Below are 72,089 nucleotides of genomic sequence, written 5' to 3' on the forward strand. Positions count from 1 at the left end.
GAAGTTACCCCAAATGCACATTTTAAGGGGTTCATTTTAAGTTGGTGTTATAGAAGTCTATCGGAAACCTTTTTAAGATCATCTAAGTGGTGTTCTCTTTTCTTTGTTTTTACCACTAAATCATCAACATAACATTCCACAGTGTTATGAAGCATATCATTGAATATGACTATCATGGCTTGTTGGTATGTAACTCCAACATTTTTCAAGCCAAAGGGCATAACTGTGTAGCAAAATATCCCATTTAGAGTTTGAAATGCATATAGCTCTTCATCTTCAAGAGCCATTTTAATTTGGTTATAACCCAAAAAGTTATCCATGAAGGACAATGCTTTAAATATTGTAGTAGCATCCACTAGTAATTCTATAATAGATAGTGGAAATTCATATTTTGGACACACGTCATTAAGATATCTAAAATCTGTGCAGATGCATATATATATTGCAAAACCAAATCTCAAACACAATTGAAATCCACTTCTATTAGTTTAGATTTCCATTAGAGAGAGTGTAAGCCCTATCATTCACTTTGTCTGACAAAGGGACTGATCCTATCACTATGATCACCCACTTAGATGAATTCTCATATTGCCCCAACATACACAAGTTTTAACCCTTAATGGATCTCACTGATTGGTATATCAAATACAACCAAATCCAACATCTAGTGTAGTACCATAATAAAGTCTATGAATTATGTATAACTCTCCAATTTTGCCCATCAATCTCCAAGGTCCAGAGCACAACTGGAAAATGGTTCGGGTTTAGTGTTACATCCAAACACACTGCATGCGTTTCGGGTCTAACCCTAGCAGCTATGACAAGATACCCCAACTTCTTTGGCAGCACATTAGTGTCCACCTCGGCAAGATAAAATCCCCCAAGTCTATCCAATAGATGAGAACATTCTAAACTAACACGAGTCTCATAAGTGTCCAGTTTAAGGGGTAATTATACAGAAACCTAAATGCCTAAATTAATGTCTTTCTCAATTTCAGAGAAAGTTGAAGAGCATAATGCGCTTCAAATGGGCAAGAATGTCATAATGCGCAATTTTGTTTCTCGAATTTCCTTCTAAACTTGAGGTCGGACCCTAATTAGATTCTCTAATCTATGGTCTTCCTCCTTGTCTTGTTGAACTTATTGAGTTAACTCTGACTCTTTTTTCTCTCCTCGTTCTTCATTCTCTACTCTAGAGATAGGACCATCTATATTCTTTTGTTTCTTGTGTTTTCGGCTATACTGCAAAGTAATTTGATCCACCTCATTTTCAGTACTAGGTACTTCATGTTCTTCACATGAAACCACATAACATGGTGCTACTTCCAATTCATCGAAACTTTCTCCCAAGATTTATTTTAGAATGTACTCTTTCAGTGTGATTAGAAACCTTGGGAGTTGTTCATACTCTTCTTCAAAATCAACTTGAACTTTTTTCTTAAGTCTCATTTTTTTCTTCTTATTGTTCTTTGTGGAGGTTATTTATTCCCAAAATTCAATGCCCAAAGAATTGCAGAGTGTAATTTGTATGGGCTCGACTACCCCCTTTGCCCCATTAACTATAGTTTTCCAACTTGTTTCATCTTTAGATACAAAAGAATCACTAAAACACATCACAATTGATTCTTGCATCAATTCATATCATGAACAGAGGATAGGACCCTCTTCCTCTAATAGAGAAACATTTATTTGCAACTATAATAGTTTTCTTAGGAAGAGGTTCTGCGATTTCAATTTCTCCCTTATTTATCATTGATTGGATGATGTCTTTGAAAATGAAGCAGTCTTTGATACTATGATTGACCATCTTATGATACCGACAATATTTTGGATAATTTGTCTTGTTCATCTCAAATGGTCTCCTTGGCTCTAGCAACTTAGTCACCTTTGTTGCTAAGAGGTCTTCAAAAATTCCATCCACATTCTCATTATCAAATGAATATTTATTTTCTTTCTTTTCTTTAAGGGTTAAGGGTTGAGATGGATCTTTCCCTTTTCCCTTATTTTTCTTTAGATTAACGAAAGTGGTCATTGCTTCACCTTTGCCTGCAGGTTTCTTACTGTCTTTTTTTTTTTCATTTTTGGAGGTGAATTAGGTTTATTTGCTACACCCTTTTGCCTAGCAATTTGTTTTTCAATATTACTGGCCTTAGAAATCAATGCATCAAATGATTGTGGTTCAATAATTCCTACAAAGTAGCAATCTCCGGCAATAGATTATTAGACCACATTTGTACTGCTAAAGCTTCCTTTAACTGTTCAACATATTAAAGATTCATATTTCTCCAATGTGTAATGAATTCATTTACACTTTCATTTGGCCTTTGTTTTGCTTCAACCAAGTTTGTAACGAAAAATTTCCTTTTGGAACTAACGAATTGTGCTAAGAAAGCACGTTGCATATCACCCCATGTGATTATAGATCTTGGTGCCAACTGTGTGTACCAGGTAAAAGATGCCCCTTTCAATGTTTGCACAAATTATCTTGTTAATAAGGCGTCAGACATCGTTGACTCACCACAAGCAGAATAAAAATGAGTGAGCCAAATGTTCATGAGGAGACCCATTTATTCTATCAAACTTCTAAAAACTAGGCTTTTGATATCTTGGAGGGAATGAGAGTGTACCAAAATATGCATGATATGATTTCCTATAACCAAGGATTGGTTGTGTGAGAGAGACGCCTGGAATTCCTTTATTCCCTCTACGATAAGTGTCTTTAGATCTATTAGAAGAACAAGAGTAGAAGTTGATATTTGTTGAGACAACTCTCTAACGGATGTGCTTTCTTGAGTCGACAATTGAATAGCTAGAGATACAATTTCTATATCATTTTTTGCCATATTTTGTTACATCTCTTCAATTTGCTCTTCTGTACTTGAAGTACTAGTTACCATGACCATCATAGGAGATGGTTCTTGGTCTTCTCTTGAGGACATAGCAATTCCTTGCAATTAGGATGTAATTTCATCCATAGATTCATCTTCTTGAATTGAAGATTTATGATCTTCTTGGATTAGATTGACTTTGGAAGTGATAGACTCACCAATCAAACTCAAACTTGACATGTCTTCAAAACTTTGCAACAATCGAGCTCTTGCTCAGGGCCTTTATAAGGCTTAAGTTCTTCATTGGGCATAATATATTCCCCCAATGCAAAGTAAAAATTTGTATATTTAGCAAACATGTATTTAGAAATAAAAGCCCATTTTTTTAGTTCTCATGTCTAATTTTGTTTTCTTTCATCTTTTTGTAACAAAATAAGCAAGGGAAATGGGAGTGCTACTTTGTAGATTTTTAGCCTTTGGAAGTCTCTCAGACCTAGGCTTAGCCTTTGGAAGTCTATCAAACCTAGGCTTTTTAGCCTTTGTAAGAGGAATCGGAAGATTCACTAAAATGGTTCCTGTAATGATTTGGGTAGGGTAAATAACCTTAGCCATTGCTTTAGTAGACTTCTTTGGGGAGGTTACCATTAATTTTGTGATATTCAAGATTGGCAACGCAATCTTTTTAGGGGATTTTGCCTTGGGTGGCTTGAAACCTACCTTCTGAGTAAAGTTTAACATGTTCCTCTTTTTCTCTTTCTTGATCTTTTACTCAGCCTTAGTGACAGAAGACATGGTAGTAATAGCAAGAGGATTCACATCCATGGTAAATGTCGCCTTGTAGGAAGGCTTCTTAGAGCCTCTTATCTTTTCCTTCTTCATAGTAGTCAATTTGTGGTAGTAGAAACCACTTTGGGTGCCATGCCTGAGATATTTCTACCTGTAAGTAGATAATACTGATATAAGATTTACATTTTTGTTGTTTCTCCTTTTGTTCTAAGATGAAAAGGAAAATGGGTCCCATTGGGCATGCCAAAATTATGTTGGTGTGAAAAATTGAATAAACTCTCATGTAACATAATTCACACAATCAAGTGATTGAATTTTTATTATTTTGGATAAAGCCCATTCAGGGAATCATACGAATTGTTTCCCTTAATTACATTTCCACAAGAAAGTAGAGAACACCTTTTGATTCTGACTTAGAAAAACGAATGCATAGAACAAAAGAAAAGAACAATATAGTACTTAAAAGGAACTTTTCATTTGCATTTCTTTTACATCAAGTGTACAAAGAATGAAAAGAAAAAAAAACAAAGAAAATACAATCGAGAAACCTCTACAACAATAAATTTCTCTCTTTTCCTTTTGATACAAAGAATATTTCCTTCTCACTCCTTTCTTCACAATAAATTGTAGTCAATCAAATAAAATTCTAACTATAAACAACCTTAATCCTTCAAATTTTTTAGTACAAAAAGGGAACCATAGTCAATCAAATTGAATATTTGATTGTAAATGGTCTTTGTCCCCATGTTCTTCATTTTCATTTGAAGGGAATCATAATCAACCCAGGAGAATTAGACTATAAATGGTTTAATCCCTAACTCTATCTTAAAAGATGAACCATAATCAACCAAGTAGAGGCACCTGGTCATAGACGGTTTATTTCCCTCTATTTCATTTTTCAAAAGTGAAAATAAAAGAGATAGAAAGAAGGATACATAGCAGAAGACATATATATTATAAGTATTCACGGAGAGGACTTTCCTTTTCCAACCTATATTAGTGAGACTTCTTTTCCTTCCCTATCTTCCCTTGAGCACTTCTCTTTTCTCTCTTTATCTTGACTTTTCTTAAGAATCTATGAAGACAATTTTCTTCAAAGAGGGCCTTTTAGCTTCCCCTTAAGGAACTTAAATAAGGAGTGGGGTAGTTATGTAACTACCACTTCCTAGGTGGACACCTGTCCCTCCCACTTAAAGAGAGGAAACTCCCGTATGGAACACTTTTTTATAGTTTTGATGATTTGGCTAGCAGACTAGCCAACCCACTTATTTGAGTTATGAATTATTAAAATATTATTTGGATTAAAAAATAATTCAACAATTAGAACCTAAAACATCATAGATATAACAAGTCAACATATTTTGCATTTCAAACACCAAATATATAAATCTACTGAAAATTGAAGGGTTGAATAAAAGGTAAAAACTTACCTTCCATTCTCATTCTTCTTGATTTCAATGGCCTATTTTTTATGCAATGATCTCAAGGTAAAAACTCCCACAAGATCCTAAGACAGGGAAATGAAGTTGAAGGGGGCAAAAACCCTTTCCACTGAACTAGTCAGCACATTGTATCTATCGAGGTTCAGTTCATATCAACCAATACAGAGTGATATAGTTGATATAGGATGACATGAATGGAATGGTCTGGCACCAAATCCATTCCACCTATGCCATCTGTTTGCTTGTTAACCAATATATTATGCTGTATCATGTATATGGTATCGATACCTAGAACCTTGATCAGGAATTTCAGACAATAATCCTATTGTCGTTGCTGCATCAAGCTTGATAAGAAATTAAGAACTAATATCTCAATATACTAGGAAACTGAACCAAACAAGTATTTATTTTATCATCTCAATCCAAGAGAAACAAACCTGGATTCTCAAATGCTTCTTTTGTCTTTGAACTCCAGGAGGCACTTGATTAACAAGCAAAATGGCTCAATATCATCTTGGTGCCAAGATTTTTTTTTAATCCCTGCAGGTCTAACCCTATATCATTGTCAGTACAGTAGAGTTTTAATTACCAAGTTCAGGATGGATTGGTGTGATGTTTTATGTCTAGGACTCCAGAATATTAAACCAAATTTATTACCATCATTGCAATTTTGTTCTCAATTTAATCGAGTAACCTAATTTAAATTGGAGGTAATGATATAAACTACAGACGTTGGAAGATTGCAGCCTTATTATCTGTTAGAGACAAATATTTACTTAAGATTGTTGACTTGACTTCAACTGTGAATCCCTATAAATATGCCACTTTTCGTATCTTTGATATCCAGGCAGAACAGGTCTAAGTCGAGAAGCCTTGGAGCAATCCAAAGAGCAGCATCCCTGTAACTTTTCCACACAATTTGTGCAGCATCTGGAACAGTTAAACGCACAAATAAACAACGAGGATTAGCAAAATTAGTTACTGAAATCTGTGTTCTAAAGCCTAATACTGAAGTTCCACTATACTAGTTTTATTACTATTATGTGCAAGGTTCAAAGTATTGATATGCATGGTATGCAAAAATTCCACATTGCATGTTTCAAATGGCCAAAATACTTATTTATTTATTTATTATATCAGGAATTGAGTTAAGACATCTACAGGAAGGGTATTATCCTTTAAAATTGTCCAGATACACTCACTGTATTTAGCATTCTGGTGATCTCAAAACATGACATGATACACCTGATATAGGGCATATCATATCAATGAGTTGAGCCTTTTATGTGGCACATCTACAATGACACATAGATAAATCAAGTTATTGCACTTTCGCATTCAACATACTCTTAAGTTACTTTCATTTGGGGTTTTACATAGACAAATGAATGGTATATGTGTTTTCAAATAGAAATAACTATATTTATTGACATCACTGTTGGTCATTTTGTCCACCGACTATTTCAAATGGTACATGTCTAACTACTGTAAGGGGATAGACCGGTATAGTACCATGATGTCATTACAGATTAACTGCAGCCGCACACTCCAGAGACCCGTTAACTACTGTAAGAGGATAGACCGGTATAGTACCATGGATTCTCCGGTTCTCCCAAAACGAAATCTACCATGTCTGCCTCTTCAAATGGACAGGACCGTGGTCCCCAGCTGTGAGCCCATGAACAGTGAGACTGGTACAAAAAGTGATCACCGTGAAAAGAGGAAAGACTGATCATACAGGCCTGCATGATTTCAGACTTTATCCCCTGGTGCGACACGTGGTAGGATCCTGTGAAAGTGGTGGTTAAGCCGTCACTGGTCCCCACTCCACAATCTGACATGTGTCCCCCGAATCAACCTAAAAACATGAGCCAGTAACCACCTAAAGAAGATTCTAGAATTCTTGCCCATGCCAGAGCCCCATCTTTGTCTATAAATAGAAGGACTTGTGACAAGGAAGGGGAGGATCAAGCTCTCTGTCCATTCTCATTCTATCATTGTCAGAGAACTCCTAGTTCTCTGAAAATTCAGTTCATCAAACCCTAATTCCCCCTATCCCTGCATCACACCCTTCTCAACTTCTCACTCTCAGAACTTAGGCCACAAACACTACAGTGCCTACACTAACAGTTACATTAATTTAGAAAACCAAGTAACACAAATCTATACTCAACCGTTTTCAGTAAAAATTAGAGCAGTCAGTGACACAAGTGAATTTAGGTTCATAACCACTTACAGCCCCATAACATCAAAAGTTCTGTCTCTTTTCAATGAAGCTATAGTGGATAAATATGCCTATACTATCATATTCATCAATACATTCTAAAAAAATTCACTTAATAAAGTAATTACAGCCCAAAATCCACAAATAGCATACCCTGCTATGCAGGAACATGGACAATGAGCAGTACGATGAATGTTCCCTTTCAGAACCAAGATACTGTTTACTGAAATACATCAATTAGAAGAATAAAGAGAAAATAACAGTATTTTGTAAGAACATAATGAGTGGCAGCACCAACTCTCTTATTTATATTAAGAGTGTAAAACACAACAAGAGGACCATTATACCCCTATGGCCAGTACATTAAGTATTACAAAAATCCCCCTTATATAGTCATGGCATTTTCTATGATGCTGGAATGGTATGATACTAGAACTTCGACCAATCAGAACCCCTTTGAATTTTGATGAATGCTAGTTAATTGGTTATCAGCTTCTTGGGTATCATGCCTTTTAGGCATCATAATTGGACTTGTATGTCATGCATACCCAATTTGCTACAAAGAACATTATACTACAGGCTGTTTGCACTCATAATTGTTAGAGTTGACTAGTCAGGGCTCTTTGGTCATTAAACTCTTTAATTATTAACTTGTAATTAGACCTTTTAGTCATGCTTAAGTCACATGTCCCTTACATAAGTAAGGGTATAATGGTCTTTGAACATTGTTTGCACAACCAATATAATAAACAGGTCGGCTGGGCTGAGTAATTATTCTCTCCAGTTCGACCATTCTTTTCTCTCCTCTCTTCTCTCTTCTCTTCTTTCTTGCCCTAATGCAGCAACTACAAGAGGACTGAACCTTTACAACATGGTATTAGAGCTCTGAAAAAGGGATAGAAAGTGTAGAGAGACTGCACCAGATGGACCTTTGTAGTTATTCTTTTTCTTTATTCTTTTATTAGGTCCTTCGTAGCTTAGTGGGCCTCATTGTTATGGACTTGTCATAAGTTACTCTTTATGGTGTTTAAGCTAGCCACCCTACTGAGGGTATCTTTGTACTTGTCCCTCTAATTCAATTTAGATCTAATACAAGAATTTGGGGGACTGGAGAGAGGATCAATTAACTATATTCTCCATCTCTCTCTTCTCCTGCTCTGAGCATATTTCTTTCATTCTTTTCTTCAGTTTTTTTACCAATTATTACTTGCTTTGCTTCAGCTCTAATTTCTTCTTGGTATGAGAGCAACCAACCCTGTTTTTACCTTTTCTTTAATCCCATACACACTTCTATTCGAAGAATGTGATGGAGAACTAGTTTGAGAACAGTCCATGATTAATGCGACCGAGCTGTCAGAAGGTTTTTGGAGAGGTTCAGATCAGTTTTGGTTGCCCATGAAGCTTCTTGGAGATTCAGCCCAAAAATAACCTCCTTTAGTAAAAGATAACATAAAGTGAATAAACTGCCCCCACTTAAGTTATAACATCAAATGGCTTAAATAGCCCTGTTGAACATAAATAGAAGAAACAAATCCAAGGGAGAAGGAGAAATAAGACAATAGCAGAATATTAATAGAAAAGCTCAGACGACCACTCCATTAACATGGACAACTAGAAAATATTTCCCAAATGGTTTAACACCAATAAATTCATTGCTTGGAAGAAAAGTATAATGTCTTTAATGACCGCTGGTCTGGCCAGCTATGTGGGAAGATGGAACTGCATCACTACTCTAAGTTCCAAAATGCATCTTACAATAACATTTTTTAACTGCATTGAACATTAAAAATCTCAGGCTGTGGCTAAAATAGATGCCCACTAAATATTTAAGATTTCAATACAAATGAATATCTGGAGAGATACTAGAACATAGATATCATGTTTAGGCTACCACAGTTGTTATCTCTACTACCCATGTGCAGAAAATGATGATCATTATATCTCCCAATCACTAGTTCCACCTTCAATATCTCAATAGACATCTGGTTTTAAGTAGCAAGGAAATTAATTGTTCTTAATTTCCAGACAAAGGAAGTGCTTAGATAATTCAGATGAGAAGTTCTGTCCTACTTAGATCTGTAATCTGAAGCTCGTTGATCCACTGTGTTCCAAGTGTTAGGTGGTAGTACAAAGGGTAGTTGTTTCCTAAGTCACACCCTAGGAACTGATGCAAGAACACAACAGAAAATCCTACTTGGTAACTCAGGTGAATGGGTAATTAATGAAAAATGACTATTTTAAAGGGACTTCCAAGGTGTAAGTTAGAACTGGAGCAAGCCACACGTGGGCTTCAAAATTGTACATCACTTATGAAAAAAATAGGAAATGGAAGATAACTTACAGGAACAACAGGTTGCAGTCTAGATTTGCACAGTTCCGGTGCCTTAGTTCAGCCAAGTGTGACCCACATAGGTGGCATCTTGCAAAGGTAATATTCTTGGACACTAGTTCAGACACATCAGATTCAGCCACAGCCTCATGCTTGTAGGAAGAAGGTGGTAGCGAAAGACGTGAATCAAAAACGAATAGATTTCCAACCCACTCGATAGGACCTTCATTCTCTAGATAATGAGAAATGCCTCCCTTCAGTGTGTACAAGTTCTGGAAGCCCCTTTGTCTGTCAATAAGAACTTGGGAACGAAGTAAGAAGAACCAGAAAAATAAAATGTTTCTACATTAAATGGGTATTAGAAGAAAAGATACCATGGGAAGTTGTTATGACTGGTAACTGCAATACTTGTAGTACTGAAGTTGTTATGTCTGTCAGCAGTCTGGGCAATTTTTTCATTTTTGCCAAAAAAACAAAATCACAATTTTAATTACAGTCTCCAAAACCCCTTCTAAAGACCAAAATTTTCTAAAATATAGAGAGCCTTCTCCATAATGAAAGATGAAGAGACAAAATCACTAGGGCTGTTCATAACAAGACCCAAACCGACCAACCCGGTCTGATCCAACCCGAGTTGGTCGGTTTTTCTTCATCACCGGTTGGTTTCGAATTACAAAAAAACATAAACCGAACCGACTTATATATATATATATATATATATATATATATATCTGATATATTTCAGTTTTAATATATATTTCAGATATATATTTGTGGAAATATATATATATATATATATATATATATATATTTCAGCTTTATTTCAGAAATATACATATTATATATAAAATTTCTGATATATAAAATATCAGTTTTAATCCATCAAATCATTTTTAATTTCCAGGCATCCATCCTTTGCTTTCTTAGACTTGAATCCTTTACCGTTCACACCGAGAGAATCATTCACAAAACCGACCCAAACCGATTCAAACCGACCAGGTCGGTTTTACTTAGTACTGGGTCGGTTTCGGTTTCATTTCTAGGTAAACCGACCAGGTCGGGTCGGTTGGATAAACGCCAATAAATCGACCCAATCCGACCCGTGAACAGCCCTAAAAAACACTATAGAAAAATAAGGGGCCCTTATTGAACAATTTTCCATGTGCAAATGAGGAAATTCAGGCTTTTGCTAGAAGTACAAAATGAATGCCACTTTTCCTCCAAAATATTGTCAAGTAACAAAGCTTTGAACCTTTTTCTACAGGCTTATAATGTTAAGATTCAGAAAAGTATGGACCATTGTAATGGTATGTACTTTTCTATAGATGTTTCCACAAGTCCTTTTTTCCTCTTGCCATGTCAGACACCTTGAGGCATGTTCAATTCTGATTCTTGCATGTCCATGTAAAATTGGTGGCCATACTATTAAATTAAAATATGAATTATCTCAATAGATATTAAAGCATTATCATTATTATAAAGGGTTAATTATTCTGAAACTAATTATTTAGGCAAAAGTTTTGGAAGGGCTTTAAGAGCTGAAAAAACTTGGTTCAATTTGTTGATTTGGTGTAGAAGCAACAATTCCCAATACCTTTTATTAACTTTGTGTTGAAATAATGTGGTTATTGTATTTTCTATGCCTCACAATTGTTTCCAATTAATTTTCGAATATTTAGAATATTTGCAATATTAACTTTGTGTTGAAAATTTATTGTTATTTTCACAATATTCTGCAAATAATTAGAATATTTGCAGATAACAGATTAAAAAATTTACTGATAATTGGAGTTTCTGAAGCATTTGGGAAATACCAGTAATGTGCACATGCTTTGCATGTGGAAATTTTAGATGACAATGATGATGACGGAATCTTTCTACAATTTTTTATATTTCTGTGTATAAAAATAATTCTTATTTATCACACTTTTTTGTTTAAAGATGTTCCCAAAAGTTTTCTACAATTTTTTTTTGTATTTTTCATATTTTTTTGTGTTTTTATCTTTTTACTTTTTATTATGTAACTATGAATCAAGGGTTAACACATTAAAATCAAAAGGTTAAATTATTGACCTACCGCCAAATAGGAAAACAATTTCACTTTTAGGTTAGTATTAAATTTTGTATTTCATTTCCATTTAAATTATTGACCTACCGCCAAATAGGAAAACAATTTCACTTTTAGGTTAGTATTAAATTTTGTATTTCATTTCCATCACCAATAGAAATAATTCTTGCTTGTCACACTTATTTTTCTTTAATATGATTAATATAAAATATTAATTAATTTACGTAATTTTTCATATTTTTTGCATTTTTATCTTTTTTTATTTTTATTATTTAATTTTGACATCAAAGATTGGTACATCAAAAGGTTGAACTATTGACCTGCCACCAAATAGGGAAACAATTTTAATTTTTGGGTCAGTTTTAAATTTTTTGTTTCATTTTCAACATCAATAAAAATAATTATTATTTAATATTTTTCTTTAATATGACTGATATAAAATATTAGAGATGAAGCCAAATTTTTCTACATTTTATGTTTTTCTACATTTTTGTTTTTATTTCTATTTTAAAAGTTAATTATTTAAATATAACATCATGGATTGACCCACCCTGATGGTTGAGTTGCTGACCTTCCACCAGATGAAATAGTGGTTCATTTTTTTATCAGTTTTAAAAAACATGGGTTTTATGTTGTTATCAGTCTCCTTTGACTGAGGAAGAAGATCCTGACGACAATTGGGCAAGTTTGGCCAATAAGGTCTACAACAAGAAAGATTTGACTGGTTGTAAAAGAAGTAGGATGGTCCCAAAGTCACCTTCAATAGCTACAACAACAGCAAAGACCATAAATGACGACAATAGCACCAGCAACTAGAGCCTTAGGGCAGCATCGCTCAGATTCAGAGTCCACAGAGGTTCTAGACAGTCTAAAGATAAACTGCAACTAGAATCAATGGGCTTCTACATCATCTATGGAGGTTTGTTTGGCCTTGTATGTGTGTAATTAGGTTTTGGTGTAAGGGTAGGGGGACTTGAGATGTGGAATTTTTCGTGGGAGGTTGTCTTTTTCTTTCTTCTTGTTGTCCTTCTCTCTGATTCCTTATCACCTTTCTTGTTTCTTTCTTTTTATTTTCATAAAGTTTCATTTACGTTCAAAAAAAAAAAAGTTGTATTGTGTAAGGACATTTAAATTTGTCCCACTTAATAAAGTTATCAATGTGGGGTAATGGGCCACACTCATCTATACCTAGTCCTCTTTGTCATTCTCCTCTTCAATACAAGTCTTACCAAACTCATACCAAATGATCCCCGAAATCACAACTAGATGAACCCCTGTCTCTTGCTTCTCTGTTTCTCTGCCCCCTTCCATGTAGGTTTCTTCAAGGTGCTGCACAACCCCCCTTAAAAAATGTGCTGCAATAAAACTGCACCGAAATTTTATTACAGTCCACAAGAAAGATAAAATGTTTTAATATCACTAAACCATTTACTAAGTTTCAATTGCCTAGTGTGTGATCGGATGTATGAGAACGTTAACAATATATGGAGAAAATCAACCTCATTTTCAAGTTTTCAGATAATTAATGTTAAAGCCAAATACACAACAAACACATGCATGCATGTCCAGATGCACAAATACATTTACCTAAGCATTGTAGAGTAAACATCGCAACGAATGCCTCCTGTACAATACATCAATATATCTGTGGTTTCTTTGTCAACGCTGGCTAAAGGATCTGAAGAACTGACCTGGAATAATAGAGACAGAAAGAAAACTGAATGATACAATAGATGATCTCAAAAAGACATTAAATATGCTTTGTTTTAAGGGTAAATTACAAAGACCCCCTTGTACTATAGGGTCAGTGACAAAGACCCCCTGTACTTTCTTTGCAACAAAACCCCCCCTGAACTTTTACATTGCGACAAATGCCCCCTCGGCCGTTAAATCAGGTAACAGAAGGTGTTAAATTACCAAAATACACCATTAAGCTTTTTAAATTTTCTTTTTTTGCCATTCTCTCTTAAAACTTAACTGGCCCAAAAGTAATAATCCGTTCACCACAGCCATTCTCTCTTAAAACTTATCAGAATTAGGGTTGTTATTTAAACATAAGGTCTGGAGAGATGAAGAACCAGTTGGCATAATCTCAGCACCAACTTCCTGGAGAACTTCTTGTTAGACAGTTTTGTATGCCCTTAGCTTCAATCTGATTTGATGTACTTTTGTTATTTAGTGGAAATAAATAAAGTGCATATTTGATTCATATTGTTTGGTTTAATTCTGTGTAAAACCCTAAAACTGGACATTTATAGAGACTCGTGTTAGTTTTAAATGTTCACAGCCGTTGGATAAGTCTGGGGAGATTTATCCTGCCAAGGCTGATGCTGGTGTGCCACCAAGTGTTGGGATGGCCTGTCTCAGCCATCAGGGTAAGACCCGAGGCACATGCAGTATGGGATTACTTGAATCCTTGAACCGGACCAGATTTCCAGTATTGCCCTGGACCTTGGAGATAGATGGGCAAAACTGGAAAGTTACACCTGACCCCTAGACTCGATTATGACATTTCACTAGGTGTTGGATCAGGCTGCCTTTGATATGCCAATCAGTGAGATCCTTAGCGGGGATCAAAACCTGGGTATGTTGGGGCAGTTTGAGAATTCATCTGAGTGGGTGATCATAGTGACAGAATCAGCCACTTTGTCGGACAAAGGGTAATGATCGGGAATGCACTCTCTTTGATGGAAACCAAACTGCCGGCAGTTGATTTCAATCGTTGGAATTTTGTTTTGCAAAATTAATATATTTATATATATATATGTACGGTTTCGAATTGTTTGCAAATGGTTTTAATTCCCGGGATCCATGTGAGAGGAGAGTGCGGCACTGTTCCTTGCAGCCGAGGGAGAGGTCCTCTCTTGTCGGGCAGTGCTTGATCATTAAGGGCTGAGAGGTTAAGTGTAAGACCACTGAGGATAATACCTGATGGGCTAATCTTGCACCTGCCCACAGTCCTTGGGTTTTTATAAGATGGCTTGGCCCAGGGACCACTTAATGTAAGTGTTGGGCCCATAGGGTCCATATGATGGACTCAAGGGGTTCATTGAGTTTTTCAGTGAATTTGGCTGGGCCTTGTTTTAGAGGCTGGGCCGAACCCATGTGGCCGGTGTGTAGATCAATGCTTGGGTCCCACGCCATACAAAGAATCCCAACTGGGCAGCAGATTGGAAAGTAATTAGACACTGAACACTTAATGGGCCAGAAGCCCATTTCGAGGTGGGCTGATATGATCACCCATCCTTGGGGCGAATCTGAGATTAATGTTAGTAAAAGGATTGGGCCTTTAGCCTTATCCACTCTTGGAGACCAAATTCAAATTAGATTTGAATCTGGTAACCTCCTGATAAGATCAGGAGTAAGCTAACTTTATCTGCAGATAGGATTAAGATTATCCCCTATCCAAATACTGATTTGGATTGGGATAACTCCTAATTAGGAGGATTCTTAATCAAGAAGAAAGGAGGAAAAACCCTAACCAAGAAAGAGAAAATATCAGATTCCGAACCACCTTGAAGAGATATAGGATATCTCCTGCGAATTGAGATAGGATCTCATTCATACTCCAGAAAAGAGAAAGGCAGTTCAGCCTTTTCGCCTTTAGAGTTCTCCTCTTGCCACCGCCATCTTTTTTGAAAGATTAGATCTTTGCAGAAAAAGAAAGTCAAGAAATCTGTTCTTGATATTAGTCTTGCAACAAAGACTAAAAGGATTTAGTGTTCAGTGTTTCCAGAGGATTCTTGTGAAGGATCCAGTGTGTAGGACGCACCCTGCTGGTTCTGTTCCATCCACAGCTATGCCATCTTCAGCAGGAACGGATCTTGGAGCATTCTTTGGGCGTGAACACCAACTTTGGGAGATACTGCTTCTCCGGATCAGGTATATTCCTCCCATTTATCTTTTGGCACAGATCTGGTTTGATTATGGTTCAAGTGGGATCCTTGAATATTGTATTCTAAACTTAGGGTATATGATTCCCAGTTGGGAGAAGGTAGGAAATTTTTTGAAATTCGTCCACCCATTCCACAACCTTTATGGCGTCCATTAGATGGATCCTACCATTCTTTCACTTCTTGGGTGAGAGAAGAAGAGACCAGGGAGATGAAGATGACAGAGAAACCGACATGTTTTTCAGATGGTTGGTTGAGGTCGCCGACGACCTAGGTATATTTCATTCCGTCTTCAACGCTAGCGGTCGGCTGAGGTCGCCCACTACCAAATGGATTCTCCCAAGTTCCCGCTACGAAACAGATTCTTCCAAACTGTACATCAATGGGACTGATGCTTGGTCTAAATTCATACAAACAGGTTCGTGTGTGGTTGAGGTCAGACGGGCTTTTGTTAAACACAGTGGAGGACTTCGATCAGACTGGTTTACAATATTTCAGAAGGGTGAGTGGTCGGCCTATTTGGGTGATTGGGCCTACCGCCTCTTCCTTGGCCAACAAAACTCATACGGATAAAGCCGCCAGAACCACCCCGAATCAATGCATCGAGTGGCTTGATATGTAGACTCCAGATTCTGTTCTTTACGTCTGCTTCGGTTCTCAGAACACGATCTCTGCTTCACAAATGACGGAATTGGCTATTGCTTTGGAGGCAAGTGGTAGGAATTTTATATCGGTTGTTAGGCCTCTAGTGGAATTTGACGTAAACTCTGAATTCAGGGCAGATGACTGGTTGTCGGAGGGATTCGAGGAACGAATAAAAGAGCAAAACAGAGGATTATTGATGCGTAAATGGGCACCCAGGTGGATATTCTATCTCACATGTCTACCTCTGCCTTTCTAAGCCATTGCGGTTGGAATTCAATGATGGAAAGCTTGAGTCGTGGCATGCCAACAATCAGGTGGCCGACGCCGCCGATCAGTTTTACAACATGAAATTTTTGGAGGAAACTGGTGTTTGCATTGAGGTTTCTAGGGGAAACGAGTGTTTTGGATGGTTGGCTCTCGGTCTTGGATGGGACTGAGATGTAAGAGAGCTTCTGCTTGTTGTTGTTCAACTTGCCATCACAGCCATCAGAGGGACCCCCTTCAGAAGCTCTTTGTTAGTGTTCTTCATTTTATTTCTCTGTACTCTAGAGTTTAAACCAAAGAGAGAGAAGAGGGTAGTTTGAGCAAAGTAAATGGGATGAAGATAATGGCAGAAAAGGAGAAAAAACTAAAATAAATTAGAAAGGGTAATTTAGGCATTTAGAAAACTTTAACAGTAAAATCAGAATCTTTTTCAAAGTTAACTGACCGAACACTAATGGAGGGGGTCTTTGTCTAATGGCCAAAATTCAGGGGGGCCTTTGTTGCAAAAAAAAAAGTACAGGGGGGTCTTTGTCACTGACCCCATAGTACAGGGGGGTCTTTGTAATTTACCCTTCTTTTAATCACAAGAAGACATTAAATATGCTTTGTTTTATTAGTTGTAAATGTCCAACAACCACTGCACCCTGAATGCAAGAAAGTAACAGAAAATAATAACAGATCCACAAAGGTATGCAATAATTATGAAATAAGGAATTATGAAAGCTAAACCCCAAGTGTAAAATTGTTTCACCCCCTTTTAATCTTTGCAAAGACTTACAAAACCTGTACAGATAAGTGGTTTTTCTTTTCTTTTTTTTTTTTAATTCTAATGTAACAGTATTAGGAATCTTCTTGATCATCTGCATATCCTTTGAATTGGCATTGATCCCTTCTAATTTCAAAACTGTGTTCTTCTCAAAAATCTAACCTGAAACAAGCTCGCCAAACCCATTATCATCAGCCCCCGCAAATCCGGTTGATCTTACTCTATCTTGATTCTTTACCTCTTTAATTTCCACTTTATCAACAGAATCTACACCACTTTCATTTATGGCCATCCTATATTTCTCTTCCAACTCTTTAAAGGTTTTCCTGGCAAACTCCTCCCCTCATAAGAAAAATAACCCAAACGACTTGCTAACTTCCACCTCTGTATTCACCATTTTTCTAAGTCAATTGATCTTCCAATATCATGATTCATGAGTCTCATCCACTAACCCCATCCTCACTAATTTCAGTTGAATCACCGTCTTCATCATCTTCTTCACCATACAAATCAGGAACATTATTTTTCTGCCACTGGTTTAGTTTGATATTTGCTCTTTCTTCTGTATAATCTTGAACAAGCAGCACCCATAGTATTTTCATTTATAAGTTTTTCTGTAATTCCTTCCACTTCAAACTCTGTAACCTTTCCACCCCTTTCCTCCTTGTATCCCTCAACTTCCTCTTCTTCTCAAGCTTTACCGTTCCTGTCCCAGCTTCATCCCTTTCTTCTGTACCCTGATGTACACCCTCTCCATCTTCTATCTCACTGTTAATGCACATACAACCTTCCTTCATCCGTTTATTCTCCAGGTTCAAACATCAAATTTTCCTCCTCAAGTTCTGTTTCATCTTCCTTCTCTATTGCATCATTCTTCCCTAGATTCATCACATAAGCTACCCACTACCTCCTCTGTTTGAATTATGACATTCACTTCCCTAGTGTTTCATCTAGGGCTGCAAGTCGGGCCGGGTTAGGTCGGGTTAAGGCCAATCCTAGCCCAACCCTAAGTTCTAAACCCCAACCCTAACCCTAACCCAACCCGACCTTCAACCCAACCCTAACTAAATTCCTTCAACCCTAACCCAACTCAACCCAACCTGAAGTCAATTTCGGGTTGGGTTGGGCTCGGGTTGGGCCCATCCCTTAAAACCTCATAGAATTTCTCGATTTTAGATATTAACTCAACTTTCATTACATATATTAATCCTATATTTCATTAGTATTTGTTTGTTGACTTTTTTTTCGTTCTTTTGGTACAAAATTCAGAAAAACAAGTGTTAGAAATGACTTTAGTTTATTATGAGTTATGACTTACAATAGATCTTTCTTGGGCGGCAAACAACATAGAGGAGATGAAGAATAAAATTTTCGAAAAAAACATAAAATAATGTTATTAAGGTTTTAGTCTTTCTGATTAGGATTAAGTGAAGTGATTATCTTAAAAGAAATGCATGATACTATGTTGTGGGGGCTCTACAAATATCATGCATCTAAACAAATCAATGTATATTATATATTACATATAACATATATTTATATATTATATGTACTATAGAGTCGGGTTCAGGTTGGGTTGGGTTGGCTAAGGGATCAACCCTAACCCAACCCGAAGTAAAGTCGGGTTCATGAATTTCAACCCTAACCCTAACCCGAACAACCCGACCCAACCCAACCCAACTTTTTCAGGTTGGGTTAGGGTTGGGTTCGAGCCAACCCGGCCCAAGTTGCAGCCTTAGTTTCATCACCATAAGACCTTTACATGACATGATGAGCATGATGAAGAGATATAAAAAGCCTACTTTGAGTTGAATCTTGTATTTGTTTCTGCCCTATGGCAACCCTTAATTTTGAGAAATATGAGTGTAGGTTTTGGGAGGAAAAGAAATGTCATTCTTGAGGAGGTCTATTCTATAGTGTACGGAATTGTTTTCTAAAAGTCTACGAGGAGAGGTGCAAGTGCTGAGGCATAAACCTCAAGGTGAGTTGTGCACAAACTACCAAGCCTCAAAAACCATACATAACCTACATAAGGCTTAGGCCTCAATTTGCAAGAGGTGTAGACCTCATAGTCTTTAGCCTCAATTTGTTGAGGTCCAAGCCTTATTTTCTCCAAGAAAAATGTTTAAATCCATATCTCATACTTACTAGTGACCATAGAATATGATCTAATATTAAAAAAAATAATGGGCAACAATAATAATAATAATTACTAGCACTTTACAAAAATATTTAGGACAAGTTATGAAGTTTCAACAAAAAAAACGTTTATTTAAAAAGCATTTATAAATTAATTTCTTTTGAAAAACAAATTAAAACATATCAATTAAGTAAACAAGGCATTCCCTTTAGTTAATAAACAAAGTCAAGGAAATACAAAACAAAACATCAAAGATAAGTTCAAAAAAGTAGGAGCTATATCATAAAGCGTGCAATGAATAAACATGAGTTTATAAATCAGCTATCAAATAAGTAAATAAATAAATTTCACTATGTACAAAAAAAATGAATATAAATTTGATTTTGTATAATAATTATCACAATTGTATACAGTGTAACTTTGGTCTCATAAACCTAGGAACAAAAGCTCGGATGAGAAAACCCTCTTCTCCCTAGTGCCCTATTCATAGAGAATAACTGGAGATTCCAAATACAGAACACCCCGCTACAAAAGCAAAACCCTGAGATTTGGACATTACACTTATAGAAAAGAAAAACAGCAGTCACCTACCCAACGCAACAACCCAAGAGTTGCAGCCTCAAACAACTCCAAAAAGACTTGAACATTCGCTTCACAAAACAGCTTCATCCACACAGCAGGGAGGGGGCTAAATGTTGGTAACGATATTTAGGCACAACTATTTGGTCACCACCTAAGCACATAGAAATGACATGGGATGTTGACCAGTCGCAAAGTGCCCAAAAAGCAATTCATTTCCAACTGCCAACCACATCTCATATTGATAAGCAAGATGAAATTCATTACATAATTTGGGGATCATATAACTAGTCCAGATTTTTCCCTATTATTTGACAAGTATTAAAATAGACAAAACCTAAAGGCTCTACAAAATATAACAAAAGGACTGCTCAAAGCCCCTAGTGCCCAAAAAGGACAAGGATAATCTGATTGATCCATCCTATGGCCTAGGAAATTTCCTTGGTACAATGCCCTCAGAAGTGTGCAGTGCACAACAAAATATTAAGTAGGTCATGGAGATTGCCTCATTTACGTCCTTCTATTGTACAACTTCTGATTGAACTGTTGAAGTTAGAGTATTTAATGGATTGAAAAGTTTACAGCCACAAGAAAAGAAACTCAAACACATAGAAGTCCAAGCACATAACCAAGACCAAACCCATATTTAAGCCCATAAGCATATCCAAACCCATGTCTCTAGCTCATATCCATACCTGAAGTCCAGATACATGGTAAACCAACCTATTAAATTGAAATATGAATTGGGAATTGATACAAGTTCCATGAGCATTGGTGCTGGAGTTTCTTGGAGTTGAAGGAAGCATGGAGAATGACAACATTCATCATGAAGATTGAGAAGTTAGGTACTTAATCACCTGAGTTTTCAAGGTGCCAAAGTGAGGCTAGGAGGTAGGGGCACCCTATTGCCTAGGTGATGGATTCTTTCTAAATAAAAATCTTGAATCCTAGGGCAATCCGTGAAGGGATGGGAGATCCATCATATGGATGGCCAAACCCTGCAGGAAGGTTGGGCGAAATTTCAAAAATTTCTCTCTCCCATCCGGGAATCGTATTCCCTAATTTAGAAAATTGCATTTTCAATGGTCGTTCTTAAATCAAAACCGGACCAAATCTGAAATCAAAAGGGAAGTGAGGGATATACCTGATACGAAGTAACAGTAACTCCCAACGTAAGTGTTCACGCCCAAGGAAAAGACCAAAACCCGCCTCCATTGAAGATGACATAGTGTATGGTGAAGCAGGATCAACAGGATGATTCTTCAGTAAGAATCGAACAAGGGTTGGTGAGCACGATTTCAGATTGTTTCTTCTAGCAAGAAACAGTATTAAGAACCTTTCTTGATCAGATTCACAGGTAGAAATCGAATTGGGTAGGGGCGGCAAGAACTAGGGAGAATACTACAGGTTGTTAAGTGTGTGTAAACTATGGAATTCACCCCCTATTTATAGCCTTCTTTGGATCAAACTCCTAATCCAATTAGGGGAGAGTTTCTTGATCCAAATCTGATATTTGAATCTGGATTCTTAAATGGATAAGACTTATCTTATCCTTCAACTAATCCTAATCAGATTATCAATCAAATTTCGCCCCCTTTTAATTAATTAGCTTAAGCCCAGTTCGAAATGGGTTTTAGGCCCATTAAGTCACATAGCTCACTTACCCTTTTAATCTACTGGCTAACTTGGCTCTCCCTGTATGGCGTGGGACCCTAACATCGATCTACACATCAGCCACATGGATTCAGCCCAGCCTCTGTTATAAGGCCGGGCCGAATTCACTATAAGACACAGTGAACCCCTAAGTCCATCACCATGGGCTCTTACTCAATGACTGTGGGCAAATGCAAGTTAGCCCATCAGGTATTACCCTCAATGGTCTTACACTTAACCTCTCAACCCTTAATGATCAAACACTGCCCAACAAAAGAGGACCTCTCCCTCGGCTACACTCTCTACACACATGGATCCCAGGAATTAAAACATTTTTGCAAACAATTTGAAACCATAATATATAAGTATATCTCTATATATAATTTGCAAAACCAAATTTCAAACGCATTTGAAAAACACTACCAGCAGTTTAGGTTTCTATCAGAGAGAGTGCATTCCCCGATTATTCACTTTGTTCGACAAAGGGGTTGATCCTGTCACTATGTTCACCCACTCAGATGAATTCTCGAATTGTCCCAACATACCCAGGTTTTGACCCCCTCTAAGGATCTGACTAATTGGCATATCAAAGACAACCCAATCCGACACCTAGTGCAATACCATAATCGAGTCTAGGGGTCAGGTGTAACATTCTAGTTTTGCCCATCTATCTCCAAGGTCCAGGGCAATACTGGAATTTGGTCTGGTTCAGGGTTTCAAGAAAACCCACACTACATGTACCTCAGGTCTCACCCTAACAGCTAAGACAAGCCACCCCAACCAACTTGGCGGCACATCAGTGTCAGCCTTGGCAGGATAAATCTCCCCAGATCTATCCAACGGCTGTAAATATTCTAAACTAACACAAGTCTCATAAGTGTGCAGTTTAAGGGTATTACACAGAAACACACCAAATCACATGAATCAATTATGCACTTTATTCATTTACAATAAATGACATAATGTACATCAATTTGATAGGAGCTAAGGGCATACACTGTCTAACAATCCGCTAGGTTCCTTACCAACCAGCGATCATCTTCCATTAATAATTAGCAATAGTCTTCATACAAAAGCATAAACTCCATATTAGAACATAGAAAATCAATATATTCATAAAAGAAAACGAGTAGAGGAAAGAAAATTAGAAAATATAGGGGATGTGAGCCCCTATTTTTGACCAAGGAAAAGAAGAAATGAAAGGGTGGAAGAAGAAGAATGTTTTGATTCAATAAAATTTAAAGTGATCCCTTGCTTATCAATTCAGGTTTTGAAGTCTTCAAGGGTTCAAGACAGAACACACCAACATGTGTGTTGATTGGACCCAGCAAATTTCTACCAAAAAACCCTAACAAGAAAAAAATAAAAAAGAAACGAGTATATAAAGAATTACAATTAAGTGTAGTAATGTCTAAATTATAATTAGAACCTCAAAACATAAAGAAATATAATGATATTGTATATTTCCATATACAAAATAGCTAGGCATTTAAGCAAGGAGAACCTCCAATAGGTGCCTTGTAACCTAGGTGTCACCTTGACAATCATGTCACTAAGAAATGTATTTGGAGTTTAAAGTTGTAGTCTTCTATGATAATTATTTAGAAAGTAGTAATTAAGTTGTAGTATAGTTTCCTTCACTAGAAGGAAAGTTTGCCTATTACAAAGGGATATACTAGTTTGTTTTCAACGGTGAACTAATTAAACATATTCTTTAATTAGTCTGTGCCTTGATGGTGTGACTCCATTTTCTTAGAGGTGTGACTCCTCTAACGAATTGGTCCGACTCTAATGTCGAATTAGAGTCCTATAGTGAGATGCTAGAGATTCTAATTCAAGGCTATGTGACTCAACACTCCACTCTCTTTCTCAAAATCCTATTACATATCCAACCATCTCAAGTTGCTTACGTGGGTTTTGACCATGCTGCATTACTCGAATTAGAGTCCTATAGTGAGTTGCTAAAGATTCTAATTCAAGGCTGTGGGACTCAACTCTCCACTCTCTTTCTCAAAATCCTATTACATATCCAACCATTCTCAAGTTGCTTATGTGGGTTTTGACCATGCTGCATCACTCGAATTAGAGTCCTATAGTGAGTTGCTAGAGATTCTAATTCAAGGCTGTGTGACTCAACTCTCTACTCTCTTTCTCAAAACCCTATTACATATCCAACCATTCTCAAGTTGCTTGCTTGGGTTTTGACCATACTGCATCAACTGCCCTTCATATCATAATTCATTACTCCTGTGATTTTGGGTTTGGACAAATTTCGTACCTCAGCCTCAGATAACCCAAATGAAGTGGTCCTAAAGCAGTCCACATCAGGTCGATGAGCTCCATGAAAATGACCTATATCCCACTCATAACCTGTACAAATTATAAAAGTTTTCAGAAACTATAACTTGAAATAACAAATATAGAAACCCAGGGTGTTTTAAAAACTTAAGTAATGGCATCAGGTAAATAAAAATAAGGGTAACCACAAGTAACAAAAACTTCACCTAGACACCAATACACATTAATAGACACACAAATGCACATATGTACATACAAAGAACAAAAAAATATATTAGGGTTAGTGAGGATAAATGGAACAATTGGATTAGCATCGTGAGAATATAATCCCAATTGGATTACAATAATTGCACTTTTCAGGCTATCCGAGGCCAATGATAGTGTTGATTTTATCCTCCAAGTTATTGCTTTGTTATTTTTCTCATGGCTTGTATTTATTAGGCATTGGTTCGTTATGTAATCTTCGGTTCATTTTGTGTAAAATAAAGGTGAAATGTGCAACTTTGCTTTTATTTATTTATTTTTATGATCTCTTTTGTTTCTGCTACTGTGTTTACCATGTGCAAGGTTTAAGCTGAGAGTTTCAATGGAAATATCAACCATATAAATAGGAAACATTTTAGAAATGTCAGAAACTTCATATAGATTTATAGTAAAATTTTATGTCAATATTGATATATAAAATATTTGCTAGTATTTTTTGAAATTAGAAAAAGGACATACTTTTTAATGTAAATCACATAATTATAAATGACAAAAATGATGTTTTTAAAATGATTACGTCATATGGCCACTCCTTCCACTCAGAATGGATTTAACGATTTACAAAATCATGATATGGTACCAACTAGGGGCCATGACTTGGTCTGATGGTAAAATTTCAGGATGGCAAGTGTGAGAACATACGAGGTTTGAGTCCGAGGGCGGCAGCCACTTTGTTGAAAAAATGCCAGAGGTTAGGACCATACCCAGTCTATGCCTCCCAAGACCCCAGATTGTTGGGACCAACATTGGGTAATAGCCTTTATAATATAGTAACAACTGCTGATTGTGCTTTGTTTAATATAAAGGTTATGATTTACATGTACTCCCAGCTTCAATCTGGCAAAAACATTTGAAACTTGTCTCTTTTGATTGGTTTTCTGTTTTCTAAATCTTCTTGCTGCATTAGGCCATGTCTCCACCCTCGTAGAAACCTCCTTTGAGCATTAATTCTTTCTAACTCAAATATGGCGTTCTTCTCAAACAATTGATCAGAACTCAGGTCTTCTCTACACTTTCCCTCTACATCTCCAACTATCATTAAACTTCCAATTTCCTTAGTTGTCCCTGAACCAGAATCAGTCGCCCCCTTAATCTTCTCTTTCATCTGGAATCTAGTCTCTCCCACCTCCCTAAAAGCTTCCTTTGTGAAATCCTCTGCCCCCCCCCCCAACCCCAAGAAGAATAAACCCAACAATTTACTGAACTGACCTTCACCCCTGTGTTCAGCACCCTTTCCATATCTACAGATTTCTCTACTTCGTGAGTCTCATCTATGGCAACTTCTTCCTCCTCTGTACCCATTGTTCCATCCTCTTGCCCTGATCCTGCATCCTCTTGCAAAGGTCTGGTTCTATATTTTTGTTTCCTTATATACACTCTTCATAAAGACTTTTCCTTTTCCTTATCCTCTTCATCAAAGGTCAGGACATCTTCCCTAAAGACCTGGAGGGCAACATTTTCCAACTCAGCCCCTGTTTGAACTTCGTCCCTCTCTCCCCCTCCTCCATGTACATTCTCCCCCAAGTCGTTCTCCCTTTTGCCTTCTTTTTTTTTTTCAGATTCTGGCTCTTCCAATATCTTGAAGTCATCTTCTTCAGAATAGCCATCTTTTTTTGTGAGAGCTTCTCCCGGCTGAGTCCACTCCATGACCTTGGAATCCAATCTTCCAACACAGCATCCCTTTTCTGATACCTCCCTCGCACCTGGTTCAATCTCATCAGAGGGAGACAAATTTCTTAAGCCTAAAGAAATGGAGCAGTCCTCAAAACTTTCATTGTTACAGGGTGGCTTCTCAGATTCATCATTTTCAATATTAAGAGGAGACTCGCTGGAATTATCCAGCAAGTTGCTAAAAGGCCCCTGAAGCCCGCCTACTTCAGACAACTCACCTCTGGGATCTGAACTGTTCTCTTTTACTGGTTCAAAGTCTGGCCGAATCGGCTCAGAAAACAAAACCAGCATTTTACTAACCACCCCATTTTATTTCTCGAGCTTAACGTCCCCTTTCCCAAAAACATTTAAACTTTGGAACCTTCGCGGAGAGTGAACATTATTTGACCCTCCGCCCCTTCTTCTTCCAAACCTGTCACATTAAAGGAGCGTCTATCTTCCGATATTGTCTGCCACATGGACTGCGCCCTACCTCATCAGCTTCATCTTCAACCTCTCGCCCTTCCCCCCACAGCAACGCTTCGTGTTCTGACGCAGTCCAGATCTTCGTCCAAGCTCCATCTGAGAAGACATCAATAGATCGAGGAACTTCATCCGGCTTCACTCCAGCAATTTCCACCACTGCATAGCAGAGGTTTGAGATGTTACAGGATATGAACATCCCTCCTATCGCCGTTACTATCTTCTCCGGCACAGGTTTCTTCCAAAGATTAAAAGGGAGCCTGAACAATCTGATAGCAAAGGCTTCATCATGAAAAACCTTGATGTTACAGGCAGCAGCCCATTTCTTCACCAGAATGATGACAGACTCGGTTTCTAACCTATCAAAATCCACAGTTTTTTCTTCAACATGCAAAATTGCTCATCTTCTATCAAAAGGGGAAATCACAACTCCTTTCATTTGAAGTTTCCTTTTCAGCTTATCCAGAATAAATTCCCAGTCCATAATCTCCCTTCCTGCTTCCATAATCATTCTTCTTACCCACCCTCCTCCATTTCCTTCCAACATCAGCCTTTGCATAACGCAACTTGCACACACTTCTTCTTCTACATCTTTATTTTTATTGCTTTGGTAGACTTCTCTTTCGTCCATCAACATCAGATATTCTTGCAACATCTGAGTGACCAACCTCCAACCTGTCCCCTGTTTTCCTTCTGGAAAACAAACCATTTGTCTTCTATTACCTCCAAAAAACTCTATAAGACAAACCAGCCCTTCTGGTTGTATTTCAATGCCGCCTGGTACCTTCTTCTTTCAGCTTCCAGCGAATCAGTCCAGCCATTTTTCTTCACTAAGAAAAGTGCTCCATCAATGAACCCCTTCAACCACTATGTAGCTTCTCCTGTTAGAAAAATAGTTGCCCTTCCTTTTTCTCTTAATTTCAGAACTGAAACGTTTTTGCTCTTTCCTTCTTCAAAAACCAACTTCTTCATTTCAATAAAATTCTCAACTCTCCAAATTATTGCTGGAGTCCCCATTCTGAAAACTCTTTTACTCCCTCTTCCCCACTTCTTCATCTTGAATCAATCAGCTCATTTGCCACTAAAATCCCATCAATAATCTGCCTTTCATCAATCATCCCTCAAGTAGCAGGCTAGCAGCCAACATAACCAAAAAGAGCATTGGAGGATACCGTGAAAAATGGCTATGTCCAAACCCTTGACCAAATTCCAAGACTGAATTGTTGAAACAAATGTCTATATCCATGGGCAAGCACCCAGTTGAAGACTCAAGGAGTGATCCCCAAGAGTTTGCCATAGGGTATAATTACTGCAATTGTCAACCTTAAGGTCCCCTAGGTTCTAGTGCTCAACAACCAAGCATTATTCCAACCCCTGCTACCCCTAGGATCCATCCGTCACAACTGAATATGTATAGAGAGAGTCATGTTCAGAACCTTGGACATAATCACATTCCAGACAAGCAATCCAATCGGGTTATAAGCCATGGATACCGTACCAACAACCCACAAGAATTGGATGATGAAGATGTATTTCAGGAAAGTGACTTTGAGGATACCCCTAAACATAAGCAGTATTCTGGTCAGATCTAGATAGGCTCCCACCACATAGACAAGGTAGGATTCACGATAACCAAAGAAATTTCCTTAAGGATGGTGAAATCACAAAGAAGGAAAAGGTCGATGTCTCTATCTATGACGATATATTAGACACAAGTGCTTTTCTAGATTGGTTAGAGTAGAAACCACTGATTGTAGATTTAGTTGAATTTCTTGTGAAAGGAAAGGGGAGGAAGATAAAGATTTCAGTAGTAGAGAAGAAAAGAGAGGGAGAAAAGAGTGGGAAGTCAACCAGGATTCTTGAATTAACCCTAGCTGCCAACCCCTCATTATATTTATACTTAACTTAAAAGATGAGATATTACAAGGATGCCCTTAGTAGAGCGGCTACTAATGTGGCTGAACAGTCACAACTTAGAAACGTAAACTAATAGGCCTAAAGCCCAACAACTTCCTAACTAAATAGCTTAAAATAAGAATAAAAAAAAAAAAAAACTAGGCCCAACTCAACACTCCCCCTCAAGTTGGGAGTAAATGTCACACATTCCCAACTTGCGTAGATCATTCTCCAGATTGTTCTTTGCAACACCTTTTGTGAAAACATCCGCAAGCTGCAGATCAGAAGCAATGTATGGAAGACAAACTTCTCCAGAAGTTACTCTTTCTCTGATAAAATGTCTATCCACTTCAATGTGCTTAGTTCGGTCATGCTGCACTTGGTTATGGGCAATGTTAATTGCTGCCTGGTTATCACAGTATAACATCATAGGTTCTTCTGCCTGTACACCAATTTCTTCTAATAGGGAACGGATCCAGAGAAGTTCTGAACCTCCATGTACCATGGCCCTGTATTCAGCTTCAGCACTTGATCTTGCCACCACTGTTTGTTTCCTACTCTTCCACAAGACAAGGTTACCCCCAATAAGGGTGCACACTCCTAAAGTTGATCTCCTATCATCAAGGCATCCTGCCCAATTTGCATCTGTATAAGCCTCTAGTTTCAACTGTCCATGATCAGTAAACAATATGCCTCTGCCCGGGTGTCTCTTTAAATAAGCAAGAATCCTGTCAACTGCCTCCCAATGCTGGACTCGTGGAGCATGCATGTATTGACTTACCACACTTACTGCATAAGAAATGTCTGGTCTTGTCATACACAAGCATAGCAGCCAACCTACAAGTCTCTGATATCTCCCAATGTCTTTTACTAGTTCACCTTCTGATGCATTGATTCTATGGTTCTAATCAATAGGTGTACTGATTGCCTTCGTTCCAAGCTTCCCTGTCTCTTAAAGAAGATCAAAGACATACTTCCTTTGAGAGATAAAAATTCCATGTTTTGATCATGCAACTTCAATGCCTAGGAAGTATCTCAGTTCTCCAAGATCCTTAATTTCAAATTCTTTATGTAGATCATTTTCCAACAATCAATCTCACTTAGGTCATTCCTTGTGACAACAATATCATCCACATAAACAATTAAGACTGACACCAAAGATCCCCTTCGCTTCACAAACAAGGTATGATCGAATTGAGTCTGAGTGTATCCAAAAGCAATTAAGGACTTTCCGAATCTGTCAAACCATGCTCTAGGAGATTGTTTCAAGCTATAAAATGACTTCTTAAGCCTGCATACCATTCCCTTTTCAATATCACTGTAAAAGCCAGCAAAAAGATTCATATACACTTCCTCTTGCAGATCCCCATTTAGGAAAGCATTCTTCACATCAAGTTGAAACAAGGGCCAAGAGTATGAGGCAGCAAGAGAAAGAAATATCCGAACGGAGGTCATCTTTGCAACTGGTGCAAAGGTCTCTAAGTAATCGATACCATAGGTCTGTGTGTACCCTTTTGCAATAAATCTTGCCTTATACCTTTCTATACTTCCATCTGCCTTATATTTTACTGTGTAAACCCATCTGCATCCAACTGTCTCCTTGCCTTCTAGTAGAGCCACAATGTCCATGTCTGATTTTTAATCAAAGCTGCCATCTCTTCTTGCATAGTTGTCTTCCACTCAGGTTTGGAAAGAGCCTCGCTAACACCCTTGGGTATAGACACTGAGTCAAGGGAGGAAAGAAAAACACGGTAGGAAGGAGAAAGTCCATTGTAGGATAAATACTGTGAAATACAATGAGCAGTACACTTTCTCTTCCCTTTTCTGAGAGCAATAGGAAGATCAAGGTTATTTGTAACAGGGTTAGTAGAATCAATGGGAACTGAAACAGTAGCAGGACCAAGAGGAATACCTGAATCCATGTCAGTCGAATCTGGAGTCTCCAAGGAATCGACAAGAAGTGATGAGTTCTGCTGTAGTGGAATCAACCTCCTTGTGAAGTCTCTGTCGTAAGTAATGCTGATAAGCAGGACGCAAAGGATGTAGTAAGGTAGGTGACACAGGATGGTCACGCACAGGATTAGACACAGGATGGTCAAGCACAGGAGTAGACACAGGGACTGGAACTGGGAGAGGAATAGACTGCTGACTCGCTTCCCCAAAACACTCCCCCTGAGAAGGATTCTTTGAAAAGAAGTATGTGGATTCAAAAAAGTGGCATCCATGGTAACATATCGGCTCCCAGAGACTGGATCATAGCAGTAGTACCCTTTCTGATTTTCTGCATATCCAAGGAAGACACACTTCTTTGCCTTGGGATCAAACTTCGAGCGGTGAGGACCAAGGATATGTGCAAAGCAGACACATCTAAACACTCCGAGAGGAATATGAAACATCTCCCCCTCAGGAAAAAGGAGACTGAATGGGTGTTGAATCCAAGTATACGAGAGGGCACCCTGTTAATCAGATATACTACTGTGAGAACTGTATCACCTCAAAACCGAACTAGAACTGTAGATGTGCTCATCATGCTTCTTGCAATCTCAACAATATGTCTGTCCTTCCTTTCTGCAACACCATTCTGCTGTGGACTGTAGGGACAACTACTCTGATGGACAACACCATATTCTAACAGATATGAAGCAAGGTGTTTTTCAAAATATTCCCTGGCATTGTCTAATGTGAACACCTTTATTCTTGTTCCAAATTGTGCTAAAGCCATCTGATAAAATTGCCTCACCAAGGATGGTACTTCATCGCGGGATCTCATCAGGTAAATCCAAGAGTATTGTGAAAAATCATCCACAAATAAGAGAAAATATCGATAGCCTCCCATAGAAGGAACATGGTAAGGTCCCCACACATCCGAATGAATAACATCAAAAGAAGAAGAACACATTTTATTACTAGGTTTAAATGAATGTCTACAATACTTTCCAAGTTGACAACCTTCACACTCCAAACTTGACAAACTAACAGACTCAAAAAGTTTTGGAAACAAAAGACTCAAAGAAGAACAAGGCAAATGGCCCAAACGATTATGCCAAAGCATAATTTGACCCACAGACCCTAACTCACTATCCCTGCTGACATGATGACTCTGATGAGGAGGAAGAACATCCAGGAGGTAGATCCCATTCAATTCACGACCACTCCCAATCGTCCTCTTTGAATCCAGATCCTACAAAATACAATGACCAGGAGAAAAAATTACTGAGCAGTTCAGGTTCTTAATCAAACTACTAGCAGATAACAAATTAGTACTCAATGTAGGAACATGAAGGACTGAGGGTAGAGAAATAAAACCACTAATCTTGACAAATCCCTTCCCAGCAATAGGAGCATGGGATCCATCAGCTGTGGAGACCCTATCTCTGCCACAATAGAGATGGTAAGAAGAAAAAATAGTAGAGCTATGGGTCATGTGCTTTGAGGCTCCAAAATCTATAATCCAAGGAGGTCCCTCCTTACCTGAAGTAGAAACATAATTTGCAGTGACGTGTAAACTACCTGTGTGAGCAAACGTAGTAGAGTGGACTCCACCAGTGCCACCTGTACCTTGTTGTCTGCTTGCTACTAAACTGGAACTGGTTGTATCCCGTTGGTTCAAAAGTTGCCCATACCTCTCAAGTTTGGCCCTTACTGCAGTAGCTACAACAGACTTCAGAGCAGCTATAGTAGGAGGGGCCGGAATGTCACCAGTAACTGTCGTGTGTGCACTTCCCTTCTTATTTTTCAGTCTAGTCGGCACTGATCAAATCTCTTTTATCTTCCTTCTTGATTTCACTGCCACCCCAATCTCCACTTTGTTTAGGTTTCATAGTACTCACCATGGTAGACTGATCAGAAACAGGATTTTTCATCATCACATCTCTCCTGCTCTCCTCCCCTCACACAAAGGCATATGCCTAGGAGAGGGTAACACTGTCCCAGGAAAGAAGATGTTGTCTTGCAATATCATACTCAGGATTAAGGCCAGCAAGAAATTCAAACACCCTATACTTCTCTAGATGTTTCTAATAGGTAGTTGCATCCTTAGTGGTTTCCCAAGCAAATGTCCCTAAATGGTCAATCTCCCACCACAGGGTTTTAAGGGCTGAAAAATAGGCTGCAACAGGTCTATCTCCCTGCCTTGTAGAAATAATATGATTTCTCAACTGATAAGATCTAGCAACATTCTCCCTCTGTGAATAGGTTTCTGCAACCCCATCCCATATTTCCTTAGCTATATTTGCCCATAAAAAACTTTTACTTATATGGGGCAACATGGAATTACACAACCAAGTCATCACCATATAATTCTCCTGTACCCATCGGGAGTTGCTAGTTTCGGGTTTCACTTCCTCACAAGTGATATACCCTAATTTCCCACGAGCACCAATGACCATCTTTGCAGATTGTGACCATTCTAAGTAATTTGCACCATCCAACCTAACTGTAGTAATGGTCCCAGTCCTGAAAAGGTCTCCAGTACCTCCTCCCACTAGTCTTATTTCACTCCCAAGCTTATTTTCAACTCTCTGACCCTCCATGCTTCTCAAAAAATGTAAAGGAAATAACTGAAATATGTAACAAGATCAAATGAAACACTTCTGGAACCAACACCACCTTTCTAGTGTCCTAGACTGTCTTCCCACAAAAGATTTCTTTTTTGTGGGACGGGAGAAGAGAGAGAAGAGGCAATCGCTCTTTCTAGAAGCCTCCAAATCAGGCAAGACTTGAACTGCCCCTTACAGAAAACTCCAAGGAACCCTAAAAAATTAGGGTGCCACTTCCTAGGTCAAAATTGAAGAGTCCAATAGAAACAGGACTCTTCCCCTTTCTCCAATTTTTTCCTGATTTTGATGAGAAACCCTAAACCAGCTACAGGGCACACAAATCCATCAAAAAATCCAAAAATTGGGCTTACCTAAGAACTTCGATCAGCCTCTTAAATCACCATGCAGGCGGCTGATCTAGGGCTGCATGAAGAAACAACTCAAGGAACCTTCGGCCTGCTTTGATACCAAGTAGAAATCACTGATTGTAGATTTAGTTGAATTTCTTGTGAAAGGAAAGGGGAGGAAGATAAAGGTTTCGGTAGTAGAGAAGAAAAGAGAGGGAGAAAAGAGTGGGAAGTCAACCAGGAATTCTTGAATTAACCCTAGCCACCAACCCCTCATTATATTTATACTTAACTTAAAAGATGAGATATTACAAGGATGCCCTTAGTAGGGCGGCTACTAATGTGGCTGAACAGTCACAACTTAAAAACATAAACTAATGGGCCTAAATCCCAACAACTTCCTAACTAAATAGCTTAAAATAAGAATAAAAAACAACTAGGCCCAACTCAACAGTTAGCAAATATGGAGAACTACTTCCTTTCATATAACATGTCCAATACCCACCACGTTTTCTTTACCTAGATAAAGCTAGTAGGGTCCGCCAAGCATTATTGGTAAGGCACCGATTATTTTGTGGGCTGAAATGAAAGCTAAATTGAAAGAAAAATGTCTCCCCACAAATTGTAGAAGACAATTTTTGGAACAATGGATGAACTTGAAACAAGGGTCATTAAGTGTTCAGACCTAAATTTGAGGGCTTGTCTATGAAACGTGTCAATGTGATATAAGGGAAGAACATTGGGTGACTCTTACTAAATTCAATAATGGGTTCAGACCTAAACTGAAAAGGGAACTGAACCTACATTCCCTTGACACTATGGAAGGGGCCTACCATAAGGCTCTAGAGCTTAAAAAGTTCCAAAGGTTTTCTACCTTTAGGTGTTGGTCTTCCCAAACTGAAGAAACCCACGCACCCAAGTCAGTGTCCAAGTGAGTGTCCTTTCATAGGGCCAATAGGCATACACAGTCAAAACCAGCGATGTCTAGTGGTAGTAACAATCCCGTTCAAAGAACCAATAAACTACTTCCAGCTCACAACATAAAGGATCTAACATTCAATATTTTAGATTTCATGGTAAAGGACATGTTGCATCACATTGTCCAAATCAAGCTTTAACCAATAGGCATAGATATAGAAGAATTTTTTGAAGGTGAGGATCTTGACCAAATTGTTGAGCCTTTAGTGGAAATCACTGAGTCTTTAACTTGAAGATGACCAAGGTTGTGTTGACAACAACCACCTTAAGAGGCGCACTAGCATTTATGAGGTGCATTTTGTTCACTCCTACTTAGACAAACAATTAAGAGGCGCACTAGCATTTTTCAAGCCTATTTTAAATGTGGCGATGCTATGTGAAAAGTTGTCATTGATGGAAGCAGTTCCACGATTGTAGTGTCCAAATCTTCCATAGCAAGAATGAAAATCAGACCTGAACCACACCCACAACCATATAGAGTAGCTCAGGTAGATAAGACTTCTTTACCCATAACTAAGATGTGTCTAGCTCCTATACAGATTGGTGATTTGGGGTGAGAAAATGGGTAGGTTCTACCTAGAACCGAATGGAACTGACCTCGAACTTTTCTGAAATTGACCTGGAACTAACCTTACCCAATCTATTACTAGGCATGTTCTGGTTCCAAATATTCCAAAAGCAAGAATGAAACTCAGACCTGAACCACACCCACAACCATATAGAGTAGCTCGGATTGATAAAACCTCCCTACCTATAGCTGAGAGGTGTCTAGTTCCTATCCAGATTGGTGATTAGGGGCGAGAAAATGGGTAGGTTCTACCTGGAATCAAATGGAACTAACCTCAAACTGGTCTAGAATTGACCCTACCGAATCTATTACCAGGTAGGGTCTGGTTCTAAATTCTTGGAACTGACTCCTACCCAGGCCGGCTCTAGGGTCTAAACGTTTACCATACCTGAAGGTCCTAAACTGATCTTGGTGTCCTTAGTAGCCTTGGTTGACCTTGGTGGAGTTGCCTTGGAACCGAACTTGCCTTCAAAAAAATCCCAAAATACTTTGAGGATGTGAGCCCAAGCCTCATGGTTACAAAGACCAACTGTTAGACAGTATATGCCCTTAGCTCCAATCAGATTGATGTACACAAACATTTATTAGTAAATGAATAAAGTACATTATTGTTTTATGTTTAAACTGGTGTGTTTCTATGAATTACTCCTTAAATTGGACACTTATTAAACTCGTATTAGTTCAGAATGTTCTCAGCCATTGGATAGACTTGGGGAGTTTATCTTAAAAAGGCTGACAATGGTGTGCTACCAAATTGGTGGAACGGCTTGTCTCAACTACTAGGGTTAAACCCCAAGCATAGCTAGTGGATGTTTAGAAGAAACATTAAACCCGGACCAATTTCCAGTTATGCCCTGGACCTTGGAGATAGATAGGCAAAACTGGAAAGTTGCACTTAACCCCAAACTTGATTATGATACTGCACTAGGTTTTGGACTGAACTGTCTTTGATGTGCCAACTAGTGAGATCCATCAAGGGTCAAATATCTAGGCATGTTAGGGTAGTTTGGGAAATTACTTGAATGGGTGATCATAATGATAGGATCGAACCCTTTGTCAGATGAAGTGAATATCATGGTTTACACTCTCTCTAATGGAAACTATTGGCAATAGATTTCAACTGTATTTGAAATCTGATTTGCAAAATATATTTATATGTTATATTACTATTTTATGAAAAATGTTTGCAAAAGGTTTTAATCCCGAGATCCATCTGAGCAGAGTGTGACACTGCATTTCACAGTCAGGGAAGAGATCCTTCCTTATAGACAGTGTTTTGATGATTATGGGCCAAGAGGTTAGGTGTAAGAGACCATTACAGAGTTGATTACCTAATGGGCTTTATCTTACATAAGTTCATTATCCTTGGGTCATTTATGTGTAAATGTTGGGCCTAAAATAAACCCAAGCTGATTGGGTTAGGGGTTCACTACCCCTGAGAGTGAATTCGGCCTAACATTTACCAAAGGTGGGGCCGAACCCTTATAGACTTGTGTGAGACCTTTGTTGGTCCCATGCTATACAATATTCAGGCCCAAAGTGGCCATGCAACACCATGGGACATGAACCAATAAAGAAACTGGGCCTAAGGCCCATTACTAATATGATTAGTTAACAGATCACATGACACCTTAAGTTGTCATGTGATTTGGGTTGAAAATGGGCATGGATCTGGGTATGGAACACCCATTCTCTTGAAAAGATAATGCTTTATCAATTAAAGATAAAGTCTTGATCCAAATTTGATTTGGATCAGTTCCTAACTAGATTAGGAAAGTGCTCTATATAAGGGGCTAAAAGGGGAGGGACAAATTCACCAATTCTCTCCACTCTCTTGCTCTCTTCTCTGCTCCCTTGCCTCCCAGAAACCCTAATTCGACCCAGCTGTGATAGGGACTGATTACCATCAGTCCTCTATTGTGTTTTTGCAAGAAAAACATTAGTGGATATCAAGTTCACATACCCACTTCAATCCAAGCAAGTTGGAGACCGGTTTTGCTGAAATGGTGTTGTTGAATCGGCTTTACATACACATTGTGCCATCTTCAGTTAGAGGCCAATTTTGGGACTCATATTAAGCGTGAACTACCAGTCTAGGAGCTGCATATTGTAGTCTCCGAATCAGGTATAATCAGTTTTAAATTTGGTTCCAAATCTGGTTCGGTTCAGTGCAAGATTGATCCTGAAATTTTAGATTTCAAAATTACCGGGAAATTGTTTCACGTGGGGTTAGAAAATTTTTAAAAATCCAGCCAGCCACTAAACCTGGTTCGGCCATCTCAATGTTGTATATTATGATAATATACAAATTAAATTACTCAATTTAATCAATAAAGGTAATATCAGTTTTGAACCATATATTATTATTATAATTAAAAATCAAGTTTTTAAAGAACAAATTCCATTTTGGGGGGGTAAAGAAAGAACAGATTCCACGGTTAGACCCTAGAACTGAAGTTTCGATTCTAAAACTTAGAACCACACCAACCCATGCTCCCCCTATTGGTGATTATTCAGATGAGATTTGGTGCTACGTTCTATCTATGGATGTCGCTCATGTCCTATTGGGGTGCCGATGGTTATATGATATCAATGTTACCCGTTATAGAAGACCAAATACATATATCATCAAGCACATTGTAAAATCTATCCTTGTGAAACTCACTAAACCATCCAAGAATGATAGATCCAAAAATAAGGTGTTCCCCATTGACTATCCAAAAATGAAACCTTTACACATTTTGACTCTAATAGAATTTGAAATAGAAGGCAACCTCAAATAACAGTTTGGTTATCACAGTATAGTCTCAATATGGGCAATGTTCATAGCAGTTTGGTTATCACAGTATAGTCTCATTGAGACTTCAGCTTGAATTGCAATCTCAGATAACAAGGTCTTCAGCCATAGTAATTTGGATACACCATGAGCCATAGCTCTATATTTGGCTTCAGCACTAGATCAAGCTATAACAAATTGTTTTTTACTTCTCCAAGATACAACATTTTCTCCCACCAATGTGAACCAGAGGTGGATCTCCTACCATCCACAGAACCTGCCCAATCAGCATCAATATAAGCCTCAACCTTGAGATGTCCATGGTTGGAGTACAATATTCCTTTGCTTGGACACTCCTTTCGGTAGGCAAGAATCTTGTTGACAGCCTACATATATGAATTTCTGGGATTATGCATATACTAACTCACCATACTTGCATCATAGGATATATCAAACCAGGTCAAGGACAAGTAGAGAAGCTGACCAACAAGTCTTTGGTAGACACCCTTGTTAGGAATAATGTCTCCATCGTCCACACTCAAATTATGATTGGGGTCAATGGGAGTTTCAACTAGCTTGCACCCCAGCTTCCCAACCTCATGAAGGAGATCAAGGACATACTTTCTTTGCGAAATGAAGATCCCTTCCATAGACCTTGCCACTTCAATTCCAAGAAAGTATCTAAGATTCCCAAGATCTTTAATCTCAAATTCAGAAGCAAAAGTTAATGAATTTAGTTGATCTAGTCCCAAAGTAATCATCTCCAGTGACAATAATATCATCAACATACATTATCAGTAGAGTCACTAGGCCATTAACCCTTATGAGAAGAGTATGATCTACTTGTGATTGTGTGAACACGATTCTAAGAATAGCATTTCAGAATCTATAAAACCAAGCTCTAGGAGACTACTTAATCCCGTAAAGAGATTTTTTTTAGATGACAAACCTTCCCCTCATTGTTAGGGAAACTTACCCAGTTACCCCTAGGGGAAGATCCATATAGAGTTCCTCATGAAGATCTCCATTAAGGAAGGCATTCTTCGCATCCATCTAGTATAGAGGCCATGAATACTAGGCAGAAAGAGTTTATTTTGGCTACAGAAGCAAAGGTCTCCTAATAGTCAATCCCATACGTTTGGGTGTACCCTTTTGCTACCAACCTAGCTTTGTATCTTTCAATTGATCCATCAGCCCAATGTTTAACAATATACACCCACATGCAACCCACTAGTACTTTTTTAAAGAATAAAAGGAAATTTTATTAAAGAGAAAAAAGATTACAGCAAAAGGTGATAAGAAATCACCTAGAGCAGGATGCACCCACGAGAAACCCAAATATGCCTAAAAACACTACACCACACAAGAAAAAACAAAAACCCAAACAAACTCCAAAAAAAAGAAACCCAATACAAAAAACCCATTAAAGTAGAAATCGCTGCCCAACTCTAAACAAAAGCAAAAACTTTCTAGCTGTCAACAACAGTCTTCATCTGTAAACACATCCTCTTGATTTAGGGAATTCCTCATTGCAGTCTTTCCTCCCTTTCAAATGTTTGGTCTTCATTTTCTCTTCCTCTTTATTTTTTTCAAATTCTTCAAAAGTCCTCCTAGTAAAGTCCTCACCACCCCAGAAAAATAACCCCAAGCTTTTCCCAATTATGACCTCCCTATCAACTAATTTTTGGATAGTCACCCCACCCGTAACTTCATCACCAACTTCTTTCTCCTATAGTAGCCGTGTTGCACCAGATTCAAATTCGGCATCAATAACCTTATTAACTTGTTCCTTCAATGAACAATGATAGGGGGTCAATGGTTGATCTTGCACTGTTGCCCCCTATGAACAGTACCAGATGTCCCATTAACCCTCACTCTTTTCCTTCTATACACCCATTTATATTTTTTAGTAGGTCTTGCCCCTGCCAAGCCAAGTTTAAGTCTAGAAAAAATCTGTCACATGAACTATATTGTGAGTTCTCATATTCTGTGGTTTCTTGTTGATTATCCCACCATTTTGATTTTTCTTCTCTTCCATTTTGCTCCCTTGACCCAAAACTACACCCAACCTTCCCATCTCAACCTCATAAAATAAGCCATCTTCGTCCTAACTTTCAACCTGGCCACCAAAAGAGTCATCATCAGCTAAGTCTTCCTTTCCTCCGACCTTATCTCCATCTAGGGGTGCAAGATCCAATCCTATCTTGTCAGATTCGGATATTCCTATTTCATCATCATTATTATATATATATAACATATTTATTTATTTATAAATATGTTATTTATATTGCTTTTTTATAAATTTTTTATATTATTTATTTTTTATAAAAAACATGTATAGATATGATGAAAATAGTTGAAAAAATACTTGTACTTTTTGTTTATTAATTTTTTAAAAATTAAATCGGATCAGATCAGATTCAGATATCCAACATCCTAATCGAATTCGAATTCGAATGAATATTTATGAGATCTCATCGAATCTTCGGATCGGATTCAAATATACCCTGATTTGAATCCGATCCATCTGTTTTCATCCCAACCTCCATCATTGCCTTTAGTTCCTAGCTCAACACGAATACTAGCAATCTCTTTCCTAGTCGTTGCCACCCCCTTTTCAATTTCTCCACTTCAGCAGGAGTTGTCTCTTCCAAACGTGAAGAAACTAGACATCCCAAGTCACACCTATCCTCTAAGGGCATCAAACTTAGGATCCCGAACTCAGAGGGAACACGAATCTAATCGAACCCCCTTCTGACTTGAGAGCAACGTCTTGCATCACCAGACATTGCCAAAAGAGGACAATCGATGAAAGTCTCTCATGTGTCAATGACAAACCTTTCTTACTGCATTTGTCAAACCTGGCAATCACCCAGACCAACCTCTCTTCCTCTCTTTTTCTAATCTCAGACGAAATAATTCTTCTTATCCCTCCCTTTCTTTTCAAGTTAGACTTTTTGGGCCTTAGATGCTTCCTCTTGTTTTCTTTTCTTTTTCGGGACTGAACTTCCTTCCTACCAATTTGCATATCTTTCTTCGCATCTTGAATACCAACCGAAAATTACATGCCAGATTTCTTATCTGTAAGAATTGAAGGTTGATTTACCTCACAAATCTTGTCATCACCCTCTAGCGCTTGTGGAGACACCTCTGCAACCGCAATCTCCGAGTCACCGGGGATCTTACCTTAAGTTGAATAAGGGGAGTTTAACTCCCCTTTGTGAGCCCATCGAAGACCTCTCCTTTTGAGACAAGTGCCCACTACCTCGTCCAAGAAGCAACTCCGGTTCACCCTCAAAAAAATGACCTAGTTCAGATCCTCTCTGGTTTAAAAAGCCTTGTGAACCCAAGAGGTTAGTTAATGTGGCTCCGCCCTTTTAATGATCTCCGTGTATGACTTTTTGCCTACTGTTTGATATCCAATTTCCAAAAAATTTGAGCTAATATCATTCTTATCCAGAGACTTGCCAGCTAACTTGCATGGAGTCTCTTCATCCTTGTTAGATGCCTGGACATTAGCCAATGCCTTTTGGCTCGATCTCTTTTTTTTCCACGTGTAACCCAGCCTTCAAAGATGTCAACATCCTTCTTCCTTAGAACTTTTCATCCATAGAGATGCTTCACCATCCAACAGAACCCAAACCTTAAGCCAACAACCACAGATGAGCATCTCTACGCATCTGGAAACTTCTTCGGACTTCAGACCCTTGACCCTTACTTGCTACATGAAGATCTTGGAGATTAAAGGTTGTTAACAGTCCACGCAAGACTTGGATCAATTTTACCAGAGATTCCTCATTCCAATAGTTGAAGGGAAGCCCTACTAACTAAAGCTCGAGAGGATTTTCTAAGATGTTATTCTGATTACAAGACACAAACCAGTTCATGACCCTTACTCTTCCATCTAGAGCTTCCACCGTCTCAACGCTTGGGATCACTACTTCGCAAGCTCCATATAACACAGCCTTTGAGTCATCAAAAGGTCTAACTTTAGCAGTAGCTGTTATATAAATCTCTTCACAACCGCCCCTACGATATTCTCCCAACCTTGGACTCTTTTGGATGAAGTCAGAATCAAATTCTTCTCCCATTCTCCTTCCGCTACATCTAAGAGCAATCTTCAACTTCTAGAGTCACTGCAAACTATGGCTTGAGGTCCTTTCAAACTTTGTTCTTCTTCCTTCGATTTATCTCTATAACTCTGCTTAACATGGATTTCTGAACCACCACGAAGATTTGAGCTTTGTCTTCTATCTACAATCAATAGAAACTCCTGCGAGGTACTTTTGGATGAGCTATCACTCTTTCATTTCTTGCCTCGTATGTGCAAGCAGCTTGGCAAATGTTGGTCATTTCTATTGCTCATTTTTCCCAATCTTTAACAAATGTTGGTCTTTCATCAAACTTGATGCAATTGCAACCCACTAGTACTTTACCCTCAAGAAGAGGAGCAATTTCCTAGGTTTGGTTCTTTATGAGGGCCTCCATCTCTTGGTTCATAGCATTCTTCCACCAAGGGAATTACATTGCATCTGAAACATTATGAGGAATAGAAACAAAGGAGGTAGCAGAAATATAGGCATAATAGGAAGGTGAAAGGGCATCATAAGAAACATAGTGATGGAGTAGGTAGTGCATTTTATTTTTCCTATTTGAACTGCAATGGGAAGGTCAAAGTCAGATTGCCAAATATCATGCTCAATAACAGTAGGAATAGGAAGTTCAGAGTTGCATACAGAATTACCTGGAGGTAGGTCATTAGATTGTTGTGGACATTCAGCCTCAACAGTAACCTTCCTTTTGAGCCTTATGAACCACTGCCGCCAGGACCGCTGCTAAGGAACAAGGGGAGGAGGAAGAACAGGAATATTGTTACTACAAGTGGGAAGGGAGGAAGATGAACCAGGAATGTTTCATAAAGGCAAGAATAGGAAAAAAAAAGAGTCCAATCTTCACTGACACTCCTCCTAAAGAGAAGGACGAGTGGGCTGAAAATAGAAAGTAACCTCAAAGAATGTAGCATTCTTAGATACAAACCATCTGCTAGAGTGGGGATCAAAGCACTTGATAGATTTAGGATCAAGTTTGAGACAAGGACTCATGTCATGAACAAAGTAGCTACAACCAAAGACTCTAAGAGGAAAACAGAAGATGGGATCATTAGGGAAAAGAAGTTGGTGAGGAAATTGAAGGCAAAGGGTTCGTGAAGGAAGTCTGTAATGAGATACACGGTTGCTTCAATTGCATCTCCCCAAAAGCGGGTTGGCACATACATCTATAATAATAGTCCCCTGGCAACTTTAACAACATATCAAATTTTTTTCTCTTTGCTACACCATTCCACCGCAAGTATGGGAACATGAGCTCTGATGAATTGCCCCCTTTTCTTCAAGGAAAAGTCATAGATGCTTTTCAAAAATGGGATGTACCCAGGAGCATTTCAGAAACAATCTGTACTTCCATAGGCGAAGTACAATCTGCACTTCCATAGGCGATAATAAGCTTGGCTAATTGAGACCACTCTAGGAGGTTGATTCCATCAAGGTTTACAATGGTTATCATACCACTAAAGACATCAACATTGCCCAAGAACATTCCGGAAACAATCTGTACTTCCAGGCGAACCCTAGAAGAGTCCAACAATCTGTAGTTCCTAGATTTTACAATCAGAAATGGGATCATGATTTACAATGGTTCAAACATTGAACCATTATCTTCTTGTAAATTGTAAAATCTAGGAAAAATTATAGAAGCATCAAATGAAGATGAGAACCATACCAAAAAATCCCTAAAATCAAGGCACATCAAACTGAACCAATTTCAATAGTTGTCCTCGGTACTTGTACAGAATGTTGATGTCATCTAGTGACAGTCTGATGCCAGCATGTCTTCCTAGGTTTGGGAATCAGGAGTTAACAAAGAATACTCTTCCAAGATCCCTTCCTGATCATCATCATCATCAGAAGAAGAAGAAGAAGAAGAGAAGAAGAACAATTACATTCATGCCCTTAAATGGGTACCCAAATAAAAATATGAAAGAAAGACAATAATGCCCCTGCACACAAGACATATTCTCAATAGATTGCTTAGGATAGCTAGAGGACATGATTCCACCTTGTAGTCATGGATAGATTTTCTAAAATAGCCCATTTCCTCCCATGCCATAAAACCAGTGAAGCTTCAAATTTGGCTAAGCTGTTTTTTGGGAGATTGCAGGCTCCATGGTTTGCCTACAATTGTGTTTGGCAAAGATGTCAGGTTTGTTAGTTATTTTTTAAAAACATTGTGGCAACTATCAGGTACTAAGTGGAAATTCTCAGCTGCTTTTCACCCACAAATCAATAGAGATTTGCTTAAATGTTTAGTATGTGAGCACTTAGGCAATTGGCACTCAGTGATGCCCATTGAAAAGTTTGCTTATAATTATTCAATCGAGGTCAACCACAAAACACTTTTTGAGATTGTCCAAGGCTTTACTCCTTGTATACCTATTAACCTTGTCCCCTTACCTCCAAATGCCCATACTTTAAATTCTACTGATTCTTTTTGTCCAATATATCCATGATTTGCATGCTAGTACAAGACAAAAAAATAAAAATTGCTTTAAGTAATGAAAACAATAGACTTCTTGCAAATGCACATCAAAGAAATCAAGAATTAAAGAGGGAATTATGTCACAGTTTGTGTGCATCCTAAGCGTTATCCAAAGCACTCCTTCAAAAAGGTATACGCCTAAGCCAATGGCCCATTTCACATCATCCAAAAAGTAGGACTTAATGCATATGAACTTAACTTACCTCTGAACATGGGAATTAGTTCAACTTTAAATGTGGAGGATTTGTTTCCTTATCAAGGCACCTTCAAGCCTCCTACTTTATCTGCAAGTGTAGCCACAGCTAGTACTTCCCCTTCAGTATGCATACCCATTTTGCCTCGAGTTCAGTCTTCACGTAACAATCAGATCAAGAGAATTCTCTCAGATTAGATTGTCACCTCCAAACTAGGTGGTTATCAGTGTTACCTTGTCAAATGGAAAGGTCCTTACATCGATGATACTCGGATTTTAGAACAACTTCGATGCGGAGATTCAGATCTTTCGGAGCAGTATTGTTCTATTACTTCTTCTAAGGAAAGTTCTCTTCTATCATAGAGAATTCATAGAGATCATAGACTGGCGTGCCATGCGTGTTCCCTACTTACCTTGGGCATAGATGGCATTAGTTTAGGGTTTATTTTGATTAGTGTAGAATTTGGGTTCATTTGTAAACTTTCTTTTCTTAGGGGGTTATTTGATATTTTTATATTTACCAAGGGCTTGGTTGTAATTTTTAATTTTAGGTTTCTTCCTCAACTTGTCTTCTCCTCTTCCTCTTCTTCATTCTCTTCTAACAGGTTCTGCATCACATGTTCACGAACCAATGTTTTCTCATCTTGCCAAGTCAAATTTCTTGGACACACATTGGATTTTGACTCTAATGTCCCATTTAACATTGGTGAAAGGAGAAGATGTTTGATTCCGATTTGTGGTTAACTTTGGGTTTTGCAGTGGGAATAACTAAATTGAATCAGGGGTTATCTTTATAAGTAAAATTTTATCAGAATAATGCTTTTACATATAGTGAAATCTCTTCATAAAGAGGCACACACAAGAAAATTGTTACCAATCAAAAAAAAAAAGAATCTCCCCACACGTCTATAATCTTTTTTCTCTTTAAATGAAATTTTCTGTTCATTATCAAAAAGAGTCTCTTTAATCTAGCAATTAGTCTAAAAGAATTCAGCAAAAGAAGCTTGAAAACATGCTTTTCTTGAACAGAAGTGAAGATAAAAGAAGCTACTTACCATTTCTCACATCCAACAAAATAAACTTCCTAGTAAGTTCTGAATTTGATGCTCCATGTTTTTTTCTATTTTGCAGTTTTTCCCTCCACTCAGATGGTGCTACTGGGATTGCTCTCATTGAAGGATCAAGCAAAGGAAGGTGAGAAATACCTCCTTCTAACTGCAAAAGAACAAAACACAAATAAGTACATATTTCTTCAGAGTAGAGTGTAAGAAGCATCCATCCAAAAGGGGGAAAAGAAAAATAAGGCCATGTAATCTTGAAACAACAATGGAAAAATAAAGAAAAGAAAAAAGAAAGGATGACCACTAGACAAACAAGCAACATGGGAAAGCTTGGGTACAAATTAAAAGATTTGGACTAATCTGAAAACAACACTTTTATTTTTCAATTAATGCACTTTGGGAGCGAAATTGCCACAAAACACAAGAAAAAGGAAAGTGGAAAATAAGAGCTCTACAGCACTAATCAGAAAGAAAATGCACATAGACCCTGCACATAAACATAGCTTGCCTGTACTAGTGAAGGTTTATACCGCAGTTTCAGCCGTGGAAAAGCATGCCCATTTAAAGCAGGAGAAATCTGAACCAAGATATCAGAGAACCTTTTATCTTCTTTCAGCCAATCAATGTATGCCAAAGCATCTCTTGATGGACCACTATACTGCAAAAGGACAAACTAACAGTTTCTAAGAAAAAGAGAAAAACAAGAGGAATGAAGAATGAAGAGAAAGGGAAAAAGAAACAGCTTGGTCATAAGATTAGACCATCCAAGTTGAACATATCTGAGGTTGATAATAAACTTCAAAATTCAATTTTTAATTGTTCATAAAAGAACCTTTTCTCTCCCAGCAATATATGTTTGTGAAAAGTAGGGGAGTTTTCTGCTTAGTTCTATGTTTCATCTTTTATTTGTTATTAGTTATTCGGCCTTAGTAGGCTGGGCCTATTTTGTATTTTTTTATTTGATTATTATATGTGCAGTCATCTTACTTAGGGCAAAGATGTAAATTCATCTATTTTTATGTTTTTTTATGAATAAGATTTTATTAAACCAGCAAATGAGTTACGGGCAACCCATGGAAACGCACGAGGTGCAACCTTTCCTTTAAAACTATTTACAGAATCATAAGTTCAAAAGAAATTACACAGAAGCCCAAAATAAAGTAGCTCGAGAAACCCCCTATTTTGCAAATGAATCAGCCATTGAGTTTGCTGATCTGCCTACCCACTGAACTCTGGTTGTCATATTCCTTGTTAGCCATTTAACCTTTTTGAGAAGATCTTTATAGCCCCAGATCACGGAGTTTGGATCCTGCAACCAACCCACTATCACCTGGGAGTCCCCTTCAATAATCAGATGCTCTATTCCTAGCTGGTTTGCGAGCTGGATTCTTTGCACAGCAGCAAGTAATTTGGCCCTTATAGAGTCTCCCACACCTGCAGGACCTGAATACAAAGATATAATACTACTCTCAGCACTCCTCCTATACTTGAAGGTCTAGGGTTACCTTGGCTACTCCCATCAAAGTTCAGCTTTATAAACTCCTCCCCAGGTGGCATCCATTCAACCACATATCTGTCATTCCTAGTAGAAGTGTTAGCCACTGCTAACCAGTTTCTCCATAGGTCATCGAAAGAGACTTAGAGTTTTCAGCCACTGAATTGCCCTTGTCAAAATACATTCTTTAACTTCCGAGAAACTCCTTTCTTTTTCACAAAAAAAAATCTGGTGTTCCTTTCTTCCCAAACAGTCCACAACAAAGCTGCTCTTATGCACTTTCACATAATTCTCCCTCTCTTTGTATGCCATACAAAGGTAGACGGACTAAACAGCAAGCTAGTATCAGATGGCAGGTTCCACCTACACTCAAACAACATAAAAATCCAATTCCATAAAACTGCAGCAAAGGAGCAAGAGATCAGTAAGTGGCGACGGTCCTCATTCTGAGTTACAAAGAACACACCAATTAGGGGATAAGCACCATTTTGGTCTCTTTTGCAGGTTTTCCAAGGTATTAATCTTACCATAAAAAACTTCCCAACAAAAAACGGCAATCTTTGGGGGAATGGGTCTAACCCAGAATTCATTAACTAGGAAGTTCTGGGGTGTAGAAGTGGAGTAGAGGGATTTGAAGAAAGAAGAGCAAGTGAAAAAGCATTTCGGGTTAGGGGTCCAAATTCTTGTGTCAAGTTTGAGGGGATCTAAGCAAATAAACTCAAGTGAAGACAACAGTTCTGAAACACTAGCACTTTCATCATCACGTAACCCTCTTCGGAACCCAAAATCCCAGTTTAAGGCCAAAGAAGAAGCTGGGGAGGAAATAAAATTAGAAACCTGCTCTTTCTTATAAAGGGAAAGAAAGTAAAGAGAGGTAAAAAGGTCTTTAAGATGTTGGTTGCCTACCTAAATGTATTCCCAAAAAAGAACATTGTTTCCAGAATTAACATCATACTTGACCAGATTGAGAAAATGGGGAAGGATTTTGTGTATAGCCTTCCAGGGTGTTGCAAGAGTTGCCCATCAAGATACCCCAGCATCCCAATCGTTCTGCGAACAGCCATGAATACTATTCACCACCTTGTGCCACAACCTCTCTCTCTCCAATGGCCATCTCCAAAGCCACTTCCCTAGTAGAGCTTCATTCTTAAGAACTAGGTTACCTAATCCTAATCCCCCTTCTTCCTTACTTCTGTTGACTATCTCCCACCTAATCAGATGATCCTTCTTCTCTTCCCCTAGCTCCCACAAGAAGTCCCCCATCACCGGTATCCTAAACACCGAGAGAAAATAAACCAGAAGACTAGCAAGAGTCATTCTAATCAAGGTCACTCTACCCCCTATCGAAATGTAACTTTTCTTCCAAGAAGCCAACCTCTTTTTGAACTTTTCCACAATTGGATACCAAAACCGACTTTCTATTGGGTTAGATCCTAAAGGAAGACCCAAGTAGATTAAAGGCCAATCAGACATAGAACACTCTAGACAACTTGCTATAGCCTCTGCCTCCCAACCTTCCAAATTGATTCCAACCACACAACTTTTGTTAAAGTTAACTGTCAAATTTGAAGCAAACTCAAAAGATTTAGTAAGATCTTTTAGGTTTCTCACTCTCCCCAAGTCTCCCCCTTCACAAAAAATGACAATATCATCAGCAAACAGAAGATGAATCACCGGGACATTATTCATGCCTATCCTCCACCCACTTATCAGCCCTTCCCTGTCTGCTTTAGAAATCATTCTACTAAGCACATCTACCACAAGTGTAAACAAGAAAGGTGAAAGAGGGTCTCCTTGCTTGAGCCCTCTACATGCTGGAAAAAATCCTCGACCCCTCCATTAACTAGAACTGAAAAATGAGAAGAGGTTGTAAAGAAGATGGTCCGAATGGCCCATAGGCTGTTTATCCTTTTTTTATCTTTTATGTTATTTGTTGTAATGGGCCTTAATCTGGGCTTTATTCTTTCTTATGTTATGTCTTTTTAATTCTCTGCCCAACTAGGGGCTTCTCTGTAAATTACTATAGTTTAACTTAATGAAATAGAATTAAGGGAGTAAGAGAAGAGATCATGTTCGAAAATCTCTCTCTCTGAACCCAAGTTGTTGCCACCTTCATCTTCTTCTTCTCTCCTCTTGAACTCTGATTTCTGCTACTTTCTTTTGAATTTTTGCAACTTTCTAAACAGTCATTTCTTCTCAAAAGGCTGCTTTTCTTCTTGGTATCAGAGCAAGCTCGTTTTTCCCTTTTTTTTCACCTTTTTTTCCCATACACAGTGTGTATGAAGAATTGAATCGTATGAATAGTTAAAGAAACCTATTTCAGCCCAGTTGTTAGTGGTTTCTGGAAAGAAGGGGACTGGTTTTGTCGTCCTCTTGACAGATTCAAGTGTGTTGCCCAAAACCCTAATTTTCTGGAGAAATCTGATTGCGGGCCCCATAGGGAGTTTGACCTAGGCGCTCAATGACTCAAGGCCTTCTCATTCTTCTTCTTGAAGATCGAATCAAATGGATTGGTGTTCTATGAAGTCTACAAGGAGCGGCTGAGTTTTCTCTGTTTCTCCCAGCTTCCAGGTGTGACGCAGGTTATTGGTATGGCTGCATAGAGGTTGGCTCACAACACAATTTTTGTTTTGTCTTCATTTGTTGTTATTCGAAGTAGTTGAAGTCATTTTTGAAGTATTTAAGAAGAAGAACTTCTCAGACTTGGAAAAAAAGCATATTGCTGAATCCAGACAAGTTCTGGGAGCCTCTGTAGACTCTCTACTGGCTGTGACCACAGTCAAGCTGGATGGAACTAATTATCTAACTTGGCCACAATCAGTAAAAATTCATATTTGTAGTAGAGGTAAATGGGGTTTTATCTCCGGAAGCAAAAAGGCTCCTCCGGAAGATGATCCATCATATGAAAAGTGGATGCAAGAAAATTATACTGTTATTGGATGGCTTGTGAACTCAATGCAACCACAGATTAGTCAGCACTATTTGTGAATGAATTCAACAAAGGAAATTTTGGATAGTGTTGCTGAAACATATTCCCAAAAATTAAATGTGGCCAGGGTTTACAAGTTGAGAATTGATGTGAAGAATTTGAGACAGGGGGAGAAACCATTAGTTGCATACTTCTCAACACTGAAGTCTTTATGGCAAGAAATAGATTTGATAGAAGTTGTAGCCTGGGACACCACTAAGGATGCTAAGACCTACAAAAAACTGGTTGAGAGAAACAAGGTGTTTGAGTTCTTGACAGGGCTAAATCCAGAGTACGACATTACAAAGCAAAATATTTTATCTAAGGATAGTGTCTCACTGTCTCAAGCATATGCCTTAGTAAGTAGTGAAGAAAGTAGAAGACTTGTCCAGGTCCAAGGGGCTGGCCTAAATGATTACTTTGCTAATATGGGAGTGAAACCCAAGGGGGTTGCAGGGACTCCAAGTAGCTCAAGGAAGAAAGAGATTATCTGTGAGTGCTAGAAATTGCATCCTGAGCTCCTACCACTTTGGTTTCAGAAGAAGTCTGATAATATAAAAGCAAGGAGTGCCAATGTTGTTGTTGGTCCAGATAGTGACAGATACCAAACTGAAGAGATAACGGCTAGTGAGCAGTTAGCAGCTATGAAGGCAGAATATGAGAAGTTTGGGAGGATGATCAATCACCTAGAGGGTGTGACCTCTTCTTCCAACCCTCCAGGAAATTCAACCTTTTCTGCATTTGCTTGTGGGTGGCTCTTCTATTCTTTGAGCTCTCTTTTGACATATCTGTAGCTCCAGGCTGCCTCTTGCTCATCCCTTAGCAGCCCAATGAGTGTTTTTGAGTCTCCTTCAGCTTCCACTGCCTTCATGTTCATTGCTTTTTCCCTCCTTAAACCTGTAAGTGCTGCTCAAATCTCTGCCCAAATTTAATAAGTGTTCCACCCTTATTAAACAAAGGTCAATTATGTTTTCTCCACTTTGACTTCTGTTTTCAAAAGTTCTTGAGTTCCACTCTCCCCAAACACTCCATAAAACCACCGCTCTTAAATAATGCCATAAAATCCTCCCCTTTTGTCTATATATTAATATGCTAACTTGTGAACAAGTCTAGAACATCAGAAGGGAACTCAAGAAAGAGGTGATTTACACTATCTCCACTCCTCAAGTCCTCAAACAAAGGGTGCCCTCATGAGGTGATATGCGCCAGTTAGTCCACCTTTTGAACATGTTACCGACGTTTAAAATTTTCAAAGTGGCTTCTCAACAAAAAGCTCACCTTAAGAGGTGAGATCCAACCCAAAGAGTAATAGCTCGAAAAAAAAAAAGGTGTAGAAACATCAAGAGACTTGATGGGGAAAAAAAAAGGAAAATTGACCCAGTGTATCAATAATCCAAACTCTTTAGTTATTGCCATAGATATTAAGAAAAACAAGACTGATCACCTCATGACTTTAATGATCCCTCACTCCTCTCCTAAAACCCAAATCCCAAAAAAAGGTATAGAACACCAAGAAGGTTCGCTACCCACAGAGGTTCCAACCAAAATTAGTTTCGTTTCCTGAAATAGCATAATATGTTCACCTCAAAAAGGTAGTGTAGATAGCCTCAATTGCTTTCCATAGGCATCAAGGAATAACTTCTAGAAGATCCAATCAAACTGTATTTTTGTCTCCTCAGCCATTTGCCCAAATGAGCTGCATTTTTGTCTTTACTCCTTCCAATTTGCAGACCTCCATCACCTTTGTCTGACATTTTTTTTATCAATAACAATTTCATTAATTCAACATACGAATAATTACAAAAAGGAAGACAAACTCTCCTATCTTCCAATTACAACTTGAGCCCCCAAGAAAAGAAAAGGGAAAGGAAGAAACAATAAGATTACAACTTAGCCCAAAACATCGAATCCCTTTCCACCCCTTGTTTAGCTAATCCATCAACAAAAGAATTAGCTGATCTTTTAACCCAACTCATCTTAACTTCCATCTCTCGCACCAGCCACTTAAATTTACTCCTCTCATTGCTGTAATTCCATAAGCCACTGTTGTCTTTATTCAGTCACCCTATCACCACCTCCGAGTCCCCTTCAATTATGAGTTTTCTGATATTCATCTCCTTAGCTTTCTAGACTCCTTCCATAACTGCAAAGATCTCAGATCTAAGGGAGTCACCCACTCCAATTGGGCCTGAGAACAAGGCAGAAATAACCTCATTCTCATCCCTAAAAACAACCCCATCCCTGATTGTCCAGGATTCCCCCTACTACTACCATCAAAGTTTAGTTTTAAGAATCCAGCAGGTGGGGGTCCAAGACACTCATTATTGATTTGGTCTGTGTATAGTTTGCAATCTCACCCCACTTCCTCAACATGTCATCCACTGTGTAATCTGTAAACAGCTCTAAGGATTTCAGCCACTGTACAGCCCTTATATGGATTATAGCCCTCAGTCTTCAGCCCCTCTCTCAACTTTCTGAGATCCTGAAATTTCTTTCTTCCCATAATGACCAGCATACTGCAGCCCTCAGTCCTCTCCACAATAGTCCTTCCCCTTTTCATACGCCACCTGAAAAAAGGAGAGAAAAGACTTTGCAAGTCTGATGGAGGGTTCCAACTACACCCAAAGAGGGAAAAAACCCACTCCCAAATTGACTTTGCAAATTGGCAAGACACCAGTAAGTGAAAACCAGTCTCCCCATCAGCTTTGTAAAGAACACACCAGTGAGATGACAAGCAAGTATTGGGTCTCTTCTTTTGGAGCAAATCACCAGTGTTGAATCTTTCCAAATAGGCTTCCCAACAAAAACTACCAACCCTAGGAGGAATTGATCTGCACCAAACCTCATTAACAGAGAAAGGGGGGGTTACAGGATTGGTGGACTGGCTTAAAACTTTGAAGAAAGAAGCACAAGAAAAAGAGCCAGTGGGGGTAGGGGTCCAAATTCTAGAATCCACCTTTAATGGGATCTAAGAAAACATTATCAAGAAGTTCGAAGAGGCTCGAAATACTATCGAGGTCTGAGTCCCTCACAGCCCTTCTTAGACCCAAGTTCCACCCAAGCCCAGAATTAGAAGAGGAAGAGATGATGAAAGAAAAAATTGGCTCATTTTTAAAATCAGATAGGGCATACAAAGAAGGAAACTAGTCCTTTAGAGGGGCATTCCCCACCTAATTTGTTCCCAAAATTTTATGGAGTTACCTGAATTCAAATTATACCTAATAAGAGGGGAGAATACTAGCAACAAATCATGAAATGGCTTTCCAAGGTGAAGTGCTTGTGGTCCTAGCTCTGATTCTAGCATCCCATCCATTTTGCTCCAGCCCATGTATGCTTGCCACTATTCTAACCCATAGCTTCTCCTGCTCCAATGGGAACCTCCACAGCCACTTCCCCAAAAGGGCCATATTCCTTTTTCTAATGTTCCCAAGCCCCAAACCACCACAATTTTTACTCTTGGTCACCACCTCCCAACTTACCCTATGATCCCTCTTCTCCTCTCCCGGCTCCCAAAGGAAATCTCTCATCATCCTCTCCAATTTGCTAGAAACCTTCACTGGGATTTTGAACACTGACAAGAAATAAATGGGTAAGTTTTCTAGCATGGCCTTAATTAGTGTAGTCCTTCCATCAAGAGAAAGGTAATTATTTTTCCAAGAGACAAGTCTCTTTTCAAATCTTTCCACCACCGAGTTCTAGAAGCTCTCTCTCTTAGGGTTATCACCTAATGGCAACCCTAGATAATTCAATGGCCATCCTAAAACTTCACACCCTAGCACTTCTACACTCTCCCTAATCTCTCCCTCCTCCATATTCAAACCCACTATACAACTTTTCCCAAAGTTCACCTTCAAGTTTGACATTTATTCAAAGAGTTGTATTACCAGCTTCATGTTTCTGATGAAACTCACATTACTTCCTTCACAGAACAGAATCGTATCATCAGCAAACTATAAGTGGGTGAGGGGGGTTTCTCCCTTCCAACTCTCCAACCTCTAATGAAGCCCCTAGAGTCTGCTCTGTGAATCAATTTCCCCAGAACATCAGCAATTAGTATGAACAAGAAAGGAGACAGGGGGTCTCCTTGTCTTATACCCCTAATGGCTGGAAAGAACCTTTATCTGAGATACCCTCTTCCAAATTAGCAAATGGTCCTTTTTGCTCACCCTCTAATGATGTTTTCAATGCTCTTGACCACTCTCACAAGGGCTCTAAAAATCAATTTATAGAGCCCAGCATTGCCTAATCAGAATGTTGTTTGGGATGCAAAAAGTGTATGAGAAGACTATGTGGAATAGCCTAGGGTTTTATATCTCATTCTCTTTACATTGCTGCTTTTAATTTTACCTTTTCCTCTATTGAAAGTAACAAACTAATTACTTGATCTTGTCATCAATCAAAATATAATAGTTGGAATATTTCATTTCTTATTCTGATCTATAATTGAGCCTAAATACACATTAAAAATGCATTTCTAGGGAACCAATTTTAAGCATCTTTTCACAACATCTGAGAGAGAGAGAGAGCAGCAGAAGCAGCACCGCAAATAACAAGTTTAAAGACCTTAAAACCAACTAATATAGAATTTATAGTGGAATGGCCATACCTGTGCATTGATCCCTTGCTCATTCAAATATACCCGACCATGAATATCAAGACCCTGACAAAATTAGATGACAAAGATAAAATAAGGGGCATAACTTGCTTTCTTTATGAAACATTCACAAGAAAAGGACATTTATTTCCAGCCTACATGGAGGCAGCACAGGAAGGATAAATACACATATAATAACAGGTTCGACAATGTGTGCTTATAGAGATCCATAACATTGTAACCAAGTTTTCAACTAGCCAACCAACTAGGAATTTTAAGGACCATAGCCAACTACACAACCAGTTGGGCAATGCACATTAGTTAGTCACTCTGGCATAACTAATTATGAACTTAAATCAAAGTCATGAAGTGGCCACTTCGTCCAATTAGTTTCTTTACACCATTTATGTTTGTTTTACTGCAGATAGAGAGGCCACTTTTTGTTTCCTTATACCATATCTACAGATAGACATGCAAAAGGTATCAGACCAAGTATGTGAGAGAGTCCAAAAGAAATTAGAGAAAAATAAATAAAGATTTATTATGAGGATTTCAGGGTCTTTTTCTCTTCCTAAAATGGTAGCAATGGGCTAGTGAAGGCACTGCCCTGATCCAAGAGAGGCAGAACAGAAAATCTGACCTTTCAATTCAACTATTCATCACCTAGACACCATCCAGTACATGCTTTGCCTAGGAAAGATAAAATGATGATGCACTTTGAAATCTGAACCACACTTATTTGACGTGAGAACTAGTTTAAATTCCATAAACTTCCATGTATATCTGTACATTCGGTTAATAAAATCTTCTTGGTTGTTACTGATCAAAAAAAGTACTTCAAATTCCATGATGCATCATTAGAAACTCCATATCCTTGATTGCATACAGTTCATCAGTAAACCACTAATCAATTCTAATCATCCAATGCCCTACTGTTTGGATTGACCATACCATAAACAATGCATTCATAAAATGATTTTAACCATATGACAAACAGTTTTTGCAGTCACCAGCATTTTGGTACTCTTTCCAATTGCTCACAGCCAAAAAAAATCACTTAAATAAAAAGATCATATGAAAATAAATTTGTTATTCATTATGCTTTTATTGGAACTCATGTCTTCTACCAAGAGCTTTGACCTATAGAAAACCCAAGATGCAGCCTATGAAAAAAGAGCATACAAGGAAGGTGATACAAGGAAGGTGACCAGAGGCCACCAAGAAAGAAGAAAAATCTTACAATCACCGAAAAACAAATTCCAAACCCACAACAACACAACCATAACTAAAGAACAAAACAACCAAATCCCAAACAAAGAACCCAAAAAAAACAAAAAGAAATCTGAAAACACATAACTTTAAACCCTTCCAGAGAATAGACCCAACAACAAAAATGCTTAACTCCAGCTTAAAACAACACAATCTTTACTCCACTAGTCATCAACTTTAGTAGCAAGCCCATAATCTTCTTTGTGTCTCTGGCATACCTTCAACTTTCTTTACCTTCTTACTAGGACCTACACCAAATAAACCCCTTTTCAATTAAGCAAAAACTTTCAACACACTTCTGTTATTTATCAAAAAAAAAACTTTCAACACCTGCACAGTTCATCATCATCACAATGATCATCATCCATGGCTTATTCCAGCTATATGGGGTCAGCTATATGAATCCTGTTTCACCAATCCATTTCATTTAAAGCCATATCCACGTTGCTTTGGTAGGTCACTTACAGGGACCATCCTAGCTCAGGATGCATATTCATCAGGGTTTGGCAACTGCCAACTTGACGCAACCCTCCTCCTTTATCCAGGCTTGGGACCAGCAGTGTAGGACAAGCTCACATTGGCAGAGTTACCTGCACAGTTCAATGGTTTTATTTTTATACTTCTAAACCATCTAATTGCATTAGGAATCTGTTCAACAATCTTTAAATCCTTTTATTTTGCAGCCTCTTTCCTTCCTCAAGACCAGTATCCCCTAATCACCTTGCAATTCATGACTTCTCAAGATACCTTGAGACTCCTCTTCCTCGAAATTATCACCACCTACCTCCTTTACCACTTTAATTTTCTCTATTGGAAATTTTTCTTCCAACTCCTTAGAAGTCTTTTTCTTGTGAATTCCCCCTCCCCCCTCCAAAGAAAAAACAAGCCCAAAGATTCACTCACCTCCATCTCTGCTTTCACCAATGTCTCCACATCAATTCATCTTTAAATGTCATGAGTTTCATCAATAACAGCCTTCCTCCTCATCCGAGTCACTATCTTTACTAGTTTCATAAACACTCTCACCTCTATCATTTAACGGTTTAGTTCTATACATCCTTTTCATCAATAACAGCCACGTAAGACCAATATATTAATAGCAGTATTTGTAACACAAGTGTTTCTAGTATCAAACTACCAAAATAGACAGACCATGTAAGACCAATATACAAATGCACAGGTCAATTTTATGATTCTTGTTGCCTTTTCAAATATTTTCACTTTACCTTTACTGTTAATGATGTTCTTATTACATCTTTTAGTAACCAAGCAAGTATATTTTGCTCTTAGTAACTTAATCCTCCACCGCCAAAAACATAAGAATAAAAAAATGATAAAAAGTAAGAATAAAAAGATAACCAAAACCTCGTACTACAGTTGAAACTCCTACTCCTAAAACTGTAAATTCGTAATTTTTGGAGTGAAAAAAGGAACCTGTCTCAAATGATTCAGGAGCATAGTTTGTGTTTCCAAACTCAATTCGGAGGTGCTGTGCATGTATTAATTAGCTAGTCCTCCTATGCACCAGAACACGAAAATGTCTTCCTTTTTAGGCTCAGAACGAAAACTATCCTATTAATTAACATATAATCATGCACTCGAGAGAGTTTCAGGTCCATTTGGTAATGCAAAAATTGGCCAGGAATGTCAAACTTTCGAATGAAATGTAATTTTCTCACATTTAGAAATTAGAATAAAGAAAGTGGTACAAGTTTCTGAAAATTCTTGTTTCTAGCACCTATTCGGCGATCAACTTAATTCCAGTACTTACATAGCTCCGAAGGTAATTCCGGTACTGATTTTTTTCTTTTTATGCAACAATGTTATTTAGATGATTGGATAGAACATTATAACCCAAACGATGCGTTATGGTAGTACAATACACAATCAAAACTACGAAGTGCAAAGACGAGGGAAAGTGGGATAAGTGGAATTAAACCTGTATGAAGGAGAGGTGTTTTGCAACTTCGTCCTCTGGATGTTTGATAAAGACAAAATGATAGAAATTTACAACTATAAAGTCATCATCCGAAGCTTTAATTCCACCGAAATTGGAAGAAAATGCAGACCCACGTCGGAAATCTTGCCTCTTATCCTTCTCCGAAAGTGCAATTGAAAAAAATCTTTTGAAACCGAGAGAAATACATAAGACTGGCGAATCGAAATTTTCGCCATGCCTGAACTCTAAAGAAGCTTTGTTTCTTCTTAGAATCAGATTGGTCGTTGGAAACGGAAATGGGATGGAACATCGCAACCGGAGAGAAGCATGAGCAGCTGATGGCACTGTGCACGCTCTCATCCTTTTTCCCCTTATCTGTTTACGTTTGCTCCGTGTCCCTTCCCAAAGCTAATAAAACAATAAAACCACTTTCATTGTTTGAAAGAAGTCTAAAATCGCGCGCTAAGTTTAATAACAAAATATCAATAAATAATATATAAATACACAAAAAATATATATTTTAACGACATATAAAAAAAGGAAGCATGTTATAATTAATAAAGTAGCTTGCATAAATTTAATACAATTTTACATCAATCAAAATCTAATAGATATATTAAAGATTTTTATCAAATATTATATACACAAAGTTAACATTATCTACTTTCTAATAAAGTCTAAGGCATGAAACATATACAACTATTATATTTGAATTATTATATCAATTATTATCTATTTTACTATTTTAATTTGTAACTTTAAAAATTTAATTTTCAAATGTTTGGTAAATAATACTTTTATTTTTGTAAACAATAAATATGTTACTATGAAATATAAATTAAAATAATAATTAATAATTTATAAAAATATACAATCTTAACTTAATGTATATCATATTTATTAAAGTTTTTAATACATGTAAAATATGAAAATTCATACTTTTTAATAGTAAAAATTTATTATATTATTGTTTTTTTATTTTTATAAATTTTCTTAAATAAAAAATCAATTTTTTGTTATAAGTATATATTAGTGGATTTGATAGATTCAATTTATATTATAATCTCAAATATTTTGTAAATAATATTTTTATTTTGTAAATAATAAATACCTTATTAATTAAAGCAAATTAAAATACTAATTAATAATTTATAAAAATTTTAAGAAACATTTCATTTGCAAATTTATTAATTTTAAGTACTAAAATAATATTCTATTATTAATATTTTTATTTGTATAAACTTCTTTAGATTAAAAGTCATTTTTTTATGTAAATGTAGATTTGATAAATTATTTATTCAATTAATTTTTTAAATACTATTTTTAAAAATTATTCTTTTTAATCTTAGTCAGGATTGTTGAAACATATGTTATCTATTTGGATTGCATGTGAACATTAAAGTTAATGAAAGTTATTTTTCACTAGTAATTAAGCACTGTGTTTCACTTGTAGTAAATGTGCATGTGCATTGCATATTGAAATTTTAAATTGTAATAATATTACATTAAAATAACAACTATTAATATTATAATTACTATTATTAATTTTATTCCATTTCTGTCATAAATAAAAATATTTTTTATTTTAACAATTACTTTTATTTAATATGATGAATCTATAATATTACAAATATTCCCAAATGTTTTTGATGAAATTTTGTACTTTTTCTTTTTTTTTTTTGTTCTATCTTTTTTTAAAATATTTATTATTCAATTATGACATTATGAGTTTCTTTGGAAAGTTTGATCATTGACCAACCATTCTAGATAAGAAAATAGCTTTGTTTCTAATCAATTTTAAATTATATATTTCATTTGCATTATATAAATATTTTTTTTAATTATCACACAGAATTTTTGTTTGACATAATTAATATATTATATTTTATATATTATTTTGATTACTTATACTTTTTATTTTTTCTAGATTTATTATTTAACTATCATATCATCAATTAATTCATTTGACCCAAACCACTAATCAACTCCCCAAAAGAAAAATAGTTTGATTTCTTGGTTGATATTAAATTGTGTATTACATCTATCATTATTGATAAAATTATTTTTTTATATATAATTCTTATTTTTTGTTCAATATAATGAATGTATAATATTAAAGATGTGCCCAATACTTTATTTTTTATAAATATATAACATTAGATATGTGCCCAAATTTTTCTCTATTTTTTTATCAGTGCGATTCTTTATATTTTCTATTTTTAAAAAGTTTATTATTTGACTGTGACATCATTTCATTCCTAGGTTGATTTTAAATTTGGTATCATATTTTCATCATTAATAAAAATAATTTTTACATTTCATACATATTTTTGTTTAGTATAACGAATATACAATATTAGAGGTATTCCCAATTCCTTTTTTTTTTGTATTATGTGATTTATTTATTTTAATTTTTTATTATTTATTTATGACATTATTTTTTAACCCATTTGACCCCAAATGGTTGAATTGCTTACCCACCACCTAGAGGGAAGAAATAGGTTTTATTTTCAAATTACATTTTAAAATATTTATTTTTATACTATCAAAATTAATGTTGTGGATTTAACTAGTCGAATTTAATGATGAGAAAAATACATCTTAAATATAGGATTTAATGAGAGAATATACCTTAAATATGAGATTTAATGAGATAGAATAGGAAAATGGTTTTATTTCCAATTGGTTTTAAATTTTACATTCCATTTCCATCATTAAGGAAAGTATTTCTTATTTATCATACTTATTATTATTTAATATGCCAAATATATGATGTTAAGAATGTTTCCAGTTTTTTTCTAATTTTATTATTTAATTGTGACAACATGGATTGGCCCATTTGACCAAAATGGTTTAATTTCGTACCACCACTAGATGAAAACACTATTTCTATTTTTTTTCCAGATAAATTCTAAAAGTATTAGTTTTTATGTTATTGGAATTATTAATTTATTATGTATGGACTTAATTAATATAATTTAATAATGAGAAGAAACAAAAATGTCTTAAATATATGATTCAATGAAGGTGTATACAAGTTAATACCTTAAATGTTGGATTTAATGAGAGTGAATTGGATATCTTAAAACTACCTCTAATCAACTCATTTAATATCAATAACCAATTACCTTATTTGCCCTCATTTTTATCAATTATTTTGAGTATGGAGGGGTAAATTTTGTCCTTAGCAAACTCCAAAAATATTATTGAGGATTTTCGTGTTTTCTAAAGTAATATAGATTCGGCATCATAAAATAAAATGTGGCTTAGACATTTAGTGGTTTAAGGATGCATTTAAGTCTTGGTTTGGAAACCTAGTTCCAAATCTCACTAGTTTCACTTTTTTTCAATAAACACAAATCGTTGTTTCTATGTGTATTGGGTTGGCCTGATAACACGACTTAGTGGGTACACCATAAGTCATAGTGTATATTGTACTAGTGTAACTTGATTCCAATATCAAGAATCAAGAGTTCTTTACTTCTTGAGAGGCTTTGGAATGGGAATCCCATTCCCAAAGGCCCTAAAATTGCCATTCTCCCAATCCACTAAGAATGGAATTGAAATTTTAACAAACAACTAGAATCATAATTGGTCATTCTCAATTCCAAGCACCTCCTTTCATAATCAAATGGGCCCTTATGTTCTAAGTTAGGTGTCATGCGTTTGGTTGGAATAGCTAAACACATGGGAAATTACCTTTGCATTGTTTGTTTACTAAGAAAGTTTTGAATAAAAATAATGAAATATCCTATTATTGGTTTGAAATTGAATTTGCTCCTCACAAAGCGTGCCTGCACCAATCTCACACCGCATCACAATCATGCATGGAGAACATTGGAGTTCAGATTAGCTAAACACTTCACAACATTAAGCAAGTTGTGGGACCAATTACACATCTCCACCTCAACATTGCATGCTGACGACCTTCCCATGTGCGGAAACTCCAACAATGAGATTGAGACTAATTACAAATTTTGCTTTTAAAATTTTATTTGTCTTGAAAATTAATTTTCATATCTTCATAAATGGTAACCCTAACCCCTCTTTTTTCCCTTTCTATTCTCCCTCTTCAACGTCACCACTTGCCTCCCCCTCCTGCCAATCACTGTTAATGGTTCTACAGCCTCCACCACCCTCACTCTTTCTCATATATTTTTATAAAATTCATTAGCTTTGAACCTTGCATGGGAAGTTGACAAATGATAGTTTCAATTGTTGAATGGCTTCTTGTAAAATTCTTTGGAGCAATGAAAAACATCGTAGCCACGAAGAGCTTGAACAAAAGCTCACCAGATAATCAGCCTTGTAACGGTCTCTTACACCTAACCTTCCAGCCCATAATCATTAAAACACTACCCATAGGAAATGACATCTTCCCTAACTATAAAATGTAGCATCACACTATCTGCTTGGTGGATCCCAAAATTAAAACCTTTTGCAAACCTTTTTTCATAAAATAGTAACACAGCATATAAATACATTTTGCAAATTAGATTTCAAACAAGTTGAAATCCACTATCGGCAATTCAAGTTTCCATCAGAGAGAGTTTAAACCCTGTTATCCACGATAAAGGGGTCGATCCTATCACTATGATCACCCACTCAAGTAATTTCCCAAACTTCCTTGACATGCCAAGATATTTGACCCTTGATCTCACTGGTTGGCACATCAAAGATAGTCCAATCCAAAACCTAGTGCAATATCATAATCAAGTTTGGGGTTAACTGCAACTTTCTAGTTTTGTCCATACATTTCTAAGGTCCAAGGCATAACTAGAAATTGGTTCGGGTTCAATGTTTTTTTAAACATCCACTGGCTATGCTTGGGATCTAACCCTAGAAACTGAAGCAAGCAACTCCACCAATTCAACAACACGCCAACTAGTAGGTCTAGGATCCCTTGTCAAAGTTTAGTGGGGCTAAAATCCAACACATTTCTAAACTCAAGCACACCAATTTAAATAGATTAAAGCATACATAAAACATTGTGGTTAGTTCAATCACCAACATACATAGTATACTAAAACTCACATCTAGACAGGCTCCAAACACATCAGATATTACAACCTACCATATGAAAACAATTAGGAGAAAAAACCACAATAGGATCAACAGTTCATTATCTCTTATATTCAAACAGTATTTATTCTTCGAGGAAAAAAAACAACAGAATGAACAACAAGATTATTGGCAACATTATATGAGTAAGAAGAGAATGAGCAATTTAAACAACTAGTCTCTTTTTCTAAATAGCTAAACAAACATCCTTTCAAAAAATAGTCATACAACATTCACAATAGAAGGATAATCTATGATAGGTTAGAGAAGATTTTTAGGATTCTACATAAACTGATTCAACGTTGACCTCATTACTAGTTCTGGCATCCACCCAAACCCCTGTCATTCCATAGCAAACGTAGAAGAGAATCATTAGAAACAAAGGAAACGAATGAAATAAGATTTAGTTAGAACGTGACTTACTTGGATAAGATTTTAACTCAGACTGAAACAATGTGGCAGGGGATCTAGAGTAAACCTTTGTCTTGAATAGTTTCCTTAGAACAGCAGTGGCGTTAAAGGGATATCACTAGGAGATCGACAAGGTGAAGCAAGTTTCTGAGTGTGTGTTCCACATGAAATCGAGATGAAGGTAGTCTTAAATGAGGACCCCTAGAGTCATTCTACTTCACCAATCCAAAATCCTGAGAATAGGGGATCTGTGAGTTTGCTGAACCAGAGCTAGATTGGTGACAATATAGGGTGGGAAGTATTAGGATGGTCGGAATGTGGATGGGAGAATGGGAAGATGACGATTCGGTGGTAGAATTGCCACTACAACCTGTCAGCAATGATCGGAGTGGTTTGTTGCCACTGTTGTGTTCATCATCTCTAGCTAGTTTGGTGGTGACAGAGTAGTGGAAATGGAGGAGAAGAAGAAGAAGAAGAGGTAAACGATATAACTGTGGATTGAAACTTGATTTGCTGGTGTTTTGGTGTGTCTAGGGCTTGATTATATGGTATGATTGGCTTGAATGTGTTTAGATCAAGGGGATCTGGGTTATAGGTATTTTAGGCTAATGAGAATGGTCAAAATGGAATCTTCATTCAATGAGTAGACAGAGGAATTTTGAGTTGAGATTTGCTAGGTAGGTATTTTAGAAGATATTGAGTCTGATGGTGGTGTCTAATATGAGGATTGAGGTATAGATAGTGGTTAATTAGGGTCATCGGGTTGGTATCGACTATCGAGTAAATTTAACAATAAATTTGAGGGCTCTTGGGGTGAAGTTTGGGTTCTTTGGGTTTTTATGTGCTTTGAAGTGATTGAAAGGGTCCGATTGGGTGGTTAAGGTAAATTGGAGGTTCAAGTGATAGACCAAGCAAAAATTGAGTGTTGACAACTGCCCATCCTTGTTATGAGGTAAGAAACTATGAAACAACAAAGTCCTAAAAAGCACATAGATTTTTGTGAAGGGTAGGCTTGGAAGAGGGGTGAGACAAGGAAGGAGGATTAAGACGAAGAAGATGAGTTCCCGTGCAACTTCGTTCCATCATGTACAAGCCATTTTATTCTTGACAAAGTGACCCCTCCTAGGTATCAAGAACCTTTAGAATTAGGGCATATTTGTTGTAAAAGAAATAAAACAACAAAGAAAGTAACTCATCATGCGAAAACCAATTACTTTTGGCAAAATGACCCCTCCTTGGTATCAAAAACCTTACAGAATTAAGGCGCATTTGTCGTAAAGGAAATCATTAAAACCAAGCATAACACAGCATTGGAAGCAACATGAAACAAGATTTTTAAGCTTATCGCAAAACACAATCACAAACACAAATGCAGAAGTTCTTTAGAAAACATTTTTAAAACTTGACAGAGGTCCTGTGGTCAGCATAGCATAGCTGCTCATTTGGCATGCAAGACACATCCTTCAATGCTAAAGCAGTCTATGCTTGAAAACATTGAAAAAACACTCGATAAATCTAATAATGGTGCAAAGTGTAATTCTTTCAAGTGCATAACAACATTCATTGAGATAGTAATGTACGATTAATATAATTCCTCAACTTAGTAATCTCACTTACTCTCCTTGGGGGAATGATGGGTAATCTGCAAATTCTAGACATGTTGCCACATTCATGGAGAAAGGTGGTGAACTTGCTATCAAGCTTCCATTGTCATCATTTCCTACCTTAAAGTGACCCTTCCTAAGTATTGTTTATTGTAGAAGAAAACCAAATCAAAAGAAATTCAAAGAGTGTAAATTGTTTATTTATTTTTTTTTTAGAAAAACAGGGTACACATGTCACCAAAAGAATCGTTGTAGAAACAACTCATAATGTAAAAACCACATTTTTGAAAAGAAATTACCTCTCCTAGGTAGAAACCTTACAAAATTAGGGTATATTTGAAAATTGTTTACTTTTTTGGAAAATGACCCCTCCTAGGTAAAAACGTTACATAATTAGGGAATATTTGTGAAAACGACCCCTCCTAGGTAAAAAAACATACGGAATTGAGATTGGCTTCCATCAGGGCCAACTTGTGCCCACACCGTTCTAACAACCTTTTCCAACCTTCCATTGGGAATATCTCTTCATGAAAGTATGTAGATATTCTCAATGCAAGGCAATAAAGGCTGCTCAAATGGGCTTTGCCCTGACTGAAGCCAAACTCTACAGAATCAGGGGGTATATTTATGAAAATGACCCATCTCGAATGGGCTTTTCCAATCAGGGTTTATTATTTTTTGTTTTGACTTTTAATTTGATTTTTTATTTTTTGGGAATTTTGATTATTTTATATATTATTATATTATATTTTTTTCTATTTTCTATTTTCCATTTTCATTCTATTTTCTCTTTTTTCCATTTTTTGGGTTTTTAATTTTTTATTTTTTATTTTCTTGTATGTGTAATTATGCTTATTTAAACTTCCCTACCATTTTTATTTCAATTGTTTTTTCTTCTTTGTTTTTAATTTTATGTTTTTTTACTTTATATATTTTTTATTTTTTGTACTCTTGATTTATTTATTTATTTTTTATTTTTTTATTTTATGCTATTATTTGATGTGGTTCCCACAAGGGGCATGCAAGCAAGCAAATCTGAGGTGGCTGACACCTTAACTGACTAGGCTGACACGTGAAGTGTGATGCATGAGGTTGGAGTGTGACACTTAGATCCATAGCTGAGGTCACTAGTCTATAAACCTTCACCCACACGGGCTTCTCTGGTTGTCGTTGCTGCCAACAGGGCAGTGCTGTGGCATTGGATAATGGGTACCAGTGCTGAAAACCTTTCCAGGAGCATTGGTACCAAACATAAAAAGTTGTTGCTCTAGGAAATGTCCTACCTGGTAGCAACGATTCCAAATCAAAAATAAAGGCACCGTTTCAGAAAAACGGTGTTGCAACTGCAGCATCGATGCCAAACATATACTTAGTAACCATTGAAAAATGATGGAATAACTCAAATGTGAAAAAAAAGCAAAAAAAAAAAAGAAACTAAATTGTGAATGTATATATACATCAATTTTCAAATAACCAATATGATTTATCTTAATATTTATTAGTATATAAATTTTAATAATTAATTTCAGCATTCATTAATAAGCACCACTAATAAAAGATAAAATTTACTTAAAACAAAAAATGTATATAATTATAACAAGCAAATTGGAGTGGCTTAGTGGCGAAGTTGTGTATGTTAAAATCTAGTGACCAGTTAATTAATTAATGAAGGACTAATTAATTAATTAATGAAAGAATTGGAATTAGGTGCTAAAATTCAAATTTGATTTTAAATTTATCTTAAATATAGGACTAATTAATTAATTAATGAGGGAGAAGTTGGACATAAATATAGGAGTAACAAATGACATTAATGAGAGATTTAGTATTAAATATAAATTCACCAAATTAATGGAAGAAGGGGAACCAAAAGGACTCAATTTGTATCGGCCTGTTTTGGGTTCACATCAACCGATACATATCCGAAACATCCCGATACGGGCCTGTATCGGTCGATACATATGAAAAGAAAAGATATACGCATTTTGTGTATTGGGTTCTTATTAGAACAGCACGTATCGACCGATACGTTATGATATTTTGAACCATGCTAGTAGAACAATGGGATGGTAAACCTAAATGCAAAATGATGCGTCCAGAGTGTGAATAAACAAATAAGCGATAACAAAAATAAAGCAATAAACAATTATGGAATGCATCAGAAATAAAGCAATTAATAATATAACTAAAAGACATAAAAGCATGCATATATACAAAAATAGCAATCAAGCCAAACGGGCCCATGTGGGCCCCACCTATGGTCCAAGAACTCCCTCGTGGAGTCACCATTCTGCGAGCATCAAAAAAATCTCACTTGCTGAAATTGGAGTCGCCACCCTTTAGTTACGGAAATTGATGTGATGGGACCTCCGAGAAGTACATCAAAACCGTTTTTATCAAATAGTAACTCCAAAGCCCGAGGCACCAACTAAGCAATTTGGGTAAGACTCAGATGGGAAAAGAAAGGAATTAGGTACCCCTCTCCCATGTCCAATAGGTGGGGTCCACATGGGATTTTAAGCAAACACACCCAAACAAACCGCTCTTTAGTTAACTACAAACATATTCATAAGTCAATCAAATCAAGAACAAACCATCACAAGATCCTCTAATAATTACACTTTTATTATTTTATTATTTATTATGTATCATTTTTCCTTATTTATTATTTTAATTTTATCAATTATTTGTTTATTTTCTTATGAAACCCTATTTGATTTTACTTGTTTTATGGAAATATTTTTTCATCTTTACTTATTTCTAAAATTTTATGTTTTTTCTTCATATCTATATATATAATTTTATTGTTATTTCCCTTTCAATAACTTGTTCTCCCCCTTTGTTATCTAAATAAGCCCTAGTCTAGCCATCCCACTTCACTCCTTTGCCCAAATTGTTTATTCATTCATTCTTTTTTGTTATTGGATTAACTTGTCTTCCCTGACCGGTTACTTGCATCATTCAAATTCAACATTTGAAGGAATCATTTGCTACCTATTCCATGTCACCGTTCTTCACCTTAATTTTCCCTTTCCTCTTTTTTCCTATTATTATTTTTTAGTTTCTATGTTGAGTTATTACAATACATTTGGCAATAGAACAACTAGTAGGTCTAGGATCCCTTGTCAAAGTTCAGTGGGGCTAAAATCCAGCACATTTCCAAACTCAAGCACACCAATTTAAATAGATTAAAGCATACATAAAACATTGTGGTTAGTCTAATCACCAACATACATAGTATACTAAAGCTCACATCAAGACAGACTCCAAACACATCAGATATTACAACCTACCATAAGAAAACAATTAAGAGAAAAAACCACAATAGGATCAACAATTCATTATCTCCCCTATTCAAATAGTATTTAATCTTTGAGGAAAAAAAACAACAAAATGAACAACAAGATTATTGGCAACATTATCTCAGTAAGAAGAGAACGATCAATTTAAACAATTAGTCTCATTTTCTAAATAGACAAAGAAACATCCTTTCGAAAAATAGTCATACAACATTCATAGCAAAAGGAGAAGCTACGATAGGTTTGAGTAGATTTTTTGGATTCTACGGAAACTGAATTGGCGCTGACCTCATTATTGGTTTCGGCAGCCTACCAAACCCTCGTCATTCCAGAAGAGATTTATCAGAAACAAAGGAAAAGAATGAAGGAAGATTTAGTTAGAACACGACTTACATGTATAATATTTTAGCTTAGGCTGAAACAATGCGGTAGGGGATCTAGAGTAAACCATCATCTTGAATAGTTTCCTTAGAATAGCAGTGGCGTCAAAGGGATATCACTAGGAGATCAACAAGGTGAAGCAAGTTTCCGAGTGTGTGTTTTACAGAAAATCGAGAAGAAGGCAATATTTAATGAGGACTACCATAGTTGTTATACTTCACCAATCCAGAAAACTGAGAACAAGGGATTTGTGAATTTGCTGAACTGGATCTAGATTGGTGACAATATAGGGTGGGGAGTATTAGGATGGCTGGAATGTGGATAAGAGAATGGGAAGATGACGATTCGGCGATAGAATTGCCACTATAACCTGTCAACAGTGATCAGACTGGTTCCCTGCTGTTGCTGTGTTCGTCGTCTTTAGCGAGTTTGGCGATGATGGAGTAGTGGAAATGGAGAAGAAGAAGACGAAGAAGAAGGAGGAGGAGGAGTGGGAGAGAGATAGAGAGAGAGAGAGAGGGGTGGGAAATGGAAGAGAATGGCTAGGAGGGGGTGCCAGAGTTGAAAGAAAGGGGGAGGTGAATAGTATTGAATAGTGTCTCCTCGAATTCAAAACTTTTGGTTGAATTTACAAGTAGTGTTAAGGACAATTTCATAATTTTTGGGAAATTTGGAGATACTTTCATAATTTCAAAAAAAAAAATTGGTTAATTGAGTCTAAGAGTGGTCAAACCGAGATTTTGAATGGATGGTTGAGATTTTGGGTCAAAATGCGAAGGGTTGTGATAGGTTTGATCGAAGAGAGGGGTTTGTGTATGTAGCTAGTAAGATTGACCAAATTAGAATCTTTTTAGATAAGTGGGCAATTAGGGGTGCTTTTTGTTAAAATTTGGCAGGGTGGAATTTTTTGACATTTTGAGTTGAATGGTGAGGTCATATTGACCCAACTCAGCCCGGATCAAGCAGATTGGAAGGGTACTGGTTCGGTTAATCTAGGGCTTCATAATGGAATCTAGGTGCGATGGAGGGGCAAACAAAGGTGTTAGGGACCTTATGATAGTGTTTGATTGGTTTAAATGGTCAAGATTGTAGGAATTTGGGTCAATAGGATGATCTGGAACAAAATCTTGGTCTGATGGAGGGGTAAACGGGAGAATCTTTAGTTAAAACTTTATGGGTCGGTGCTCTAGTGTGTCTAGGGCTTGATCATATGGTTTTATCATGTCACATGTGCTTGGATCAATGGGATAAGGGTTATGGGTGTTTTGGGCTAACGATATGGGCTAAAATGGAATCTTCATTTGATGAGAAGGTAAATAGAGAAATTTTGAGTTGAGATTTGTTGGGTAGGTATTTTAGAAGATCTTAAGTCTGATGGTGGTGTCTTATTTGAGGATTGAGGTTTAGACAGGGGTTAATTCGGGCAATCGGATTGGCATCAAGTAGATTTAACAGTGGATTTGAGGGCTCTCAAAACAAAAATCAGGTTTTTTTAGATGTTTTGGAGTGATCAAAAAGGGTATGATCGGGTGATTAAAGTAAATTGTAGGTTCAAGTGGCAGACCAAGCAAAAATCCGATGCTGACAACTATTGACTTGCAAGTTGGTTTCTCTACCACTAGATTTACCTCTCTTATTATAACAGAACCCTCTAAAATGATATTATATCAAGTCACTAGCTTCATGATAGATGCACCAATATGGATATTCTTAATACCTGCTAGAACCCAAAACATGAACTCAAAAATAGATTAGATAGGTAATAACCATATTGTTCAACCAACGCAATTCAAGTGCATCAGTATCTAAACCTCTTAGTAACAAAGAATACCTATATCTTTTCCTATAAAGCTCTTCAAGTTCTAGAGAGTCAAATTTAGCCAAGATTAACAAAAAAAAAAGAATGGGGAAATATATAGTTAATTTAGAAAGGGGAAGTAGGAAAGAAAATAAAACTAGATTACAATGTAAAAGCATTAAAGCAAGATAAATGAAAACAAAGCCCAAGTTTCTTACAATCAATTGATGAATTTCTAAGATAAACCACAAGATAAAAATCTTCAAAAAAATCAATTACCAAGACAAATCTTTTTACTTAATCAATTCGGTAAGATAACCACGACTCTCAAATTCAATAGAGATATTTGATGTGATAAAAGTATAGATTGAGAAGAAAAATTAGGGAAGATGTGTACCAACAAAATCAAGCTGAACCTTGGAAAGAAAACTAAAACTAACATAACAACAAGAACAAGGTGTAGAAAACAAAGGGCAATGGTGGTAAGGGATGTCTTAGATCAACAAGGTTGGGAGAGACATTGTGAGTTATTTTCCAGCATAGTTTTCAAGGCTCTAAGGTGAAGCTAAGTGAAGGGGAGCACCTTATCACCAAGTCACCTAGATGACGAGTTTTTAGAATAAAAAATATAAATGCTACAGTAAGTAGTTCCTTAGATTTTATAGTAATAAGTAGTAATCTTTATCTAATAAGAAAGCACACAAAACATAAGGGTTGAGGCCTTATTTTGAATGTTATTACATGTCTATAGAATAAAATTTTCAAGTTATTTCTTACTTGTGAATTTAGGTTTTAAAGTCTTAAAGGGTTCAAGACTATGTAACTAGCTGATGTGTTGATTGAATCCAAACAAATAAAAAAGAAACTAGTATAAGAATAATAATATTATTACTATAAGCCAATAATATGAATAATTTAATCTAATAATAATAACTATTGCACTACTTTTAGTTCGAATTAGCTACCATAGAATACCTTCCAACACCCTACCAACATCATCTAACACCACACATCTCATACATGGTGGGTCCTTTTATGGTGGGCCCTAGTTTCATAATGAGATGTGCTCTGTTGGCATGAGATCCCAGCTGATCTTGGTACACATCTATATTGTATTTTGGTTGTTGGGAGCATATTCAAACTCGTTCCAAACAAGGCATTGTTAGCATGAAAGCAACAACTATGGCGATTAGTGTTTTCAACATATCTTTGATCTAGACAGTTGAACCATTCGAACCATCATCTGGCCAAGATTTCAGGTCTGGTTCAGTCAAAGCCTACTAGTCGATCAAAAAACGTTGGATTGGTCAAGAATTGTCCGACCCGAACGATTTAATTGTTGACCCATTTGATCGATTGCGGGTTGTACATTCAAGCAAACAGGTCATAATTTTGCACATTCAAATTGCAAATTTTAATATTTTTATAAATTAAAAAACTAGTGGAACCCGTGCAATGCACGAGATTTATTAAGTGAAAGGTAAATAATACAAAGGGTTATTCACTAAAATATCCCTTCTAATTTCATGGATTTACTAAAATCTACCCTGTAGTTAGCATTTTACTAAAACACCACTTAATAATGACAATGTTGGCTCTAATGTTCATCTAAATAAATTTAACAAAAGAGTACACAACTGTTTTATATTTTTAACTTTTTAAATAATTAATAATTCTTCATATTTTATATAATACTTTTAATAATTTTTTTATAATGAAAAAATAACAATAATTAATTTCAATTATGTTTATTAATCAAACTGATGAAACCGACCAACCCGATCAACTCGACCCGAGTTGGTCAATTTTTTAGTAGCTTAGGTTGATTTTGGCTAAAAAATTTCCCAATTCGACCAAATTTGATCAATTTCAATTTGGCCATTTGTAAACCAACCAAAATCGAATGACCTAACCATGGATATATATTAATATTTTATATTTTAAATGTAATTTTTAATATGGAAAAGTGAGAAATTTCCCATATTTTTTAGTCTAAAATGTTTTATA

At 36.9% G+C, this 72,089-nt stretch overlaps 1 protein-coding gene and 1 pseudogene across 3 annotated transcripts; one reads left to right on the forward strand and one right to left on the reverse strand.

The window, feature by feature from the left end:
* Window positions 1-5,669: 5,669 nt before the first annotated feature.
* Window positions 5,670-57,983, reverse strand: LOC148855674 (Rhodanese/Cell cycle control phosphatase superfamily protein). 3 transcript variants are annotated; one of them, XM_088942002.1, is made up of 9 exons: window positions 57,529-57,968; window positions 54,333-54,386; window positions 45,772-45,921; window positions 45,258-45,417; window positions 23,896-23,987; window positions 13,265-13,368; window positions 9,984-10,051; window positions 9,622-9,910; window positions 5,670-5,986 (listed from the first exon to the last, which is right to left on the reverse strand). In XM_088942002.1, the coding sequence occupies exons 1-9, from the start codon at window positions 57,886-57,888 to the stop codon at window positions 5,833-5,835; spliced, it is 1,431 nt and encodes a 476-aa protein (XP_088798128.1). In that variant the 5' UTR covers window positions 57,889-57,968; the 3' UTR covers window positions 5,670-5,832. The 3 variants fall into 3 exon arrangements, with proteins under 3 accessions (XP_088798128.1, XP_088798129.1, XP_088798130.1); XM_088942003.1 differs by lacking the exon at window positions 9,984-10,051 and having other exon boundaries at window positions 9,622-9,897; window positions 57,529-57,983; XM_088942004.1 differs by lacking the exons at window positions 5,670-5,986; window positions 9,622-9,910; window positions 9,984-10,051 and adding an exon at window positions 12,628-13,043.
* On the forward strand, window positions 15,805-17,114 carry LOC148855675 (UDP-glycosyltransferase 92A1 pseudogene; annotated as a pseudogene).
* Window positions 57,984-72,089: the final 14,106 nt, after the last annotated feature.

Source organism: Nelumbo lutea, chromosome 4, assembly GCF_056320005.1.
Source record: "Nelumbo lutea isolate HS-2025 chromosome 4, American lotus-T2T, whole genome shotgun sequence".
NCBI classification, from domain to species: Eukaryota; Viridiplantae; Streptophyta; class Magnoliopsida; order Proteales; family Nelumbonaceae; genus Nelumbo; species Nelumbo lutea.

Excerpts from the sequence above, each read along its gene's own strand:
- LOC148855674 (XM_088942002.1), bottom strand. The coding sequence starts at position 57,888 with ATGAGAGCGTGCACAGTGCCATCAGCTGCTCATGCTTCTCTCCGGTTG. Across the intron at positions 54,387-57,528 it reads AACACCTCTCCTTCATACAG|GGTCTTGATATTCATGGTCG; the intron begins GTTTAATTCCAC and ends TAATTTTGTCAG. Across the intron at positions 9,911-9,983 it reads AGTCATAACAACTTCCCATG|TTCTTATTGACAGACAAAGG; the intron begins GTATCTTTTCTT and ends TTCGTTCCCAAG.